At 40.0% G+C, this 72,089-nt stretch overlaps 1 protein-coding gene and 1 non-coding gene across 2 annotated transcripts; one reads left to right on the forward strand and one right to left on the reverse strand.

Annotated features, from left to right (window-relative positions):
• Positions 1-11,058: 11,058 nt before the first annotated feature.
• Positions 11,059-12,303, reverse strand: LOC125848534 (uncharacterized). Its single transcript, XM_049528447.1, has 2 exons — positions 11,759-12,303; positions 11,059-11,650 (listed from the first exon to the last, which is right to left on the reverse strand). Exons 1-2 carry the CDS (start codon positions 12,301-12,303, stop codon positions 11,059-11,061), a joined length of 1,137 nt encoding a protein of 378 aa, XP_049384404.1.
• Positions 12,304-23,311: 11,008 nt separating this feature from the next.
• LOC125854005 (small nucleolar RNA R71) lies at positions 23,312-23,418 on the forward strand. The gene has a single exon (XR_007445304.1). It is a non-coding gene; the product is annotated as a small nucleolar RNA R71 (small nucleolar RNA).
• Positions 23,419-72,089: the final 48,671 nt, after the last annotated feature.

A 72,089-nucleotide genomic window follows, 5' to 3' on the forward strand; every position in this document is an offset into this window, starting at 1 on the left:
TTTCTCCAAAACGGCTCCCCTCACTAATTATTTTTACTTTTTCAAAACGGGTCCATTCCATAATCTTCTAATTTTACATTTCAAGTTCTGTCATTTTACATTTGTGTCTTATTCTCCATGTATCTTGAATGCATGTACTATATATTTATATTAAAGCAATTTTTTCGTTTCAATTATTTTTCACGTATTCTAAGTGGATTATGTATATGTATTTATATAGTTCTTGACACCATGTTTTAATGTGTTTTTCATTGTATGGATTTCATTTTGATTTGTAATTTGATGGTTCTTCTACATTGCTCCATATAAATAAGTTTATAGATGGTCATCTCAAATGACCACCACACATCTTCCCAACTATTACCAACATGTTATTGGAGGATTGGATCTAAGTGGGGTTGAACTATGGAGTAAACTTACTTTTGACGCCCACATAATGTTCAATGAAATGGTCCATAGGGAAGCCATGTGAACTGCTTTTGAAAGAATTTGTCAGTGGTGCTGTAAAAGTGTATCTTCCATTTCAAGAATGAAATGTGGTCGTTGAATTTTTGTTACCTTTAAGTTTTACAGTAAGTTTTGTTTTCTGCTTTATGGTGCGTAATTGATAGATTATAATTTTATTGGTTACTTATTTATTGATAATATTACTCCTTATTTGGAGAGGCATATGTGTTCTTACTTGATAGTTTTCAAATTTCCTGATTATTTATATTGTGGCATTTGATTTTGATGACTGTATTGGATGTTTGATTAAGAACATGAAAGTATGATGGAGCATATTGTCTATTTCAAGTATAAAGGCATCAAATTATGATAAATTTTTAAGTTAAGGAGTTTCACAAAGAGAACAAAGATTTTTATACTGCAAAAAGAAACGGGGAAGAAGAGGAAGCAGAAGCCGGTGGAGTTGAGAAAAGTAGAAAAACAATACTCTTACACAGATGAGCTTAAATTGTCTATCCTTCAATAATTTGCTATGAGATATCATAATTATCCTTAATGCCTTAAGTTGATGTAATTTTGGAGCTTTTTAAGTCAAGCCTTATATTTTATGATTTTGGCCTTTTATTGACTGCTTACTTAGCGAGCATGTTAAAAACTTATATGTTGGCAAAAATCATGTTATGGATGTTCCATTGTCAAAGAAAATACTTCTTTCACTTATGATGAACTTTATAAAAGTTTTTCATTTATTATCACTTTGCTCAATATTGTAAATAGACAGTGAAGTTGTTATTTCTATTTCGAAAATATATCGACAAAGATTACACAAGTTCAATGCTTGAATTATCAATCTTAATCGCCACAATATTTTTTCTTTTTGTGGCGATTTGTTAAAGTTCAAAATTTTAGCTAGGGAAGTACTTCTCCACGATTCTTATATCGTTACTAACAACAATTAATGGCGATTTTCCTGTCTTTTCTGGCAACATTAGCCGATCCAATTTCTTGTGGTGGCATTCCAATCTTTATAACTCCTAAATGTCATTTCAAGTTCATAACCCCAAATAATATTTTACTTGTAATTTTGACACTTTATCATAATTTTCTCATCATAAATTTTCATTTGGTTACAACTCACAAGTGAAAACATCAAATGCATATTAGAGTAAGTTAAATCGGTTCTTATCTAACTAGGGAGAAGGTGACAAATATAAAAGAGAACTTACTATTTACTTGATGATTCTAAAACCGCTATTTGGTAAGAAGGAAAAAGCAAAAGAGATCAATTAATTATTATCATTATATTTTTATTTTTGTTCATTCTGAAAATGCTTTCCTTTCTGATTTTGATTTTCAGTTTACTAACATGTGAACTCTCATTTTTGCAATAAAAAGATTGTGTTCTTACCTAAAATAGGGGAGAAGGTAAAAGGTCTGAAAATCTTTTAAAACTATTTATTAGATGATTTCAACGTCAACTATCATTAATAAGATAAAATAAAATAAATTGTTGTTAGAGAATATATTTTAATTTATTGATAAAGAATATATTATACCTATTTTAAAAATATTAAATTTACTAAGTGTTATATTCTCTTATCATTGCAAAATACTCTCCATAATTTAATTTAAACAAGTGATAATATAATTAAAATTGATTGTAGAGAAAATAATGATTTTTTTAATGACCGCGCGTAGGGCGACCAAGTTCCCTAGTTATCTAGATAAAAGAAAAGTAACGTGACACATCTCTTTGGCAAAAAAAAAAAATCATATTTATTACTTTTTCTCAATGTTTTGACATTTTTTCTGTTTATTTATTTTTTATTATTGTACAAAAATGAATGTGTCAATTAGTACTCCAACATTTATCCATATTTTTTAATATAAAAGCTTAATTGTCTTTATTTTCCTTACTTTTGTCACAACCCCAAAATGGACGTGATGACACTCATCTTTTCCCACCAAGACAAGTAAAACCCAACTAATATGGTGAATGCAGAACTAAAACGAGAATAAAAGTTTAATACAATAAAATAATGTGAAAATTTATAATATACTTAAATATACCCCCAAAACCTGGTTGTCACATGTACAAGCCTCTAATGTATTGCACTAGAATTGAAAGAAAACATAAGTTTCAAATGATGTCTAAAATAGAACAATATCATATATAAGAGTAAGAAGGTCTGCTGAGATGACAAACAACTACATCAAAAATCTCCACAGGAAGCCTCAGAAGAGAAGAGAATAAGAAGTATCACGAAGATCCGGGCTCGTAACCTTAAAAAATGTAGAAGCAAGGGGTGAGTACCAAACCACATAGCACTCAGCAAGTAAACTTCTAAACACAAGCTAAGGAAATAGAATATGGGTACTCCTTACACCCCAATTGAACCTCCACAACTACAACCTGCATGAAGACCAGTCCAACCTAATAGTTCACAATTTACATAGCACACAACTCAACAATAACACGCTAACAATTACATATCCTCAACAACAAGCTCAATATTCATCAATCACAAGTTCACCAATGATAAAGATATGCAATGCAATGTCAGTTATAGTAATGCACGTCTGACCTAATGATACACACCCGCTGTCTATCGGTCCGGGACCCATGGAGGACATATATGTCCATGCATCCGTCGTGACGTGCGACACGTCCCTCGATAAGAGAATTCATCACAGCGTGCAACACATTCCTCGATAATAGAATTTGTTGCAGCGTGTGACACGTCCCTCAAATCATAATATCCATCGCGACACGTGACACGTCCCTCGAAATGGTACATCATCTTTAATTTCTAATTCTTCCTCAATTCACATAATACTTATCACAACCATGTCGCAGAAACAATGCAAATGACATGCTCACACATATAATGAGGAGATGACCATTTTCATAACAATGCACAATTTACAACAAAACAATCGTGATAGAACTTCAACAATGAATCAATAAGCCTTTCAAGCAATTCTCAACACATCACACACCAATAATTAATCACATTGCCTTTTATCACCCATTTTTCATCATTAAAATTATTCAACATGGACAAGTCAACCCATCATAAGTCTAATTACTCTCTAACATATACCACGTGGAAATACACGATTCTATACACTTAACAAGGGTTTAGAAATCCGCTTGGCTCAGATAATCAAGCAATTACTTCGGGACTTGAGTCTTCCACTTTAATAAAGCTTCAAAGTCCTTCTAATCTATCAAATACATAATCCTCATAAGAATACGAATCTAATGACACTCATATTACTATATTTAGTTTCGGCTCGAAAATCGGGTCAAAAGGTCATCCTGAGCCACCAAATTCGAATCTAAAATTTTCTTTCAGATTATGTTTACCCATGATAAAGCAAACTTGCATGCAAAATTTCATCTAAAACAGATCGTATTCGACCCCCAAATCAAGATTTTATTCTAAGAACCCTAGACCTATATTTTCTTAATTTAGCATAAATTATACACGTTGTTAACCTAAAATTCTGTTCATAATCACATAAAAAATTAATGGAAAGGACGAGAAACATTACCTTAACGCTTTGGGATAAAAATCCCAATTTTTCTCCTCTCTTCCCCCCCTCCCTCCCCCCCTTTTTTCTCCATTTCTTTTCTTTTTTCGTTTGCGTAATTTTTTTCCTCTGTTTTGTTTGTTTTTTTCAATGTTTCGTCACTTTCAACAGTTTAGGATTTTTTTCCTTATATTAAATATTTATTATTATTATTATTAGCCCATTATTTCTTTTCTTTTTATTTTTCTTCTTTTTGTCCATTATTATTAGCAATAAAATAACCCTTTACTAAATCTTGAAATTATATCACTCATTCTCACAAGTCATAAATTGCATATAAAAGCTACGAGAAGATTTAAAATTAGATGTACGAGTAAAATTCACAAAATGATCAAGACGGTTCTTACATCATTCACCACTAAAACACACATTTGTCCTCGTACGTAAAGAAGAGGAAGGAATAATAACCGACACTACCAAAAAAACTGAGGTATAATTTCCTGAGTCAGTGTTTATCTCTCCAACTGAGTTCCTCCTTAAGATCATTCTATCAAGATCAACTACTAATAACAGAGCTTTCGAATCAAACTTTGGAAGATCTATAAATCAGGAGTGATTATCAAGCAACATACTAATCCATGAACCCAATTTAAATTGAAACCCACTAGAAATAACACAACCATCATGACACATAATTTCTCATATAACCAAGATAACATTTTGAATCAATACTGACTACAACCAGAAGGGAACCTGAACTAACCACCACACACTCATAATGCACGACCCATTACATGTCTTGTCAAGATTCCGTTCTCATAACCAAATCTTCCCACGAACTTAACCTATAAAATCTGATCTTTAGACAGGTACTCATCATGGGAGGATCAAGCTTATCTAACTCAAAGAAGAAGATGATCAAGTAACCACCCAACAAGTAATACACCCTATAATACAGAAATTCTAACAACACGTTCAGACAACTGTAACTTTTCCTAATAGCTTTTCTATAAGTTCTCATAAGCAAGGTTCTGCATATAGAACTATTGGTATACTTCAACTATCTTAAACAACACCAAATTTTTCATAACTGAAATGACCAAGTCGGCCCAAGAATGATAACCTACTAAAAAGGTCAATCACGGGATCGGTATACCAGATCCACCACTAGGAATTCACCCATAGATGTGAAAACACATGTGGGCATAAGCAGCGAATCACCCTCCAAATCATATCTGAAGCAAAGTAGGTACTGCTGATCTTAGGCATATTTATATGCCGAAGTTGCCAAATATTGCCCATGTTGGGATTGAATTTAACAATAATCTTGAGACTATTGATGTTGTTTTGTTTAACTTGCGATGAGTGTGCACTAAAACACATGATTAGGTGTTGCTAGAACTTTCAAGGTAAATGGAGTCTATTTGAGGAAAGGAGAAGTGAGGAAGCATGAAAATAAACTAAGGAGGAAAGCACCAAGGGTTGGCGCACTGTCTGGCATGAGGCGCCAAGGCCACCACAATAGAAGTGCCATCCAGGCGCACTGTCTTGTGCGAGGCGCCAAGGCCAGTATGACATAAAAGCATGCCAGGCGCACTGCCTGGCGCGACACACCACAACCAGAACTACAGAAGATATTGCCTGGTGCATTGTCTGGCGCAGCGCCCTAGCCCATGTCCGACGTGCCCAACGAAAATTAAATTAAATAGGACTCCTTGTTGGATTAGATTTAGAATATAGTTTTCCTAACTTCTATAAATAGGCACCTAGGGCTACTTTTTGGGGGTTCGACTACTTTTTGGTGTGCAAGAGCAAGATCCAAGTTTTATAATTGGTTTCAATTTTCTAAATCTTCTTTATTTGGGAAATTGCATGAACAATTCTATTTTGCGGTTTTTGAATATTATGAGTGGCTAAAACTCATTGTTCTGGGGTTGTATCTAAGGATTGATTGTTAAGTATTAAAGGGTTTTGAATTAATTATTGGTTATCGTTTTAAGTTACTTTTATATTCTTGTTTTAGTATTTCATACTTGATCACCATAGAAATAAATCTCTTGTCTACTCTTAAAATTGGGAGAGGCTAAGGTAGATAGATAAAATAATATAGAGAGCCTTGATCTTCTATTAAGTTGAGTTGATTTGTGTTTAGGAGTGACACCCGGATGAACACCTAGCTCAGTTACAAAACATGATGAAATATAAATGCTCGCCAATTAGGACTGCCTATCCCTGCTCAAGGATATAGTTAGAAAGCTAATTGGAGTAGGCGATTAGAGGTCGAGAGACCATAATCATATAATTAACCCTGTAAATCAGTAACTTGATAACCTGAATTAGTTCATTGCTTGAGATACGATACATGAAATCTAACGCATGTTGCAACCCTGGAATTGTCTCTTACTTGCTTAAAACATTGAATTGAAGTCGTTCATAGTAGTTACTTTATTTATTGCATAAGTCGTCGTAGTAATTAACAACATTCAAACGCTTTGAAAGGTTACTTTTGTCAAATTGTGGAATTAAGTTACTAAGTATAAGTTGATCATAAGATCCTTGGGAACGAAAACTCATTTTCTAAAGAAGCTATATTACTTGTGTGACCGCATACACTTGCGTGTGCAATTGGGAGCAACAAGTTTTTGGCGCCGCTACTGGGGACTTAGAAATTGATTTATATTTGATTTTCTTAAGTCTTCAAGTAGATTGTTCAAGTGTTAATAACTTGATCTTATCTCTCGTGTATTGCAAGCACTTAATTATCAAATCTGGCTTGAAAAAGGGAACTTGTCGAACCAGACGACGAACTTGAAAGAGCTTTAAGACTACGAAGAAAGCTGGCAAACCAAGGACGTCAGTAGGAATTGGGACTAGGTCTCCCGAAAGATATTGAGGGTGACCGAGGAAGAAACATGAACAACGAAGGTCACGAAGTACCCTCGATCATACTGACAAGACCAGTCCGTGACGTGCCAGTCCCACTCACAGCCAATGTGGCGTCTAGAATAAGGAAACCACCACCGGGTGGCAGATTTGAACTAAAACAGAATATGGTACATCTTATCCACTCAATGGGACAGTTTACCGGTCACCCTCATGAGGATTCTCAAATCCACATTTGGAGTTTTTTGGAGATAAGTGATACATACATCCCGAATAGCATTTCATCAGAATATGAGAGGTCGACGTTGTTTCCAATCTCGTTTTTGGGGGCCGCCAGGCAGTGGTTAGATTTAGAGCCACCTAATTCCATACTACATGGGATTACCTAGCAAAGAAGTTCTTGAGTCGATTCTTTCCATCAGGTAAAACCGCACGGTTGAGGAGTGAAATATTGAGCTTCAAGCAAAATAATGGGAAGGATATGTACCAAGCATGGGATCAATTCAAACAATTGTTGAATGCTTGTCCGCATCACTACCAAGCTAATGAGGTACTTGCTCACACTTTCTTTGAGGGCCTGGATTATAATGCACGAGTACTTCTTAATAGTACAATAGGTGGACAAACGTTAGCAAAAACCTATGAGGAGCTATTCGATCCCCTAGATAGACTCTCAACATATAGGGCGACATGAATTTTAGATGTGGATCAAGCTACCGTAATAAATGCGAAACTAGATGCAATGAACCACAACATAACCATGTGGTTCAAACAAATTGCACTAAATCAAGCACTGGTGAATGTTGTACATCAGGAAGCAAGTTGGTGCGGAGTCTGTGGTAGTGGAGCACATGAAACCGAACTTTGTGAGGCAAATCCGGATTCCATAACCTTTGTGGTAAATGCACAAAGAGGTGGTGGTCAACAAAATTTTGGCAATAGTTATAACTCTAGTTGGAGAAACCATCCTACTTTCTCATGTGATGGAAACCAAAACCAAGCGCAATGGTCTAACCAATACCGATCGCAAGGAATGGGGCAGCAATATCAAAATCCTAGTCAGGGCATAAATTTGAGTGCACCAAGAGAGGGATGACTAATGAAGAGTTACTCCAAAAGCTAATGGCTGAAATTGGTATAAAGATAAATGCTAGGATAGATAAGCAGGATGAGAACATAAGGAACATCCAAATGTCTCAAATGAGTTTGGAAAAACAAGTTGCGCAAGTAGCTTGTTGCTCCCCAATATACATGCAAGTGTACATGGTCATGCAAGTAATATAGATTCTTTAAAGAATCGAGTTATCATTCCCAAGGGACTTATGATCGATTTATATCTAACACTCAATTCCACAAATAAAATAAAAGTAACCTTTTTCAAGAGTTGGTGATGGTTGTTTACTACTACTACGAAATATGCAATAACTAATAGTAACTAATTGTGAACGACTTTAAAATGATGTTTCAAGCACGTAAAAGCCAATTCCAGGGCTGCAACATGCAATGAATCTCATGTATCATATTATCGGCTTAGAACTAATTTTATTTGTCAAGTTATTGGTTTACAGGGTTAATTGTATAAGTCGGGTTACACACCTCTAGTCGCCTACCCCAGTTAGCTATCTAATTACATCATTGAGCGGAGATAAATAGACTAACTGGCGAGCATTTATATTTCATCTTGTTTCGTAACCAAGCGAGTTGTTCGTCCGGGCATCACTCCTGAACACAAATCACCTCAACTTAATGGGTCAATCAAGCTCTCTATTTTCTCTGGTCTATCTAATCCCTCCTCTCTCGATTTTAAGATTAGACAATATATTTATCTCTAGATGGCCAGTCAAGAAATACTAAAACAAGAATATATAAGTAACTTATAATGACAACCAAGAATTAATTCATAAAATCTTTAAATATTGAACATTCAATTCGTCGCTACAGCTCCAGAACTAAGGCGTTTAGCCACTCATGCTATTAGAAAACCATAAAATATAATTGTTCATGCGATTTCCAGAAAATAGAAGAGTTAGAAGATCAAAACCTATTACAAACGTTGATACTTGCTCTTGCACACCAATAAAAAGTCAAACCCTAACAATGGAGCGCTGAGGTTCTATTTATAATAGTTAGGAACAATAGAGACTAAATCTACTACAACAAGGAGTGCTTTTTAATCGACTTTCACCAAAAACTCCGCACAGCTCTAGGGCGTCGCGCCTGGAAGGCTGGCGCGCCGCGCTGCCAGTGTGCCAGAATTGGGCCTCAGTCAAACTGGCCTGGCGCGTTGCGCCCTTGTTGCGCCAGTGTTGCTGGGGAGTCACACCAACTTTTTTTCTGGGCATCACTTCATCGTCTTCAACTCCTTTTCTCTCTTGCATCAATCACTTCTCTTAGTAACCCTGTAAAATAGCTAATCATGTATATTAATATGCAATCATCACAATTTCAAGTAAAACATGTTAGATTAGATTAGTAATTGTCCTTCAACTCATTTTAAAAGATGGGTTATTTGTAGTAATTGGGCATATAAATATGCCTAAGATCACCACCCCACACTTAAACATTTGTTAGTCCTCGAACAAAATCTATCTTATCAAATCACACTCTTAACCCTTGGATTCCTCACCTCGCTTTACAATCGGCCAAACACATTTAATCATGATCTTGTGGCACACACTATATGCAATAATTTCCACTCTTCCTCATAGTCTACCAATTAACAATTCACAACCTCGATGAATGACTCTTCACCAATAATTCTGGGCTAATGGAATATCATAGAGACATACCAAACAATATTAAGTACCAAACATGTTTCATGAATGTCCTCACCAATTTAAGTATAACAATTTTTTCACACCAACAACATTGCATTTCAATCATATGGCTATTTAAAAAAAATAAAATTCACTGTAACACTCACAAATGAAGTTTTCACATATCCTAACATGCCATAAGCTTGCCCTTGGTGTACTTTAATTTTCACAAAGTGTTACTCATAGAATCAAGAGGACTTTCCCCGACAGCGGCGCCAAAAACTTGTTGCATTGCATAATAGATCGAGTGGAACACTTTATTCTTTCGTTGTCTCAACACTGCATCCACTGCTACGTCGCTTGCATTACAAATGAGTTCAAATGGTAATTCCCAATCAGGAGCAATTAAGATGGGAGCCTCAATCAAGTTCCTCTTCAACATCTTAAAAGCTTTCAAGAACATCTCATCAAAGTCAAACTTCACCTCCTTCTCCAAAAGACTACACATAGGTCTTGCAATCTTGGAAAAATCCTTGATGAATCGCCGGTAGAAACCTGCATGACCAAGAAATCTATGCACCCCTTTTACAGAAATAGGAGGGGGCAATTTCTCAATAACTTCTACCTTTGCTTTATCAACCTTTAAACCTGACTTCGACACCTTGTGACCCAATATTATCCCCTCTCTAACAAAAAAATGACACTTTTCCCAATTTAGAACTAAGTTAGTGTCCTCACATCTAGCAAGTACTTTATCAAGATTCCAGAGACATACCTCAAAAGACTTCCCAAAGACGGAGAAATCATCCATGAACACCTCTACAAAGTCTTCCACCATATCATGAAAAATGGCCATCAGACACCTTTCAAAAGTCACCGGTGCATTGCAAAGTTCGAATGACATGCGTTTGAAAACATATGTACCATAAGGACAAGTGAACGTGGTCTTTTCCTGATCCTCAGGGGACAATTAAGATCTGGTTGTATCTGGAATACCCATCTAATAAACAATAGTACTCCTATCTTGCTAGTCGGTCAAGCATCTGGTCAATGAAGGGAACCGGGTAGTGATCTTTCCAGGTGGCATCATTAAGTTTCCAGTAATCCATACAAATTCTCCAACCGGTCACTATTCTAGTAGGAATCAACTCATTTTTTTCGTTCCTTACCACTGTCATACCTCCCTTCTTGGGAACACACTACACCAGACTTACCCACTTACTATGAGAAATCGGGTACACAATTCCCGCATCTAGCCACTTTATTACCTTTTTTCTCACCACTTCTTTCATCACATGATTTAGCCTACATTGATGTTGTGGACTTGGTTTGTGATCCTCTTCCATGTATATTCTGTGCATACATAACGCCGAACTAATCCCATGAATATCATCCATCTGTCATCCAATCGCTTTCTTTCTCCGCTTTAGGATCCTCAATGCCGCATCAGTATTTCAGACAACTCTGCAGAAAGTATAACAGGCAAAGTTTTATTAGTACCCAAAAATGCATACCTTAGATGAGCAAGCATCGTTTTTAACTCCAGCTTGGGAGCTTCTTCTATTAAAGGCTTTGGTGGAGGTCCTAACTCACGATCTAATGACTCGACTCTATGCTTGTGAGTCTTCACAAGTGCCATATTCAAACATGTTTCTATCTCTTGGGCCTTAGTATCTCCATCCACCTCATGACTCATTAACACTCTTTCTAAGAGATCTTCTGGCACAACTGATTGTGACTCTACTAGGTAGTCTACAACCGTAATAGCAGCCAATTTTTCATAGCTAGAAGGCAATTTTAAAACGCGATAAATATCAAACACTTCAACCTTATCATGTGCCCTCATGGTTAATTGTCCGGCTGCTACATCAATCAATGCCCTCTCCGTGGCCAAGAATGGACGTCCCAAGATGAATGGAACTTCAGAATCAGGTTCAAAGTCTAAGACCACAAAATCTACCAAGAAAATCAGGGAACCTACTTGTACGAAGACATCTTCTACTACCCCTTCTGGCCTAGCAATGGACCTATCAGCGAGTTAGAGAATAACAGTGGTTCTTTTAGGACTACCCAACCTAAGCTTTTAATACAATGATAAGGGCATACGATTTATACTCGCCCCCAAATCACACAACCCGCAGGCATGAACACTTTGCCCAATTGTAATCTGCACAGTAAAACTACCCGGATCTTTCAACTTTTTGGGTAGTCTATTTTGGATTCTAGAGCTGCACTTCTCAGTAATTGCCACAATTTCGTACTCCGAGAGCCTCCTCTTGTTAGCCACTATTTCCTTTACATACTTTGCATACTTCGAGATACCCTGCAACATGTCAACCAAAGGTAGGTTAATGTGAATTTGTTTAAGGAGAGATAGAAACTTACCAAAACATTCATCCTCATTCTTCTTTCTGAGCCTTTGTGGGAACGGAGGTGGTAGTTTCTTTTGAGGAACGGGTACCTCAACATTGGAGCTCTTTACTACTTCTTCCACTTTCTTTTCTTTAGTACCTGCCTCAATATTTCTTTTCTTTGGAGCTAGTTCCTCTAGTTGTAACCCACTTCTAATACTCACCGCATTCAGTTGCTTGGGGTTGGGTTCAGTATCACCGGGCAACCCACCATGGGGACGCAAGTTCATAGAATTGGCTACTTGTGTAATTTGTTTCTCTAAACTCATTTGGGACATCTGGATGTTTCTGATGTTCTCATCCTACTTATCTATCCTAGCATTTATTTTCTTCCCTATTTTAGTCATGAGCTTTTGGAGTAGCTTCTTATTGGTCATCCCCCATTTTGGTGAACTAGGATTTGTGCTTTGGTTAGGATTTTGGTATTGTTTCCCACCCCCTTGAGAACGGTATTGGTTAGCCCCTTGCGCCTGATTTTGGTTTTGGTTCCCACCCCATGAGAAGTTAGGATGGTTCCTCCAACTAGGGTTGTAAGTGTTACCATAGTTTTGCTGACCTCCACCCCTTTGCGCATTACCCAAATAGTTTATAGAATTCGGGTTTGCCTCACATTGCTCGGTTTCATGAGCTCCACTACCTCATACCACACACCAATTGGATGCCTGTTGTACCATATTAACCGGTGCTTAATTTAATGACATATGTTTGAAATGCATGGCTATATTATGTTGCATTGCATCCAATTTGGCATTTTTGGCGATGGCTTGATCTACATCTAAAATTCCTGCGGCCCTTTGGGTTGTGGTTCTAGGCATTTCCCCCTCATACCCTGGGTTCCCTTCGAAGAGTCTATCGAGTAAGTCGAACAACTTCTCACTGGTTTTTGCTAGGGCTTGTCCACCCGCTGCACTATTAAGAAGCACACGTGCATTATAATCTAAGCCCTCATAGAAAGTGTGAGCAAGTACCTCATTGGTTTGCATGTAGTGCGGGTAGGCATTCAACATTTATTTAAAACGAGCCCATGCTTGGTACATGTCCTCTCCTGGGTTTTGCTTAAAGCTTAATATTTCACTCCTCAACTGTGTGATTTTCTTGGATGGAAAGAATTGACTCAAGAACTTCTTTCCTAGATAATCCCAGGTGGTGATGGAGTTTGGTGGCTCAGAATCTAACCAACGCCTTGTGGCTCTTAACAAAGAGTATGGGAACAACGTCATCCTCACATAGTTCGATGAGACTCCAGTTGGGATGTATGTATCACTAATCTCTATAAAGTTCCTAAGGTGGATTGGGGGATCCTCGTGGGGGAGACCAGTGAATTGCCCATTAGAATGGAGGAGTTGTACGATCCCCTGTGTTAGTTCAAATGTACCCCTAGTGGAGGTTTCCTAATGCTAGACGCCACATTGGCTGTGAGTGGGACTGCCACATCACGGACGGGTCTTGCTGGTACGATAGGGGGCACCCCTTGGTTATTCAAGTTCTCTTGGTTGTTAACGTTATCTTGGTTATTCTCCTCATTGTCACCGCGAAGACCTAACCCTAATATTTCTTGATGCTCTCGATTCATTTTTCTGCGTTGGCGTAAAGCTTTTTCGGGTTCGCTATTTGGTTCAACAAGTTCCCTTTCCGAGTCAGACTTGAAAGTAAAGTGCCTGCAATCAAAATCTAAGATCAACTAATTAACACCTAAATATTCTAATTGTAGACTTAAGAAGATCGAATATAAATCAATTTCTAAATCCCCGGTAGCGGCGCCAAAAAACTTCTCACAACATTGGGCGTCGCGCAGTTATCGCTCCTGGCAGGCTGGCGCGTTGCGCTGCTAGTGTGCCAGAATTGGGCCTCAGTCAAACTTGCTAGGCGCGTCGCTCATTTGTTGCACCAGTGTTGTTGCAGCGGCGTGCCAACTCTTTTTTTGGGCATCACTTCGTCGTCTTCAAATCCTTTGCTCTCTTGCATCAATCACTTCTCTTAGTAACCCTGCAAAATATATAATCATGTATATTAGTATGCAATCATTGCAATTTCAAGTAAAACATGTTAGATTAGATTAGTAATTGTTCTTAAACTCACGTTAAAAGATGGGTTATTTGTAGTAATTAGGCATATAAATATTCCCAAGATCATAGCTAATTCACTAAACGTGCGTCCTCAAGGAGGTTTGTCCGGTGACACTGCACGTAATCCTAAGCAACTGAATGTGGTGAGTACTAGAAGTGGGTTACAACTAGAGGGACTAGCTCCAAAGAAGAGAGATACTGAGATAGTTAATAAAGAAAAGAAACAAGAAGAGTTGGTATAGAACTCCAATGCTGAGAAGACTGTTCCTCAAATGAAACCACCCCCTATGTTTCCACAAAACTTCAGAAAGTAGAATGAAGATGAATGCTTCGATAAGTTTCTCTCTCTCCTTAAACTGGTTCACATTAACATGCCTTTGGTTGACATTTTGCAGGGAGTTCCAAAGTATGCTAAGTATGTGAAGGAGAAAGTGGAAAACAAGAGGAGGCTCATGGAGTATGAAATGGTAGCACTTACTAAGGAGTGCAACTCTAGAATTCAGAATAACTACCCAGGAAGTTAAAGGATCTGGGTAGTTTCATAGTGCAAATTACAATTGGGCAAAGTGTTCATTCCCGGGGGTTCTGTGATTTGGGTGCAATCATTAATCTCATGCCTGCATCATTATATAAGAAACTTGGGTTGGGCAGTCCAAAACCAACCACTGTCATTCTCCAACTTGCGGATAGATCCATCGTTTGTCCAGAAGGGGTAGTAGAGGATGTGCTAGTACAAGTGGGTTCGTTGATCTTTCCTGTGGACTTTGTGGCCTTAAATTTTGAGCCTGATCTTGAAGTTCCATTGATTTTAGGGAGCCTGACAGAGTTGCAGCTTTGGATCGGGGTTGCCCGATTACTGTTGATGAGATGTGAACTTGGAGGAGTGCTACCCACTTACGGATAGTGCAGCCTATATGTGCAGGATATGTCCGGCGTTTCAGTAGCCCTTGATGATGATAAGGCCACCGCAGATGAGGGGATGGACGAGGAGGAGGATGATGATGATAATGCCAACACTTTGATGGTATTTGATGGAGCCAGTGATGTGGTGGATTGTCGTGATGATGACGACGAGGCATAGAGGCACGATGGAGTATCTCTAACTCTTTACTTTGTTTTATTTGTGTGCACTGAGTAAAGTGCTATTGTTAAGTGTGGGGTGGGAGATGACTCTCTGTTGTATATAGTTTACAGTTTTATGGAGTCTTATTTTTTTATGTTATTTTTATTTTGGGTTCTCAACTTTTGTTTTCGGTAGTTTTCACGAGGATAGTCCCATTGAACTGACTAGGTCTAGTTTTTTAGTTTTTGTTAAGTCTTAAAGTCATCATAGGAGTGACAGTTCCCGATGATGGATGGATGACGACCGTCTTAAGGGAAAATTAGTCACAAAGAGGAGTAGAATGGGGAAACTAACCTATTGGTATTTTGAAACCATGTTCTAGAAAGTTAGCCAGATGTCATGGGTAGATACAATTGTATATGCAACATTGAAATGGTAACCTTGAAACAATAATATGCTCGTTGTTTTGACTCTGAATGAATCTAAGTGGGCTTAATTGAGTAGAAACACCGTAATGCAATTTGTATGAGCATGCTAGAAATGACGTTGTCCTTATGTGTGTCGTTATGCCATGTGTGGTGAGTGATTGCATGGTTCTTGCTTTGAATGATATCTAGAGCTTGCCCCACATGTGTTAAATGAGTAGCTTGTATGACTTAAGGAAAGTGATTGAGACATTTCTTTGAAAAATCCAATTTTTGACTCTATTATATGCCTACCAATGAAAGTATCCCTAGTAAAGACCCATTGAGCCCTTAGCTTTGTTTTTTTGTTAACCCGCATGATTAAGCCGAAACCTTGTCTATTGAAACCAAAGTATTTGATCCCAATGTAATCCTTAATGCACTATGTTGAGAACAAAGGTTGAAAACATTGGTAAAAGTGGGAAAAGGGTGAAAAGGTTGTGATGTGTGAAAAATAGAAGAGTAAAAACTCGGTTTTGGCCCTGGTCCCTAGTGGATAATGTGCACCTCAACTAAGTTGAGGGTGGCTATTTCAAAAGTATGCTTAAATATTGTCCCTGGTCCTACTAATGATATTGTGCACCTCACTTAAGTCTCAAAGCTTTGAGTTTAGGGTGGCTAGTGCAAAGGCACAGTTAAAAAAATAAGAAAAATATAAGAATAATAAGGAGAATATGGGGAAGAGCTTGAAATATAAGAGAGAAAATATTCATGAAGTTTGTACTCAGAGGAAAAGAAAAGCTATTGAAGATGTGTAACCGGTAAAGCAATACCATGTGCATTAGGGAGGTGTAGTCACTAAATATATCCAAAACATTCCATTCCTTACCCTAAGCCGGTATTACATCCAAATAGAAGTCCTCTTGATTCCTTGAAAAATATGTGGTGAAAGTGAAAATACACTATGGGCAAGTGATTAACGTTTCAAGGACACTTCATCCAATTCTAAGTGTCAACGATCGCTAGCAGTATAAAACCAAACTAAATGAGTTGGGGTCGAATCCCACAGGGAGTGGTGCGTGTTTAAGATTCAATTGGGAAGTATGAACATATTCAAATCAGTCATAGGAATAAAAATTATCGAATAAAGACATCATTCAAATTAAGGGGTGATACGAATGTCAAATGGGGATTTTAGATTTGATTAACAACTACAAACAATCACAATCAATGAAAATTAACAATAATGAGACGGGTTCTTGGGATGTGATCGATTATAGGAAATTATAGACGTATGGGTAATTGCAACTATTAGTAAATATCTAGATATTAGTGAGTAAGCTAGCTATAGGCGAGGTAAACTTACTCTCGAACAATTTACCCCGAATCAAGTGATTTCTCTCGAACATCAACAAGCATGAAAAATAAGAGCAGCCCACACCTTAGTCCATTCACTCTCTCGAGCTGAATCTGTGGGATTGAGTTTAGGATTCACTCTCTCAAGCTGAACCCCGGTCAACCCAATACCCACTGACTATCAACCAATAATTTTGGTTCTAAAACCTACCTCTCGAGCAAGCCAAGAACACAAACCTGGAACTGCATTTGCAACTACAATTCCTAAATTGAACCAGAATTACCGATTAAACTTACTTCTAAATAGCATTTAAACTAACAATTAACAATACCCATAAATTAAATCAGCCCATAATCATATGATCACACCCCAAGAATTGGGGTTTTAGCTAGACATTATAAAAAGGTAAAAACAGTTACCAAATTGATTATCCATCAACTGGGTAAGTGTAGATTCATCCTTACAATGCTCCAATTCGAATAATCTCAAAGACCCACTTCCAATTTCTCAAAAGTAAATTTCTTCAATCCCTCAAAGCTAAAGAAAAACTAAAGAAAAACTATCTCTAGGTGCTCAAAACTCAATAATAGATTGTTCTAAAGAGTATTTGATACTAAACTAAATGTTCAAGAACGTATTTATAGTCGCCAAAAATGTGCTGCAAAGAGTCACTCGGTGAAGTAAGTCGAGCTCGACGAACCACTCGACGAGCCGCCTTTTGGTCTATTCCATCATCCTTTTGCCTTGGTACTCATCATCCTCCAGGTCTGTAACTTTGGGCGATATAGCACTGCATCGCGAAACTACTCGGCTATCCGCTGACTGCTCCTTTTCATCGCCAACTTGGTTCTTTCCTTCTGGGCTTGGCACACTGGGACTTTAGCCGGTCAAATTGCCAATCGGCGATTCACCAAGTGAACTTGGCGATCACCAGACTGCCTTTCTTCATCCTTTCAGCCTGTTTTGTTCCTTTTTGCTTATTAGTGTCTTTGCTTTGTTCCTCAATCCATATACCTGAACATCAAGGGTTTAACATCAACTATTGCACAAATTAAGCATTTGAGGACACTAATTCTACATAAACAAAGCCCTAAATGAGTCCAAATCTCGGATTCATCAACACCCCCAACTTAAACTTTTGTTTGTCCTCAAGTAAAACTCAAGTTCAGCAGTTCGAAAAGGATGTCTCAAACAGTACTACAGAAGACTCAATCATGAATGCACACAACAAGCCTCAACTTACTCATGCAAGAATCAATTTTGCACTAAAAGGTTCAAATTGTGACTCACCATTATAAAAAATTCTCAAGTTCACAATACTGCTTCAAATGCACGTTCAGGCTCAACAAAGGTACTCAAATGCCCTCACAACAAAGATGATTCCATATTCACACACAATTCTTCAACAATTTATAGCTCCAGAATCATATACAAGTCTCACACTCACAAAGATGAACACATGCATGACTTCACCCATAGGTTTGCCCTTATTTTCCAATCAACATTCGTTTCAGCTCACTCAAGATCAAAAAGGTATTTTCAAGGCTTGTAACGGGGCTGAGTGTAAAGGTATGGTCATTTAGGCTCAGGGGCAGTTATCCTCATGAAATGTGGTATGAACATCACTTTCCTTCCTTTTCTTCAGCATTTTCACTCATGCTCAAAAGTCACCCCATTATTCACTTCCACGGAATACCAGACACCCCATTTCTTTTGCAACTTTCACAACTTTATTTCACAATTTTTTTTCTCTCTTTCTTTTTGCTTCTTTATTTTCTTTTTCTTTTTTTTATATGGAGGGGTTCCATCTTTTTCAAGTTCATGGATCAAGGGGAACTTTTTCACACTTATTGATTTACCTCATCTTTCACCACACTCCCAACTTAGGCTTTTGGCCTAAGTTGGCTATTCAAACAAACCACACTTCATGAGGATTATGGGTGAATAAATAAAGAGGCGTCACAATTGCATCAAGTTTATCCAAGAAAAGGATAAGGCTTAAAGGGGTTCAAATAAGGTTCACACATCTCACAAGGTTGGCCACAAAAGAGGTATATTGTAAAATTGTTTCACTTTTTAAAATTGTTGCCTAAGATCATTTCAAGAGCTTGCATCACTTAGTCAACCAGAACAATGGGACAAATTCTAGGTGTTATCACCCTAGGTTCACGGTAAGCTCATCTCATAAGGCATTGACACCAATATCAAACAAGACTCCACGCTTTCACTAGTGTGCAGTGTTCATCATAAGAGACTCATTCGATAATCGGTTAGTTACAACAAGATGCAAAAAGTTCACACATTGCATATGCAACTTCATTTGGCCTTATCGTAGCTGCGAATTCATTTTGGTTCGATTAAGAGCACTATTCAAGTCATCAATATTGATCATGACCGATACTCAAATTTGCACAAGAACAACCACAATCACACACAAGAGGTGGCTAATTTTTTTTAGAAGGGTCAAAAACCATTTACATTTATCATAAGGTAGCACAAGCTCAAACATCCACAAAAAAATATCAACACGCAATTCAAAGCATAAAAACCCAATTGTATATACAAAAGATAGTCACAAGAGGAAGATATGGAAATACCTCACCCCACCACAAATAAAAATGCAGTTGTCCTCAATTGCAACAAAATAATAGAAGGTCAATAAAAACGACAGAGAGGGAGGTAAAGAAGGGTCTTGTCTACACAGTCGCTCTGCATGTCAAGGCATCAATGCCTGGTGCAACACCAGCAACACTAACTCCACTAGAGCCTGCCATGGACGTCTCTGTCAGTGATGTCTCAATGACCGACTGTCTAATCGTCCCCTCTAGGTCTGGAAGGTCTCCATAGATGGTCTCCTCTCGCACCTCTAGCTGCTTCTTATCTATCTCTGCCTCCGACTCATCAGCTGCCACATCATCCATCGGTACATCTCCGATGGTGGCTGGAGGAATCTCAGAACTAGGTGGAGGATCCATATCATCAGTTTCCTCCAAAAGTGAAGTGAAGTCTGTGGACTTCAAATAGTCCACATCCTTTCTCAAATTAGCAACCTCGTCTTTCAAAGCTGTCACCTCTGAAGTAGCCCCCTGTCGACTCTCACAAGTCTCTACTCTCGCCGTGAGATTGTCAATAGATGCCCGGAGGGGTGCAAATGCAGCTAGGATGGACCTCTCAATCATCCAAGGTACCTCAGCCTCCAACTGGGTAGCCCATACATCAACAGAATGGGTAAGTGCCCCATCTTCAGAATCATGGCCTGAGTAATCCTGGTGGGCTGGGAACTAGTAGAAACACCAAGATCCTGGGAGGAAGTGGAAGCAGGTGTACCTGAAGGCCCAGAGACCAGAGTAGGCAAAAATGTCTTTGCAGGTATCGACTAAACGTTAACCTCCAGGGATGCATCCACCCAAGCTTCTCTCCTCATGTCTGCCTCCTCCCGAGTGTACTCAGCCTCTATAAGCTGGATTTCTGTAGAGGATTTTTGGGGTGACCTCGATGTCCCTCTTCTCGTCACGAGAAATTCCCACATGCTGGCATAACTCTGTTATCAAGATCGAGAAGGGAATGGATGTCTGGCGCTGCTTTGCCCTCATGGCCATCTCCTGATCAATAATAAGTCCTAAGTTGAGCCGCTTCTGTGCAATGATAGACCCTAGACTGTCATGACCCAGGGGTACCCTAGATGTAACACGCCGTACTTGACCTTGAAGGGGTCTCATACAAGCCCTTAGCATATCATAAACATAAGTAATAGAAATGATGCGAAATTAAAACTTTTTACAATCACAGTATTTTCATAAAATCAAAGAAGTTTAGACATTGTCTCATTCACCATCTAATACAATCGAGTATCAATAAGGGTCACAACCCTTTACACCATAGTCTCAAAAGAGAGAGTAAAGAAGGCACTAGAAATGAACAACTCTTGTCCTCGAACCATGAGTACTAACCAAAAGAGCGAAGAGAATCAATCCAAGCTTTGATCAAGAAGGAAACACACCTCAACAATCGGGCCCTACACTATAGAAAATGTAGAAGAAATATGGGTTTGTACAAAACTTGCACTATGTATGATAGCCATGCAAGAAATCTTTGAAATATGCTATAAAGGACATTTTGGTTGAAAACCATGCATTTTACCAAGTTTATTAACCATCATGTAAATAAGTGTAAAAGCATAAGGTACAAGTATATTCAACATATTGATCATCTCAACATAAAAGAAAAAAACTGAAATGACCCAAAAGGTTCTTAAAAATGTGCTTCGGAAGTTATCAGAAACTTGTTTAGCTATATCAAAGAAAATCCGTTTCGTTTTTCGAAAATCCGACTTCATATTCTTGTTTAGGGGGTCAAATTGAGTGGGAAATGGGTCTAACCCAAATTTTAGAGCAACCGTATCAAAATCCGAAATTTCCAAGTGAAGCCTTTTTCGAGGGTCTACTTTGGAGGGTCATATATCCTAGCACACAAATAATTGGGTGGCCCATAACATATCCATGGAAATCCCTTTGAGTTAGCTACCTAACGCACTTCGTTTCACCTCATTCGGAGTTCGGACGAAGAAGTTATGCCCATTTTCGTAAAATCTGTCTGGCAGGAAATGCAATTTCCAGTGAGCGTTTTTACTGTTCACCCGCCTCATTTTTTTTTCTAAGTGTTGGACCATTTTTCCAAAGGGCATATGTTATTTCCTATATACCATTAGTTCAATTCCCATCTCTAAAACATTTCCCAAAACACCTCTCCCATACTTAGACACATTTTCTCTCAAGTTCTCTCAAGAACCCTAATCCAAAACCTTCCTCAAGATTGAAGAGACTCTTGCTCCAAGTTCCAAGCTTCCATTGAAGACACTCTCAAGACCTTCATAAGAACTCAAGGTATGTGGTGTTGAACTCATGGGTCCTTCCACCCATAGTGCCTAGACTCTATTCTACTCACTAATTCATGGTTTAAGTTAAGATTCATAAATTAGTCTTGTTCTTTGTAATAATTTCCTGCACATTGAATTTTAAACATGAAAAGTGATTGTTTTGAGCATGTTGTGACTCTAGAACTTGAATCTAAATTTGGAATGGATGTGGAGATTTTCATGTGGTATTGTGGGTGTTAAAAGGTGTTGTTGTAGGTTGTTCACTGGTTTGGCTGCATAATTACTACCCTATTTTCCATGCTCTTTGATTCCATTACATGCCTTCAAGGTGTTTGACAAAATGTCCAACTATGGAGAATTGATGAATCGATGCTTTAAAGCTTGAGTTATGAGATGTATGGCAATCCAGAGATGTGTTGATGACAAACTAAGCTTGTGTATATGTTCATTCCATACGTGAGATTGCATTAGAGCCTAATGGGAATTTCCTATATAAAGTGTTGCATGACCATGCCCGGTCCGGGGGAAAAGAACCGGACAACCATGTGAGAGGTTTATATCTCACCACCTAGGATGCTTGGGGTGTGACCAACATCAACCATGTGAGAGGTTTATATCTCACCACCTAGGATGCTTGGGGTGTGACCAACATCAACCATGTGAGGGGTTTATACCTTGCCACCAGGGTGTCCGGGTGTGAACGGCATCCCCCATCCTAAGTTGGGGTTATAGATTGGTTGGATCATGCATACACATATGATATCTACTATTAGTATAGATTTACTTAAACATGTTTTGACTTCACTTTGATCATGCATCCTCATATTGTTATTCATAATGCCTATGAAACTATTTCTTGTATTTCGATTGTGTCCTTGTCTATTGTTGTGTTGCACCCCGCATACTTAGTACATTCCAAGTACTAACGCATATTTTGCCTACATGATGTCACCATGTAGGGACCGGAGCTACTCTTGATCCTTCTCTCCATTCACGTGGCTAGTACGGTGCTTATCCGAGTTTGTTGGTGAGTCCTCAATGATTCGAGGGCTATGTTATGTTTCCTACTCCTATGTTTTGAGACTTTAGCTTGCAATTGTATTTTGACTATGAGGGGAGCCGGTAGTATGTCATGGCCCCCGTCCTATCTATGTATGTAGAGGTGTGCGTTGGACAAGTATTTTGTAAATGAGCTTGACTCTTGTTCTATGATGTCATTTTGAAATGGTTTGCCCTTAGTCCCTATTTCCCGTTAATTAATGTTGATTGTACTTCCGCGACCGATGAAGTGTGATGACAAGTTTGAGAGGCTTGTTTGGGGTTCCTTCGGGTTCCTCATTCGCCATGTCACGTCTAGGCCCTAGGCTTGGGTCGTGACAATATCATCAAGAAGAAATGAAGCCACCTCAAATGGTTGTAACATTATTCCCCCTCGTACCAATAGATCTGTCACTCCCTTATTAACCAAATCAAAACTCCGGTAAAAATATTGGAGTAGAAAATTGTTTGGTAGCCCATGAGTTGGGCCTTTAATTAAGAGTTTCTTAAACCTCACCCATGTTTCATGGATGGGTTCCCCCTCCTATCGCTTGAAACATTGAATATCATCTCTAAGTTTCATCATCCTTGATGGAGGAAAGAACATTGCATTGAATGCTATAATCAGTTCCTCCCATGATGTGATGGAATTGCTTGGTAACTCGACCAACCACTTGCTAGCTTCCCCCGTCAATGATAGTGGGAACAACCGAAGCCGAATTGACTCTTGTGACATATTATTGAACGAAAATGGGCTGCATACCTTTGTGAAATTTCTTACATGCTCATGTGGGTCTTCGTGCTCTTGTCCTCCATATAGTCCCTTCATTTGGAGGATATGAAAAATTGTTCTAGTGACTTCAAATATTGCATTTCCCTCAGCTTGTGGTATGCAAATTACACCCATTTCAACTGTTTGAGTTGGGTTGTAAACACTATTGATATCATTGATACCGTCCCGATGATCTGCTTGACTATCATTCGTTTCTTCTTCACTCATTCTTGCCTCTATATAGTCCGTACACACTTACACCAAGCAGCCTAACCCAACTCAATTACAACCAACCAATTCAAAAGTATCAAATTTTCGATCAAAGAACTCTAAGAAATGCTACTCCCCGAAAGCGGCGCCATTTTGATTAACATATCAGGACACTTCATCCAATTCTAAGTGTCAACGATCATTAGTTAGTACAATAACCCAACTAAATGGGTTGGGGTCAATCCCACAGAGAGTAGTTTATCCTTCAAATTCAATGATGAAATATGACAACAATCTTGTCAATTGAACACTTGTTGCACCTCTTTGATTTTAGTTTCAAATATCAAATTTGATTATCACTCTGATTTCACACTTCATCACAAAATGATCAACTATTAAGGTAGAACTTGGGGAATTGACCAACCAATTATTGAATTTTAACTTAGTGGATGAACGTCGATGCTCACAATAGGATAATTTGTCATGGGTAGGTAGGACCATATGTAAGGTAATTTTCTCTCGAACAATTACCTTTTCTATGTCGAATTCTGTTGAACTTCAACACTAATTCGAAGTTGCCCAGCCGTTGTCCTCATCAAATCCACTCTCTCGTGCTAGATACAAATGATAGATCCCATGTTTCACTTTCTCAAGCTAAAATCATGGTAACCCACTACTAAGGATGCTAAGTTTTCTACTTTGGTTCTGCACATCACTCTAGAGCAAGCCCAAAACACTAAACCTAATGTGGTAGGAACCACTAAGGATGCTAAGTTTTCTACTTTACTTTTTAGATGATTCCTTAGTGTTTTTTTAGCATAGACTAGTGGATCCACTTAGTAGTGAGGTTCTATACCCTCGGCAAGGTATAGGACGGCCCTGGCAGCATGAGACAAACTGCTGTATAATCACAATAGCTCTTACGTGATGGTTGTTAGTTAGAGAAACTCCCATAGAAGTATTTGTATTCTTATATACACAGGTTAATTGTATTTTTACATAGATTTTCAGAGTTATATTTGTATCTTTGCATACACACAGAGTATTATTGTATTGCCAAATAGACAGAGTTGACATCCATGTTTAAAAAGCTTTTCTTTATAATGCACTTGTTTTATATTGCTTCATATTGAAATGAGTTCAGTTAAGTTTGAGTTGAGTTGAGTTGAGCTAGGTAAGTTCGTTAGTTCCTTTCAAGCTTATGTCTTGTTTTAGAATTCCCCTCGCATACTCGTACATTCAATGTACTAATGCCATTTGCCCTGCTTTTACTTATGATGCAGACACAGGTAACCATGATCAGTATCCAGCGCTTTGTTGATCCAGTTGAGCATGCAGAGTTTTATGGTGAGCCTCCTTGCTTTCCGGAGGATCCGTTTTATTGCTTTCGGTATTAGTTAGTTCATTAGAATGTCGTGGTTCTTCTCTCGATGTCCGTCTCAGTTGTTTTAGAGGCTTCATAGATAGTCAAATGTTTGTTCTGTAGTCTTTTCATTTTCATTATCTTATGTTCAGACTTGAGTTTGCCTTATTGGCTAGTTGAATATTTTATTATCACATTCTAAGTTTTATATGAGTTATCTTTGATAAGTTAAGTGCTCTACGGAGTAAGTAAGCCAGACCAAGGGTTTTCTTGGGGCCAATAATGGTTCTCGAGTGCTAGTCCCTCCCAGGGTGTAGACTCAGGGTGTGAGAAACTTGGTATCAAAGCACAAAATTCAAGAGTCCTAGGGAGTCTATGAAGCCATGTCTGTAGTGTCCTAGTTATTGGTGTGAAGTGCGCCACATCTATAATTACGAGGCTACAACACTTAGGAAATTTTGTCACTTCTTTCACACTCATTTCGTGCGTTAGAGTTTGATCTCTAAAAAGTTTCTTCTAACTCGTGCTTGTGCGTGTCTTTCAGATCATGCGTCCACAAAGAGCTGTCCGAGGTTGTGCTGCTAGGCGTAATGTTTAGGAGCAAGGGGTACCCAAGGGACCTAAAGTGCAACCCCAAGGAGAAGTTACCAATGGTGAGTTCGGTGAGGCTATCCGGATGTTGAGCCAAGTTGGGACCAACCAAGTTGGGCAACAAATATAAGCTAGACAGGAAGTAACTAATACTTCGAGGATCCGAGAATTCTTGAGGATGAATCCTCCAAGTTTCACTGGTTCAAGCACTACTGAGGGTCCAGAGCACTTTGTTGAGGAATTGAAGAAGGTATTTGAGGTTATGCACATTGCCGATGCTGAGCGAGTAGAACTAGCTGCATATCAACTAAATAATGTTGCTAGGACTTGGTTTGACCAGTGGAAGGAGGGTAGAGCGAATGGAGCACCACCTGCGAGTTGGGCTAGTTTTGAGGAGGCATTTTTGGGGCGTTTCTTTCCCTGAGAACTGAAAGAGGCTAAGGTACGAGAGTTCCTCACACTTAAGCAGGAGTCCTTGAGTGTTCATGAGTATAGTCTGAGGTTTACACACCTTTCCTGGTATGCTCCGGAGATGGTTGCTTACGTGAGGAGCCGAATGAGTTTATTTGTTGCTGTGCTGTCTCATTTGTCGAGTAAGAAAGGTAAGGTTACAATGCTAATAGGTGACATGAATATCACAAGATTGATAGTCTATGTGCAGCATGTTGAGGAAGAAAAGCTGAGGGATAGAGATGAGTTTAATAAAAAGATAGCTAAGATAGGGAATGAGTTCAGGCAACAGAAGAATAATGCCAACCGGTCATCCTTTGAAAAGAAACAGAAGGGACCTGCTCCATCTTCTGCTAGTGCACTTGCACCAAAGAATAAAAGTGAGTACAATAGTCAGAATTTCATAGCCAAACCTGCCTATTCTCAGGGTAGTATGGCACAAGGGGGTAGTAAGCCTCTTGCATGTGCTAAGTGTGGTAGGAACCACTCAGGGACATGTCGTGATGGCTCCAATGGTCGCTTCAAGTGTGGCCAGAACGGTAACCTCATGCGAGAGTGTCCAAAGAACAAGCAGGGTAGTGGTAATGGGGGCAATAAATCCCAGTCTTCTTCAGTCGCTCCACGAGACAAAGCTGCACCTAGTTGGGCTACTTCTTGTACTGGCGGAGGAGCAAACCGCCTATATGCTATTAGTAGTCTCTAAGAGAAAGAGGACTCGCCAGATATTGTCACTTATATGATCCAAGTCTTTAACTTTAATATTTATGCTTTGCTAGACCCAGGAGCGAGTTTATCCTTTGTAACTCTATATGTTGCGATGAATTTAATGTTCTTCCTAAGCAACTTAGTGAGCCCTTAAGTGTTTCTACACCTGTTGGTGAGTCTATTCTAGCAAAGAAAGTCTATCATGATTGTCCCATTTTCGTCAACCACAAGAGTACCATGGCTGATTTAGTTGAGTCAGACATGATAGATTTTGATGTCATTCTTGTTATAGATTGGCTTCATGTCTGTTATGCCTCAGTTGATTGTAGAACTTGAATTGTGAAGTTTTAGTTTCCAAATGATCCAGTCTCAGAGTGGAAAAGTAGTTCAGCAATGCCTAAGGGTTGTTTCATTTCGTACTTTAAGGCAAGGAAGTTAGTTTCTAAGAGGTGTGTCGATCACTTAGTCCGAGTTAATGACTCTAGTGTTGAGATACCTCCTATTCAGTCAGTTTCAGTAGTAAAAGAGTTTCCATAAGTGTTTCCAGATGATCTTCCTGGTGTCCCTCCTGAGAGAGAAATAGACTTCGGTATAGACATTCTTCTAGATACTCGTCCTATATCTATTCCGACATATAGAATGGCACTAGCAGAGTTGAAAGAGCTTAAAGAGCAGTAGAAAGTTCTCCTTGATAAGGGTTTCATTCTACCCAGTGACTCACTTTGGGGCACTCCGGTCTTATTTGTGAGAAAGAAAGATGGTTAACTTAGGATGTGTATAGATTACCGTCAGTTGAAAAAGGTTACCATCAAGAACAAATATCCTCTCCCAAGGATTGATGATCTTTTTGATCAGCTTCAGGGTGCTACTTGTTTCTCTAAGATAGACCTCAAATCAAGCTACCATCAGTTAAGATTAAGGGAATGTGATATTCCGAAGACAACTTTCAGAACCCGTTATGGTCATTATGAGTTTCTGGTCATGCCCTTTGGTTTGACCAATGCGCCTGCAGCATTCATGGACCTTATGAATAGTCAAATCTTATTCAGATATGTTTGTTATCGTCTTTATTGATGACATACTAATCTATTTGAGGAATGAAGAAGATCATGCTAGCCATCTCAGAATAGTTCTCCAGACTCTAAAAGATAGAGAGTTGTATGCCAAGTTCTCTAAATGTGAGTTTTGGCTTGAGTCTGTGGCATTCTTAGGACACATTGTGTCTGGAGAGGGAATTAAAGTTGATACTCAGAAAATAGAGGCAGTGCAGAAATGGCCTAGACCCACATCTCCAACTGATATTAGGAGTTTCTTGGGTTTGGCTGGCTATTATAGAAGGTTCGTAGAGGGGTTCTCATCTATTTCATCCACTTTCACCAAGTTAACTCAGAAAACAGTAAAGTTTCAATGGTATGAAGCTTGTGAGAAAATCTTTCAGAAATTCAAAAAGAGGTTGATTACTACCCAATTTTGACCTTAGCAAAAGGTACTTAAGGTTTTGTGGTGTATTGTGATGCATCTAGAGTTGATTTGACTTGTGTGGTAATGCATAATGACAAAGTTATAGCTTATGCCTTAAGACAGTTGAAGGTTCATGAGAGGAGCTACCCAACTCATGATCTAGAGTTTGCGGCCGTGGTATTTGCTTTGAATATATGGCGCCATTATCTTTATAGTGTTCATATGGATGTGCTCACCGATCACAAGAGTCTACGGTATGTGTTAACTCAGAAAGAGCTTAATCTCAGACAAAGGAGGTGGTTAGAATTATTCAAGGATTATGATATGAGTATTCTTTACCACCCAGGTAAGGCTAATGTTATTGCTGATGCCTTGAGCAGATTGTCTATGGGTAGTACTGCCCATTTTGAGAAAGATAAGAAAGATCTAGCAAAGGATATGCATAGACTTTCACGCCTGGGAGTTCAACAAATGGATTCCACAGAGGGAGGAGTAGTGGTGATGAATGGGGTAGAATCATCATTAGTGTCAGAAGTAAAAAAGAAGCAAGACCAAGACCCAATTTTGCTTGAATTGAAGGCAAATGTTCATAAGCAAAAAGTAATGGCTTTTGAACAAGGAGGAGATGGTGTATTGAGATATCAAGGTAGATTGTGTATACCAAGGGTGGATGAACTCCAAGAGAGGATCATGGAGGACGCTCATAGCTCCAGATATTCCATTCATCTGGGTTCCACAAAGATTTATTGCGACTTGAGAAAAGACTATTGGTGGAGTAGTATGAAGAAGGGCATTGCAGAATTTGTTGTTAAGTGTCCGAATTGCCAACAAGTTAAAGTAGAGCATCAAAGGCCTGGTAGTTTGGCTCAATATATAGAACTTATGGAATGGAAGTGGGAGATGATCAATATGTACTTCATCACAAGTTTACCAAGGTCTCGCAGGTTGCATGATTCTATTTGGGTAATTAATGATAAAATGACAAAATCAGCCCACTTTTTGCCAGTAAAGACTACCCATTCAACATAAGATTATGCTAAGTTGTATATTCAAGAGGTGGTCAAACTCCATGGGGTTTCGGTCTCCATTATTTTAGACAGAGGTGCAGAATTTACTACACAGAGTTATGGAGAAGTTCATCAGACTTAGTTCATCAAGCTATGGAGAAGTTGAAAGTTATTCAAGAAAGGTTGAAAACAGCGCAGAGTCGTCAGAAATCCTACACTGATGTTAGGAGAAGGGATCTAGAATTAAAAGTAGATGATTGGGTCTACTTGAAAGTTTCACCCATGAAGGGTGTTATGAAATTTGGTAACAAGGATAATCTTAGTCCCCGATATATCAAAAAGGGAAGGTAATGTATCTTATGAGTTGGGGCTACCACAAGAGTTAGCCGCGGTCCATCCGGTACTTCATATCTCCATGTTGAAGAAGTGCATGGGAGATCCTTCTTTGATCAGACCAACTGAATATGTTGGGATCAAGGATAGTGATATACCGTGATTTTACGGTATTTCTAATACATATCACTTCCAAGTTGTGTGTGTCTAGGGCCTTTTTGTATTGGTTTTTATGTATTTTTATCATATTTTGCAGGAAAGATGTTTAGGCACGGAAGTAAAGAGACAGCTTAAAGAAATGCAGAAAAAGTGCTTTCACGAAAGTGATCCACGGACCGTAGATCCTTTGACGATCCGTAGGTGATGGCCGTAGATCAGCAGGTAAGGCAAATCAGGGAAATCTGACCAAGTGTGGAACCACGGTGGCCATTGACGGTCCGTAGATTGATATTGCGAGGGTTCCAGTACCTGATTTTTGAAGATTCCAAGTGTGGAGCTACAGAGGGGGATTGTCGATCTACGGTCCGTCCTGCAGTTTCGTCGTTTGCTTCAGAGAAGCTAATTTTTGCAAGCTGAAATATTTTCCAAGTCCTGGCTGACGAAAGGGACTCACGGACCGTAAATCCATTGACGGTCCATGTGTCAGTCTCGTGGAATGAAGATGCGTGCCTGAATAAACTTTCCTTAATTTGTTTCCCTTTTAACTTAGGACTTGTTTTCTATAAATAGGGTATGTAAACCTTATTTTTGGGGGTTAGACATTATTATTCTAGTTTTACTTTGTGATTTGGGAGATTAATTTACAAACTTAGCAATCATTAATATCCTAAGTTCGTTTTGAAGATTTTGGTTTTGCAATTCAAGTAGAATTTCTTGGTTTATTATTCTCCTTACATAAGTTCATGATTTCTTCATCTAAACCTATGAATTGTGTTCGTGCTAACATGAGCGATTAACAAAGTATAAATAGTAAATAAGCAATTCGTGACTAGTATTTTGCATGCATTGATAATTCTTTCGTTTAGAAGTTTTTTTAACGGTGACCAACATTAGAACTCACCTTGTTACTACTTGCCGGACCAAGGAGGTAATTAACAAGATATGAATTATCAACATAGATTTAGTGTGATACTATCTAATAGTCTAGTGTCGATTGGTGCGGAGTAAGAACTAAGCCAAACATCGATTATGATGGCTAATATGAGGTATAGGTAAGGGTTAGGAAATTATACACACGTAGCCGGACCAAGGTGCAGGGTGAAATTTTCTATATGCCGGACCAAGGATTTAGAGATACATACTTACCACTTTGCATGTGATATACTAGGAAAGGATTGTTATTACTAGGATTACTGCATTATGAGCTTGTGGGGAACACGCATACCCTAGTTAATTCTCTCATCTTGATAAAAACAAAATATTTACTTTTGTTTATTGATTACTTATTGAATTCTTACAATTTGTTTCACAACCCCCCCCCCCCCTCATTTAATTACTTGTTTCAGGAAGTAATTTGGCTAATTGAACATAATTGTTGGTTAAAGTAAGGTCTAAACCATTTTCCTCGTGGGATCGACCCCAACCTACAAGTTGGGTTCTTTACTTGATAACGATAGCTTATGCTTCTTTAGGGATGTGTAATTTGAGCGCATCAAATTTTAGCGCTGCTGCCAGGGAAAGTTGGATTTTAGATTTATTTTAACTACATTATTGAACGTTAGTCAAATATTTCGTAATCTTTCTTTTTCTCTTTGTTTTTGTCTCTCTCAGGTTCTGACTCTAGTGTATGCCAAGTACACGGAGCCATGGTGAACCACTTACTCCTTACGATCCAGAGTTGAACCACAATTTGCGAAGAATGAACAATCCAGTTAATCCTATCGGAGGAAATCTAGGTGATGCAGTTGAGTTACAACAACCGAGAGCAGTTGGTAGGGTCAATCAGATGCCAGCTGACAATCAATTGGGATATGCATTGAGGGTGCAAGATCCACCAGGCCCACGACAACGTGACAACTATCGGGGCAACGATAATATAGAAAACTCAGATGGACCTATTGTCCTACCTCCTCTACTTCCAGGGCACACATTTGTGGTGACTAGTAGCTTGATGTAGATGCTTACAGCAAGGGGCTTATTCTCAGGATTGCCATTGGAGGACCCACATGCTCACTTAGCCAAGCTAAGGGTGGTTTGCAAAAGTTGTGTAGGTAGACCAGACTTAGATATGGATGTCATTGGATTACAAGTGTTCCCTCTATCACTGACATGTGATGCTGCAGTATGGTTCACCGTTCTTTCTTATAACTCAATCTTTACATGGGACCAACTGACGGATGTGTTTCGAGGAAGGAACTATCCAGTGTCCAAGAAGTTAAATCACAAAGATAGGGTCAGCAATTTTGTAGCATTACCTGGAGAGTCTGTGAGTAGCTCTTAGGACAGATTCACTGCCTTCGTAAGAGGTGTCCCAAATCACTGTATTGATGATGAGTCACTGAAGGAATATTTCTATCGAGGTCAGGATGTCAACAATAAAGCAGTGCTTGATACTATTGCAGGATGTTCATATGGAGACTGCACATATGCACAGATTTTTGAAAAGCTGGAGAAGATATCTCACAACAATAAAGCATGGAGCACTAGGAGGTTAGATACTGGGAGAAACACATTCGCCATTTAGAATACAAACACCCAGTCTGCGGATAAGATTCGTGAAGAGATGGCTCAGATGAGGACCGAGTTGGGGTTGGTATTGAAGCATCTGAGTGGAGGTGCAAAGAAGGTAAATGCTGTGAATTACTTGACTAGAACGCCACCACCAGATGAAGAGTGTTACTATGGAGAGAATGCTTATGCGATGAATGATCAGACGGGGGCGTTTCGACCAAACTCCCAAGGATCCAACGCAGAAAATTGGCACCAAGGTCAAGGAAACCAAGGTCGGAACTATGGAAATTACAACCGAGAGGGTTAATATGTCCGGGATGGGAACTTCAATCGCGACAACAACTACAACAGGAACACCTATGGCAACATAAACGATCGGGTTGGACCTTATGTTCCTCCTCAAAATTAGGAATCTGGTACTAGGGAAGCTGGAGGCAATATGGCACGTATTGAAAATATGATGCAGAAGATGATGAGAAGGTTTGATGCAATTGATGAGAATGTGAAGGAGATGAGAAACGACTTATCTTGAATTGGTCAAAAGGTTGATGCCCATGCAGTGTCAATAAAGCACCTAGAGCAGCAGATGACCCAGTTGTCTACTACAGCGAACCCACGTCAACCTGGTACTCTTCGTAGCAACACCATCCAGAATCCAAAGAATTATGGTCATTGTATGGCAGTTACTACTCGAGGGGGTAAGCAAACCATAGATCCACCTAGGCCGTCTGTGGTGGAAGTTGAGATTAGAAAAGAAGATGATGTGATAGAGGTAAGAGAGGAGTCTGAGAATGCGATAGAGAAAGAAGCGGAAGTATCTCAGAAAGTGGTACCCATACCTAGACCTCCATCACCTTTCCACAGAGATTAGTGAAGAAGACTGAAGATGGTAAATATCGCAAGTTTATTACTATGTTGAAGCAACTTTCCATCAACGTCCCATTGATAGAAGCTTTGGAGCAAATGCCTGGGTATGCAAAGTTTATGAAAGATATGGTGACAAAGAAGAGGTCTGTAAGTTTTGAAGATGAGGATATAATGCAGCATTGTAGCGCTATTGCTACAAGGTCTCTTGTGCAAAAGAAGGAGGATCCTGGTGCCTTCACGATTCCATGTAATATCGGGCTGTTACACTTTGCTAAGGCATTGTGTGACCTTGGTGCTAGCATCAACCTCATGCCATTGTCTATTTACAAGAAGTTGGGTCTAGGGAACCCAAAGCTCACTACCATGGGGTTACTGATGGCTGATCGAACTGTGAAGAGGCCCATTGGTGTACTCCATGATGTGCTAGTGAAAGTGGAGTCTTTCATTTTTCCAGCGGATTTTGTGATTCTTGACTGTGAGGTCAATTTTGAGGTTCCCATCATCCTTGGGAGACCATTCCTTGCCATAGGGCGTGCATTGGTTGATTTGGAGAAGGGGAAGATGAAATTCAGACTGAAAAATGAAGAAGCAACTTTAAATATTTGTAGATCCATGAAGCAAAGTGGTGAACTCCAAACAGTATCTGCTATAACTTACAGAGTTGAGAGTGGAACAAAAGTTCAAATTGTAGAGCGACTAGGTGTTGAGGCACTAGCAGTAGTTATGATGAACTTCGAGAGTGATGGTATTGAAGAGTACGATGAGTTGGTAGATGTATTAGAGAGATGCGAATATCGGTCAAAACCAAAGAAGTATGAGCTAGACATGAAGAATCGTGAGTCCCCACCCGCAAGACCATCTATTGTGGAGGCACCGAAAGTGGAGCTTAAGGCTCTACCGCCGCATTTGATGTATGTATTTTTGGGTAGAGATAATACTTTGCCGGTCGTCATTGCGGCAGATTTAAATGCAAGACAAGTAGAGTGCTTAGTGACTGTGTTAAAGAGATTCAAGCGACCTATTGGGTAGACTATTGCGGATATTATTGGGATCTCTCCCGGTATTTGTTCTCACACAATCCAACTCGTGCCAGATCACAAGCCTAGTATTGAGCACCAAAGAAGACTAAATCCACCTATTCAAGAGGTAGTTAATAAGGAGATCATCAAGTGGTTGGATTTCGGAGTTATTTATCCCATTGCAGATAGTAGTTGGGTGTGTCCTGTTCAATGTGTGCCCAAGAAAGGTGGTATCACTGTGGTTACTAATGAAATAAATGATCTTGTTCCGATGCGGTCCGTGACTGGATGGATAGTCTGCATGGACTATAGGAAGTTAAATGTTTGGACAGAAAATGACCATTTCCCCATGCCATTCATGGATCAGATGTTGGATAGACTTGCTGGTAAGGGTTGGTATTGTTTTTTGATGGTTATTCGGGCTGCAATCAGATTTCTATAGCTTCAGAGGACCAAGAGAAGATAAGATGAAGAGGTACCATGATGTCAATATTCTCTGATATGGTTATTCGGGCTGCAATCAGATTTGGTTTATGTAATGCTCCAGCGACATTCCAGCGGTGTATGATGTCAATATTCTCTGATATGGTGGAGGAAACTATTGAAGTGTTCATGGATGACTTTTTTGTGGTAGGTGACTCTTTTGACCGCTGTCTAGATCATTTGGCCGAGGTGCTGAAAAGGTGTGAAGATTGCAATCTAGTGCTAAATTGGGAGAAGTGCCACTTTATGGTGAAAGAAGGAATCGTGTTAGGCCATCAAATTTCTGAGAAAGGTCTCGAGGTTGATCAAGCAAAAGTTGAGGTAATGGAAAATCTTCCACCACCTATCTCTGTAAAAGGTGTTAGAAGTTTTCTTGGGATGCAGGTTTCTATAGGAGGTTCATCAAGGACTTCTCTAAAATTGCACATCCTTTGTGCAAACTGCTCGAAAAGGAGTCTAAGTTTGATTTTGATGATGCTTGTCTGAGAGCATTTGGAGAGTTGAAGGAGAAGTTGATTACTGCACCTATTACTATCTCACCAGATTGGGGACAACCGTTTGAGGTAATGTGTGATGCAAGCGGAGTGGCGCTTGGTGTGGTATTGGGACAGAGGGGAGAGAAAATACTCCATCCTATTTACTATGCTAGCAAAGCTCTAAATGTGGTCCAGAAGAATTATACTTTGACTGAACAAGGGCTTCTTGAAATGGTTTTCGCATTCGAAAAATTTCGATCCTATTTGCTTGGTACTAAGGTCATAGTGCATACTGACCATTCAGCTTTGAGGTATCTGATGGTGAAGAAGTATGCAAAATCGAGGTTGATTAGATGGGTATTGTTTCTGTAAGAGTTTGATTTTGTGGTAAAAGATAGAAAGGGGACCGAAAATCAAGTTGCCGATCACTTGTCCAGATTAGAGGAAGAATCTATGCTAAAGCTTGGTGATGGGGCTGGAATTAATGATACTTTTCTAGATGAGCAGGTTTTGGCTGCTTCTCATGATCTGATTCATTGGTTCGCAGACTGTGCTAATTAATTGGCAAGCGATACTGTGCCCCCGAATTTGTCTTTTCACCAAAGGAAAAAGTTTATGTAGGATGTGAAGAAATTCTTTCGGGATGAGCCTTACTTGTATCGTAGTTGTGCAAGTGGGATTATTCGTCGCTATGTGCCCGAGGTTGAGATGTTGAGTGTACTTGAAGCATGCCATTCGTCGCCTGTGGGTGGGTATCATAGTGGTATTCGGACTGCACATAACTTTTTGCAGTGTGGGTACTACTGGCCTACCATCCACCAAGATGCTCATGATTTCGCAAAGTCGTGTGATCGTTGCCAAAGAGAAGGAGGGATTTTAAAATGGCAAGAGTTTCCTATGAATCCCATATTGGTAATAGAGTTGTTTGATGTATGTGAATTGATTTTATGGGTGCATTTGTGAGTTCACATGGGCTGAAATATATTCTTGTTGCGGTTGATTATGTATCAAAGTGGGTGGAAGCAGTTGCGCTCCCCAACAATGAAGGTAAAAGTGTCACCGCATTTTTGAAAAAGAATATTTTCTCCAAATTTGGTACACCAAGGGCAAAAATCAGTGATGGAGGTTCCCACTTTTGTAATAAATTGTTCAAGGTACTACTTGAGAAATATGGTGTCCGCTACAATGTGGCCACTCCGTACCACCCGCAGACTAGTGGGCCAGTTGAAGTGTCCAACAGAGAGATTAAACAGATTTTGGTGAAGACTATGAATGCTAACAGAACGGATTGGTCAAGGAATCTTGATGATGCTGTATGGGCCTATCGCATTGCCTACAAGACATTCCATAGGTATGTCTCCTTACCAGCTTGTGTATGGGAAGTCTTGTCATTTACCAGTAGAGCTAGAGCACAAGGCAATGTGGGCAATGAAGAAACTAAATTTGGATTGGGGCACCGCATCTAATCAGAGAATGAATGAATTGAATGTGCTTGATGAGTTTCGCCTAAAAGCTTATGAAAGTTCAGCCTTATACAAAAATAAGATGAAGAGGTACCATGATCAAAGAATTGAAAAACGAGAATTTGTGGTTGGTGATCTTGTGCTTCTATTCAACTCTAGATTGCGCTTGTTTCCAGGCAAACTCAAGTCCAAATGGACTGGGCCATTTTTGCTCACAAAAGTGCTCCCCCATGGAGTGGTTGAGCTTGAGAATAGGGAAGGAACAAGGTTCATGGTAAATGGGCAGATGATCAAGATCTATCTGGGAAATGCTGAGAGTGTGCAAGAAGTGATCGAGGCCTACCATCTTGATGAAGTTTGAGTAATCAAGAGTCCGGAGTCGTGCCGCGACGTTAAATCAAGCGCTATTTGGGAAGCAACCCAAGATGTACAATCTAGCCAACGATAGGTTTTTGTTTCCATCTAGCAGTTCTGTGTTTTAGTTGATTCTTTATATTAATTTAGATAGGTGTTTAAGTTTTAGTTTTTTTTAGTGTTGGCTAGACTTAGCATAGGGTTCGTGTCTAAAAAGTGTCTAGAAAATGTAAAAAGAATAGCCTAATGGTTGCTACATGTGTAGGGCTGAAATGAGAAATTTGCAGGAAAAAGTCTGGTGCAGAGGTCTACGGGCCCCATTGACGGTTCGTGTTTCAATCCACGGACCGTAAATGGTGTCCGTAGATCCCAGGTATGTTCTGAAAATTTTCAAGTATAATGTCATCAACGGTCCCAATCTACGGACCGTCAATTGACCCATGGACTGTAGACGGGGTCTCGTGGGTCCAAACCCTAAGGCTGCCTGCCACGACCCAAAGCCCCCTATTTAAAAACCCCCAATTTTTAAATCATTCCACTTCCCTACATTTAATCCCAAAACCATTTCATAACCTCCCAAACTCCTTAAATCACTCAATAATCACCCTATCACTCCCCAATTAATCTTCCCTTCCTTTTTCTTCAAACCCCTAAACTCCCTTTCCTCTACAAAAATTCCTACAAGGTCTGGTGTTCCGGTTAGTAACCAAAAGGTAATTCTTTGGTCTTGCAAAGCCTAGTGTCGTCACGCAATCACCCCACTCCTCGTTGATTGTAAGGTAATAGACTTTCCCCTCACTTTGAATTTCGATTCATAGATTGAATATAGAAAGTTGGGAGTCGGGTCTTGACCTTGGGTAATTGGTAGATGTAATTGCATGATAAAATTGGAACTTACAATACCCTTGGAACGATAGATAGTGATTGTGTTGCCTTATTGTATGTGATTATAAGTCTAAATGTGAGTTTCGACTTAGGGTCCCAAAGTTTGTCTTAAATACTGAGTTAAAATGATTAATCGGAATCCTAAGAATGACAAACTAGCATGATTCAATGTTGAAATACATAGTTAGACTAGGATATTGTTGAAAATGGTCTAAGATGTGAACTTGAAAATAAAAAAATAAAAAAAATTGGCTGAAACTTGGCACAGTACACATCCACGATACCCCGTCTATGGACCGTAGATCCATCTACGGACTGTGGACTAGATTCGTGGATTGGATGCATTTGAAAATTTCACAAAGTGTGAAACTACGGATGTGGACTACGGTCCGTAGATCAATCTACGAACCGTTCTGCACATCCATGGTTTCCATCTGCAACAAATAGTGTAGGTCCTCTGATCCACGGAAGGGTTCCACAGACCGTAGATCAGTCTACGGACCGTACGTCTCCTCCGTGGATGACCACTGTAGCCTCTGTCTGAAATTTTCATGGGACTTTGCTACTGTTCGTTTATAGTTCTAATTTTTATTAATATGTTTATGGTTAGTTTTGGCACTAATATCGCTTGCACAGGTACGATGGCACCCAAGAAGCTAGTCACCTACTCAAAATAGGGCAAGTCAAAATCTGTTGCCCCTAGCTTCAGGTTAATCGATGAGGACACGGACATTGAAAAGGATCCAGATATGTTCCTCCCAACACAAGGACTTCTCCCACTGCACCCCGAGCCACCAGAAGCACCCCCCGGAAGGTGGTTCCCGACGTAGTCACTGTCTCCTAGTCTGATGAGGAGCACACACTAATCGGGTCACCAACTGGGGATGCTTCCAGTGCAGCTGAGGGGTCCACGTCTGGCTCTGAGTCTGGCTAGGCTTCGGGCTCTGAGTCTAGCCATGCTTCAGGGTTCGAATCTGCCCATGCTGCAGGGTCTAGTGCTAAATCAGCCACAGGGTCCGGTGAGAATGATCAAGCAGCCTCATCTGATGAGGCCACTAGCTCAGAGTTCGTACCTACACCACGAAATGATGATCCTACTCCAGTAGCCGGCGAGCTAAATAGATGGTGTGTAGTGGGCCAATGGCAAATTTATCAGGATGCCAAGATGATAAATGACAAACAGAAGATGGCCCGACCTATTACAGAGGAGCGCTGAGTCCTCACGGGGAGCTTGCACACTGTCCCAGACATCCACTGGTTGTTTAACCTTCACAAGTGTGACTGGATGGCTCGAGACCCAAGGACATATAGCGAGGAGATTGTGCGGGAATTCTACGCCTCTTATGCTGCCATTCTCCGTGGTTCGATTTCCAAGCAGTCAAAGCCCTTAGCCCAAGATCCTCTCACTTCCACTATGGTCTAAGGTTGTCCGGTGGACATATCACCTGCCACTATTAGCTGTTTTTTCTATGGTCCTACCACGGGTCACTCTTGGTCTCTAAACACAGCGGAGTTTAATTACATATGGGACATTGTGCGGAGTGGCACTTTCTAGAGGAATGCTGAGTAGCGAGAGGCTGTTATACTATGGTTGGCTAGGTACATTACTGCAGATGGCGAGCGTGCAGAATGGGTCGCCACTCCACGGTTTGGTATCTGAAAGGCCACATTAAATTTTGTGGCCAAGTTCTTCTGGTTGTTGGTGCGTAACAGGGTGTCGCCTACAAAAGCTGACAACCAACTCACTTGGGACAGAGCGGTTATGGTTGTAGCATTGGTAGCAGGAGTGGAGATTGACTTTGCTCGCATGCTGCTGGCAGAGATTCACAAGAGGGCATTCAAGACCTCCACTACTTACCCCTTTCCATATTTGATTTTCAATTGTGTAGGGACTCTGGAGTGCCGATCTGGCATTGTGACAGGTTAATCCACCCTACAAGGACATTGGATGTAGGCCTCATTCGAGATGAGGTAAATGTGGCGGCACCTCGGAGAGAGCCCCAGGTTGAGGTACCTCCCTTAAGTGCTGATTTTGCAGAGACAGTTGGGCAGGCACAGGGCGGTGACCCCAGTATACCAGTTCACATCGATACTGTCCCGACCTTCTCTTCTCAGGCAGCTAGTATGGCTCCTAGCTCATCCCGATCCACACCACAGTTCGGGGCTTTTGTTCTCCCGTTGGCCAGAGTACAGAAATTAGAGTCTCAGATGGCCACACTGCTGCATCACATCCAGCCTTAGATGCAAAAGTCGATAGCAGAGTCTGAGGCCAGAATCGAGCGAAGGATGGAGGGCATGATGGACCGGAAGGTCTAGGCTGTTAATAAGCGTCTTGATGCCTTTGAACTGAGAGTACTTGAGCGACCAGCCTCGACCATAAATCTATCCTCTTTTCAGTCCGAGTTAGCGAGTCTCCGGGCCGACGTTGATGCCATTCTTGCTACCCCTACAGTTGAGCCTCAGGCTGCACCTACTGCGTTGGCTGTTGACACGGTACTGGATGCTTTATTCAGTGGGATCACCGAGAAGGAGCCTGAGCCTACACGTACTAAAGGTAATAGGCATCGTTCTAGTAGCACTGAGGAGGAAAAAGCCCAAAAGAGACAGCAAAGGCAGGAGAAGGCAGCTAGGAAGGCTTCTATTTTAGATGAAGAGTTGCGCCAGTGGAGGGTGTGTGAGAGTGTTGCAGGGGCATCGAGCTCTGCCCTAGTTGTAGAGGTCCCGCCTATTTTGAGGGACGTTGTGAGCACCACTGATGGTGCGGTGAGAGTGATAGAGAGCACTACTGAAGGTGCTATGATGGATGATGTGGGCACTACTGAGAGTGACCCAACTATTGTTCCAGCAGAATCTAGGAAACCAGACCCACCTGCTTGTTGATGATTCGCCGGCGCTATGCGCCACAGGTTTGCTTCACCCAATCCATTTTCTTTTACTATTTTTGTATGCATTGGGGACAATCGCATCTATTTTTGTTGGGGTGGGGTAAATGGATTGTGAGTGAAAGGGTGAAGTCTGATTAACCCAACTCATAATTCCTCTCTTGGGGTGGGGTAAATGGATTGTGAGTGAAAGGGTGAAGCATGATGGCTTATGAAAAATGATACACGTCAGATTTTATGATGTGTGCTAGAATTTGTAGGCTACGATTAGTTGAATGTGTTGGCTCTGAGTAGAATCAACTTGATGGCATGACTTACGCTGAAACTTGAACTGGGTAATCTGATAATGAAACTATGTGCCAACAGTGTGTGAGAACAGTTGAGTGTTCAAACAGTTTTTGTGCAAAACTAGAACTTGCCCGGTTAGTCCTTCTAAGACAACTCAACCTAGAGGTTTGGAAGTGATCATAGGCCATTGTTATGATAAATCCACAAATTTCCTAAAAGAAGGATCCAACCAAATGAAATAAATGCTCCCTTTGATCCAAATACTTTGAGCCTAAAATTAAACCATTTCTTTCTAAACCCCGAACTCACCTTCCTATAATCGACTATGTTGGCCCCGGTCCCTCCTTGGACATGTGCACCTCGACTTAGGCCAAAACCCTAAGTTAAGGGTGGCTAATGTATAAAAGTAACTTCAATCTTGGCCCTGACCCTACATCGAGTATTGTGCACCTCAACCAATGAAAAATTCATAAGTTGAGGGTGGCTATGAAAGAGGAAACCAAAAGAAAAATGGGTATGAAAAGAGTTTGATGTTGAAAAAGAAAGGAAAGGATGTGACTTGTTGAAAGCTAAAAGAAAAATAAAATAAAAGTAAAAAGAGCTACAAAGTCTAAAGTCATATCCGTGGTTGAAGAAAATTAAGGGAAAGAAGGTAAAATGATAGGATGGCAAAACTAGGGCAAAAAGAGGTTGAAAGCCTAGTGTAATGTCAAGGAAGGCAGAAAGTCACTTAGAAGCACCCAAATGTACCACACCTAACCCTGAGCCTACGTTACAAGCCAAGAAAGTCCTATAGTGATCCTAGAGTCTAGTTTGGAGAGTCTAAGCAGTAAAAATAAGGGCAAGCCTATGGTACTGAGCACTAACTATACTTGAAGTTATTTCTGAGTGTGAGTGTTGAATGAATCCTTGTACTCAAATTCATAAGTCATTATGTGAAATAAAAGGGAGTTCATTTGAAGTAAGGGCACTTAGTACATTGACGGAGAGTTGGTACCTTGGTGATAGTGAAACAGTGTATGTTGTGTGTTGGTTGGTCGATCGTTGACATGTTTTGATCCGCAAGAATTAGCTTATCGAGTCTAAGAGAACAAATTGTGTACCCACAAAGAGAGTGGGGTAAAGAGCCATGTGATTGCTTGTACTTGAAATGCTTGCTTCTATATAAGTGTCCTTTAGAGTCTTAGTGCGTTGCTTGAGGACAAACAACGAATTTAAGTTGAGGGTGTTGATATACCGTGAGTTTACGGTATTTCTAATACATTTCACTTCTAAGTTGTGTGTGTCTAGGGCCTTTTTGTATTGGTTTTTATGTATTTTTATCATATTTTGCAGGAAAGATGTTCAGATGCGGAAGTAAAGAGACAATTGAAAGAAATGCAGAAAAAGTGCTTTCACGGACCGTAGGTCCTTTGACGGTCCGTAGGTGATGGCCGTAGATCAGCAGGCAAGGCATGGAAGGCAAATCAAGGAAATCTGACCAAGTGTGGAACCACGGTGGCCATTGACGGTCTGAAGATTAATCCACAAACCATACTGTTGATCCGTAGATTGATACTGCGAGGGTTTCAATACCTGATTTTTGAGGATTCCAAGTGTGGAGCTACGGAGGGGGATTGATGGACCATAGATCGATCTACGGTCCGTACTGCAGTTTCGTCGTTTGCTTCAGAGAAGCTGATTTTTGGAAGCTGAAATATTTTCCAAGTCTTGGCTGACGGAAGGAACTCACGGACCGTAGATCCATTGACGGTCCGTGAGTCAGTCTCGTGGAATGAAGACGTGTGCCTGAACAAACTTTCTTTAATTTGTTTCCCTTTTAACTTAGGACTTGTTTTCTATAAATAGGGTATGTAAACCTCGTTTTTGGGGGTTAGACATTATTATTCTAATTTTACTTTGTGACTTGGGAGATTAATTTGCAAACCTAGCAATCATTGATTTCCTAAGTTCGTTCTAAAGATTTTGGTTTTGCAATTCAAGTAGAATTTCTGGGTTTATTATTCTCCTTACGTAAGTTCATGATTTCTTCGTCTAAACCTATGAATTGTGTTCCTACTAATATGGGTAACTAAATCGACAACTAGGGTTGTGGGAACCATGAGCGATTAACAAAGTATGAATAGTAAATAAGCAATTCGTGACTAGTATTTTGCATGCATTGATAATTCTTTAATTTTGAAATTTTTTTAACGGTGGCCAACGTTAGAAATCACATGGTTACTACTTGCCGGACCAAGGAGGTAATTAACAAGAAATGAATTATCAACATAGATTTAGTGTGATACTATCTAATAATCTAGTGTCGATTGGTGCGAAGTAAGAAATAAGCCAAACAATGATTATAATGGCTAATATGAGGTATAGGTAAGGATTAGTAAATTATACACACGTAGCCAGACCAAGGTGCGGGGTGAAATTTTCTAGATGCCGGACAAAGGATTTAGAGATACATAACTTACCACTTTGCATGTGATATACTAGGAAAGGATTGTTATTACTAGGATTACTATGTTATGAGCTTGTGGGGAACACGTATACCCTAGTTAATTCTCTCATCTTGATAACAACAAAATATTTACTTTTGTTTATTGATTACTTATTGAATTCTTACAATTTTTTTCACAAACCACCCTATTTAATTACTTGTTTCTGGAAGTAATTTGACTAATTGAACATAATTGTTAGTTAAAGTAAGGTCTAAACCATTTTCCTCATGGGATCGACCCCAACCTACAAGTTGGGTTCTTTACTTGATAACGATCGCTTATGCTTCTTTTGGGTGGTGTAATTTGAGTGTATCAGATAGCTTATGTTATGAAGAGATTCCGGTCCAGATTCTAGATTACCAAGTTCGTAAGTTGAGGACTAAGGAAGTGGTATCAGTCAAAGTCCTTTGGAGGAACCAATTTTTTGAGGAAGCTACTTGGGAAGCTGAGGATGATATGAAGAAGAGATATCCACATCTCTTCGAATCCGGAGAAGTTCCAAATTAAGGTACTAATCCTTTTTCTTGGCATTTTATTTATAAGTTGGCATGTTGTAATTGCATTGTGCTTGTTGGGTGTTTGAACTGTATGTTTGATGTTACACCCTTAGCCTACTAAGAGTAAGCTCATTTGAGGACGAATGTTCCCAAGGGGGAGATATTGTAACACCCCGTAACTAGAAAGAACTAGAAAGAAGTTTAAAATTGGAAATAGTCATTTCTGGAAAGAATATAAAAATCTAGAAAATTTGTTAAGTATGTTCAGTTGGATTTTTGGTTAACTTTTAATGACCATAAATCCTAGCTCAGGATGAGTTAGGTGTATTTATGGATATCGTAGGAAAGATCTTGAATAATCTTTCCAACGCCGCCGAGTTTGCGCGATTTTGAGTTAGTATGAGTGAGATATTCCCATTTGAAGTTGGGTTGTTCAAATAAGAAAAGTCTTATTCGGGTTTTAGAAGGGCATTATGGTCTTTTCCATACTCCGTGACTTAATTTCGTTTTTTGGTAATTAATTGGGATCTAAACTGATAGGATTCAGTTTACACTTTTACGATATTGAGTTAGGGTTTTAGAGAAGAGAAAAGGAGAAGAGAAAGGAGGAGAAAGAGCAAGAATCGTCAAGTTCTTCAAGAATCGCTTGTAGATTTAGTCAAGGGGTGATCCCTACGAGGGATGTGAGTTCACACTTCATTGGGTTCGTTCACCCACACGTCAAACATGTTTATTTCAGTATGATTTTCGTCCTAAAAGATTGAGACTTTGATGTTCTTGAGTTGTATTCTTGAATTGCGTTCGTTCTTGAATTTGGGATGAGATTGAGGAGTTCTTGAGAGTTTAAGGTCGATTGTTTCAGTTGTTTTGAGTTAGATTCTTGTGTACATGTGCTGGGTATCTGAATCTAAAGAAGAATTGAGAAAAAGAATCAAATTTAGGCGATTTGGGGTTAGAAAATGAAAAAGGAACAAGTCGGGCAAATTTGGGTACCAGGTTCGCGTCGCGGACCTGTTTCTCAGAATTGACAATTTTTCTCTGCGTTGGGGAGTGGTCATGAACTATTCTGCATCAAAATTTATTTTGCGACCAAATAATTAAATGCATCTCCACGTGATGGACTTGCTTCCAGACAGTGATTTCTTGATCTTTTCTCATGTTTAACTATCTAAAAACACTCCTAAACATCATGAGATCTTTCCTATCACAAATCCCAATCCTTGAATCCATAATTCAATTCAAGGATCAGTTAAGTGTCAAGTTAAGAGCTAAGTTAAAAGAAGTTCATAGAGTCTTCCAAAAGTCTTTTACAAATGTTTTAACCTTTTTTTAAGACTTGAGTTTTGAGTTGAGTAAAGAATAAAGTTTGAAGTTCATTTCTTCAAAATAGTATATCGGGACTATGTATTCCCAAAGAGTAAAATGTTTTCACATTTAAAGAAGAAAGGAAACCTTGCTTTCTAAATAGCCCTTGAGCTAGTTTTCAGTTAAAGAGTAAATGCTTTCACAATTAAGCAAGAGAGGAAACTTTGATTTCCAAGAGAAGCCTTTGAGCTAAGTTTTGAGAAATTATCTCAAACCATAGAAAGAAGTATGTTTTTGAACATAAGAGCTAGTATCATATTTTGAGAGTAGTATTGAGCACCGATATGGGGGAGAGTTCAAACAATTCCCATCCCTCATAAACCATGTAGCCACCATGGGTAGAAAAGGGTCATATGGAGTTTAGACTAGTGGATTCAGTTAGTAGTCAAGTTCTATACCCTCGGCAAGGTAAAGAACGGCCCTGACAGCGTGAGGCAAAATGTTGTATCATCACAATAGCTCTTACGTGATGGTTGTCGGTTAGAGAAACTCCCACAGAAGTATTTGTATTCTTATATACACAATTTAGTTGTATTTTTACGTACATTTTCAGAGTTATATTTGTATCTTTGCATACATATAGAGTATTATTGTATTTCCAAATACATAGAGTTGACATCCATGTTTAAAAAGCTTTTCTTTATATTGCACCTGTATTATACTTCTTTATATTGAAATGAGTTCAGTTAAGTTTGAGTTGAGTTGAGCCAGGTAAGTTCTTCAGTTCCTTTAAGACTTATGTCTTGTTTTAGAATTCCCCTCGCATACTCGTACATTCAATGTACTAATGCCATTTGGCCTACATCTTCTTATGATGCAGACATAGGTAACCATGATCAGCATCCAATGCTTCGTTGATCCAGTTGAGCATTCACAGTTTTGTGGTGAGCTTCCTTGCTTTCTTGAGGATCCCTTTTATTGCTTTCAGTATTAGTTAGTTCATTAGGATGTCGTGGGTCTTGTCCCAACGTCCATCTCAGTTATTTTAGAGGCTTAATAGACAGTGAAATGTTAGTTTTTTACTATTTTCATTTTCATTATCTTATGTTGAGACTTGAGTTTGCCTTATTGGATAGTTGAATGTTTTCTTTATAACGTTGTAAGTTTTATTTGAGTTATCTTTGATAAGTTAAGTCTTCCACAAAGTAAATAAGCCAGGCCAAGGGTTCGCTTATAGCCAAGAATGGTTCTCGAGTGCCAGCCCCGCCCAGCGTGTAGGCTTGGGGTATGACATCCTTTAGTGTTTCTACACCCGTTGGTGAGTTTATCGTGATTGTACCATTTTCGTCAATCACAAGAGCACCATGGCTGATTTAGTTGAGTTGGACATGGTAGATTTTGATGTCATTCTAGGTATGGAGTGACTTTATGCTTGTTATGCCTCAGTTGATTATAAAACTCGAGTTGTTATGTTCCAGTTTCCTAATGAGCCATTTATAGAGTGGAAGAGTAGTGCAGTAGTGCCTATGGGTCATTTTATTTCTTACCTTAAGGCAAGGAAGTTAGTTTCCAAGGGGTATGTCTATCACTTAGTCCGAGTTAAAGACTCTAGTATACAGATACCTCATATTCAGTCAGTTTCAGTAGTAAAAGAGTTTCGAGAAGTCTTTCCAGATGATCTTCCCAGAGTCCCTCTTGAGAGAGACTTAGACTTCGGTATAAATATTCTTCTTGATACCCATCCTATATCTATTCCTCCGTATAGGATGACACCAGCAGAGTTAATAGAGTTAAAAGAGCAGTTGCAAGATCTCTTAACGAGAGGTTTCATTCAACCAAGTGTCTCACATTGGGGAGCTTCGGTCTTGTTTGAGAGGAAGAAGGATGGTTCCCTTAGAATGTGTATAGATTACCGTCAGTTAAACAAGTTACTATCAAGAATAAGTATCCTCTTCCGAGAATTGATGATCTCTTCGATCAACTTCATGGTGCCACTTGTTTCTCTAAGATAGACCTCAAATCTGGCAACCATCAATTAAGAGTAAGGGAATGTGATATTCCAAAAACAGTTTTCAGGACCCGATATGGTCATTATGAGTTTTTGGTAATGTCATTCGGTTTAACTAATGCACCTGCAGCGGTCATGGACCTTATGAATAGAGTATTCAAGCCCTATTTAGATATGTTTATTATCATGTTAATTGATGACATTCTAATCTATTCAATGAATGAGGAAGATCATGCTAGTCATCTCAGAATAGTTTTCCAAACTCTAAAGGATAGAGAGTTGTATACCAAGTTCTCTAAGTGTGAGTTTTGTCTTGAGTTTGTGGCATTCTTAGGCCACATTGTTTCTAGTGATGGAATTAAAGTTGAAACTCAGAAAATAGAGGCAGTGTAGAATTGGCCTAGACCCACATCTCCAACTAATATTAAGAGTTTCATAGGGTTGGATGGATATTATAGAAGGTTCGTAGAGGGGTTCTCATATGTGTCGTTCCCTTTGACCAAGTTGACTCAGAAAACAATGAAGTTTCAATGGTCTGAAGCTTGTGAGAAAAGCTATCAGGAATAGAAAAAATGGTTGACTACTTCCCCAGTATGGACCTTACTAGAAGGTACTCAAGGTTTTGTGGTATATTGTGATGCGTCCAGAGTTGGTTTGGGTTGTGTGTTAATGCAAAATGACAAAGTTATAGCTTATGCCTGCAGACAGTTGAAAGTTCATGAGAAGAATTGCCCAACCTATGATCTAGAGTTGGCTGCCGTTGTATTTTCTTTGAAAATATGGCTTCACTATCTTTATGGTGTGCATGCAGATGTGTTCACCTATCAAAATAGTCTTCAGTATGTGTTTAGTCAGAAAGAGCTTAATCTCAGACAGAAGAGGTGGTTAGAGTTACTCAAGGATTATGATATGAGTATCCTCTATCATCCAGGTAAGGCTAATGTTGTTGGAGATGCCTTGAACAGGTTCTCTATGGGTAGTACCATCCATGTTGAGGAAGAAAAGAGAGAGTTAGCGAAAGATGTGCACAAACTTGCACAATTAGGAGTTTGATTAATGGATTCCATAGAAGGAGAAGTAGTGGTGATGAATGGGGCTGAATCATCATTAGTGTCAGAAGTGTAAGAGAAGCAAAATAATGATCCTATTTTGCCTGAATTAAAGGAAAATGTTTATAAACAAAAAGTAATGGCTTTTGAACAAGAAGGAGATGGTGTATTGAGGTATTAAGGTATATTGTGTGTACCAAGGGTGGATGAACTCGAAGAGAGGATCATGGAGGAAACTCATAGCTCCAAATATTCTATTCATTCAGGTTCCACAAAGATGGATTGTGACTTGAGAGAAGTATATTGGTGGAATAGTATGAAGAAAAGTATTGTTGAGTTCGTTGCTAAATGCTCGAATTGTCAACAAGTTAAAGTAGAGTACCAAAGGCAGGTGGTGTGGCTCAGGATATAGAACTTCTGGAATGGAAGTGGGATATGATCAAAATGGATTTCATTACTGGGTTGAAACGGTCTCAAAGGCAACATGATTCTATTTGGGTGATTGTTGATAGAATGACAAAATCAGCCCACTTTTTGGCGGCAAAGACTACACATTCAGTAGAGGACTATGCCAGGTTGTATATTAAAGAGATAGTTAGACTTAATGGGGTGCCAGTTTCAATTATTTCAAACAGAGGTGCGCAATTTACTGCAGAACTTTGGAAGTCATTGTAGAAAGGCTTGGGTTCAAAGGTGAACTTAAGTACTACTTTTCATCCTCAGACAGATGGTCAAGCAGAGCACACTATTCATACTCTAGAAGATATGTTGAGGGGATGTGTGATTGATTTCAAGGGTAATTGGGACGATCACCTACCTCTCATTGAGTTTGATTATAACAACAATTACCATTCTAGCATTCATATGGCTCCTTATGAAGCTCTTTATGGGAGAAGTTGCAGATCTCCAATTGGATGGTTTGAAGTGGTGAAACTAGGTCGATAGGACTAAACTTATTTCATCAAGCTATGGAGAAGGTGAAAGTTATTCAATAGAGGTTGAAAACAACGCAGAGTCATTAGAAATCCTACATAGATGTTAGGAGAAGGGGCATAGAGTTTGAAGTAGATGATTGAGCTTACTTGAAAGTTTCACCCATGAAGGGTGTTATGAGATTTGGTAAGAAGGGGAAACTTAGTCCCCGATATATTGGTACTTACAGAATATCCAAAAGGATTGGTAACGTAGCTTATGAATTGGAGCTACCCCAGGAGTTAGAAGCAGTTCATCCAGTGTTACATATTTCTATGTTGAATTAGTGTATGGGTGATCCTTCATTGATTATACCAACTAAAGATATTGGTATTAAGGATAGCTTGTCTTATGAGGAGAGCTGAGGGTCTCCCGGAAACAACCTCTCTACCTCCACGAGGTAGTGGCAAGGTCTGCGTACACTTTACCCTCCCCAGACCCTACCTAGTGGGATTTCACTGGGCATGTTGTTGTTGTTGTCTTATGAGGAGATTCCTATTCAGATTTTAGATGGCCAAGTTTGCGAGTTGAGGACTAAGAAAGTAGCATCAGTCAAAGTTCTGTGGAGGAATCAATTTGTTGAGGAAGCTACTTGGGAAGCTAGGGAGGATATGAAAAAGAGATACCCACATCTCTTCGAATCTAGAGAAGTTCCAAAGTAAGGTACTAATCCTTTTCTTGGCTTTTATTTTAAGTTGGCATGTTGTATTTACATTTTGCTTGTTGGGTGTTTGAGCTAGGTGTTAGATGTTACGCCTTAGCCCAATAAGAGTAATCTCATTCGAGGACGAATTTTCCCAAGGGGGAGATATTGTAACACCCTGCTACTAGAAAGACTTAGAATTAGAAAGAAACAATTTTTGGATATAATCAAATTTGGAAAGTTTGATAAAGTTAAGCTTAGTATGAACTTTGGATCAACTTGAAATGACCGTAACTCCTATATCATTATGATTTAGGTGTGCTAGAAAATACTGTATGAAAGATCTTTGAAATATCTTTCCAACGCCATCGAGTTTTATTAATTTTGAGTTCATATGCGGTAAATATTACTTTGAAGTTGGGCTGTCTGAATAAAGAAAGTGAACAGGATTTTAAAGGTGTATTTTAGTCTTTTCTTTACCCAACTAATTAAATCCATTTTCAGTAAATTATTCGGGGTCTAAACTGAGTTAGTTCAGTTTATGCACTCAAATATTTCACTCTAGGGTTCTTAGAGGAAGAACTCAAGAGGAGAAAAGAGTAGAAAAGTCAAGTGTTCTTGGAGATCTCTTGCTGAATCAAAGTTGTTTCGCCAAGGGTTGATCCCTAAAGAGGTATGTGAGACTTTCATAGCATTGGGTTCGCTCACCCACGTGCCAAACATGTTTAGTTCAGTGAAATTCGTTCTAGAAAGTTGAAAGTTTGATAATCTTGAATTGTGTTCTTGAAATTGGCTTTCGTTCTTGAAATTTGATGGTATTGTTGAGTTCTTGATGGAATTTTGTTGATTTTAGAGTTGTGTTTGATTAGATTCTTGTGTACATATACTGGGTATCTGAATCTAAAGAGGAATTGCGAAAAAAAATCGAATTTAGATGAATTGGGGTTAGAAAATGAAGAAGGGACAAGTCCGGCAAATCTAGGTACTAGGTCCGCGTCGCAGACTTGTTCCTCAGGATTGGAAAAAATTTCTCCGCATCGTGGAGTGGTTACGGACCCTTCTGCCTCAAAATTTATTTTGTGACCAAATATTAAAATGCATTTCCGCGTCTCGGACTTGCTTTCTGATTGTGATTTCTTGATCGTTTCTCATGTTTAACTATCTAAAAACACTCCTAAACATCACGAAATCTTTCTAATCACAAATCACAATCCTTGAATCCATAAATTCAAATTCAAAGAAAGTTAAGAGCCAAGTAAAGATTAGTTCATAGAGTACTGTTTTAAGACCTGAGTTTTGAGTTGAGTAAAGAGTAAAGATTGAAGTTCATTTCTTCAAAAGAGTATATCAAGACTATGTATTCCCAAAGAGTAAAGTGTTTTAACATTTAAAGAAGAAAGGAAACCTTGCTTTCCAAAAGAGCCTTTGAGCTAGTTTTAGTAAAGAGTAAATGCTTTCACAATTAAGCAAGAGAGGAAACACTGATTTCCAAGAGAACCTTTGGGCTAGTTATTGAGTAATTATTTCAAATCATAGAGTTGTGTTTTCAAATATATGAGCTAGTATATTTTGGGAGTAGTTTTGAGCACCGGTATGAGGGAGAGTTCAGACAACTCCCAACCCCCATAAACCATTTAGCCACCCATACAAATTAAATTGTATTTATACATAAATTCCAGAGATTATATTGTATCTTCTCATGCATACATAGTTACTATTGTATTTCTAAATACATAGAGTTGTTATCCATGTTTTTAAAGCTTTTCTTTATACTGCACTTATTTATACTGCTTTATATTGAAATGAGTTTAGTTGAGACCCTCACATGTTCGTTGATATACCGTGAGTTTATGGTATTTCTAATACATTTCACTTACAAGTTATATGTGTCTAGGGCCTCTTTGTATTGGTTTTTATGTGTTTTTATCATATTTTTCAGGAAAGATGTTTAGGAGCGGAAGTAAAGAGACAGCTGAAAGAAATGCAGAAAAGGGAATCTACGGACCATAGGTCCATTGACGCTCTATAGATCAGTAGGCAAGGCATGAAAGGCAAATCAGATCAAGTGTGGAACCATGGTCACCATTGACGGTCCGTAGATTGATCTACAGACCGTACTATTGATCCATAGATTGATACTGCGAAGGTTCCAGTACCTAATTTTTGAAGATTCTAAGTGTGGAGCTATGGAGGGGGATTGAAGGGCCATAGATCGATCTACGGTCTGTACTGTAGCTCCATCGTTTGCTTCAGAGAAGCTGAAAATATTTTCTAAGTCCTGGCTGACAGAAGGGACTCACGGACCGTAGTTCCATTGACGGTCCGTGAGTCAGTCTCGTGGAATGAAGACACGTGCCTCAACAAACTTTCCTTATTTTGTTTCCCTTTTAATTTAGGACTTGTTTTCTATAAATAGGGCATGTAAACCTCGTTTTTGGGGGTTAGACTTTATTACTTTTTTTCTAGTTCTTGACTTGGGAGATTAACTTGCAACTTTAACAATTCTTAATTTCCTAAGTTCGTTTTGAAGATTTTGTTGTTGCAATTCAGGTTGAATTTCTGAGTTTATTATTCTTCTTACATAAGTTCATAATTCTTTCATCTAAACCAATGAATTGTGTTCATATAATTATGGGTAACTAAACTCCACAACTAGGGTTGTGGGAACCATGAGCGATTAACAAAGTATGACTAGTAAATAAGCAATTCTTGAATAGTGTTGTTGCATGCATTGATAATTCTTTCGTTTAGAAGTCTTTTTAACGAGTGCACGCGTTAGAACTTGTCTTGTTGCTACTTGCTGGACTACGGAGGTAATCAACAAGAAAAGAATTAACAACATAATTTAGTGTGATACTATCTAATAGGCTAGTGTCGATTGGTGCAAAGTAATAACTAAGACAAACATCGATGCGATGTCTAATATGAGGTAAAGGTAAGGGTTAGCAAATTATACATACTTAGCTGGACCAAGGTGCGGGGTGAAATTCTTTAGATGCCGGACCAAGGATTTAGAGATACCTAACTTATCACTTTGCATGTAGTACACTAGGAAAGGATTGCTATTACTAGGATTACTGTGTTATGAGCTTGTGGGGAACACATATACCCTAGTTGATTTTCTCATCTTGATAACAACCAAAATTGACTTTTGTTTACTGATTAATTACTAAATTCTTACAATTTGTTTCACAATATCCCCCCCTTTAATTACTTGTTTTTTGGAAGTAATTTGACCAAACGAATATAATTGTTGGTTAAAGTTAAGTCTAGACCATTTTCCTCGTGGGATCGACCCCAATCTACAAGTTGGGTTCTTTACTTGATAATGATCGCTTATGCTTCTTTAGGAAGATGTAATTTGAGCGTATCAAATTTTGGCGCCGCTGCCGGGGAATTTTGGCTTTTAGATTAATTTTAACTATATTATTGAACTTTGGTCAAGTATTTCCTAATTTTACTTTTTCTTTTTGCTTTTGTGTCTCTCAGGTTATGACTCCAGTGTATGCCAAGCACACAGAGCCAAGGTGAACCACTTACTCCTTTCGATCCAGAGTTGAACCGAACTTTGTGAAGAATGAACAATCAAAGTGTTCAAGTTAATCCTATTGGAGGCAACCTAGGTGATGAAGTTGAGTTGCAACCCCCGAGAGTGGTTGGGGTAGACAACCAGGTTCTAGCTGAAAATCAATTGGGAGATGCAGTGAGGGTGCATGGCCCACCAGGCCCACGACTGCATGACAACTATAGGGGCAACGTAAACATTGCTGACTCAGATGGACCTCTTGTCCTACCCCCTTTGCCTCTGGGGAACACATTTGTAGTGACCAGTAGCTTGATGCAGATGCTTACAGTGAGGGGCTTATTCTCAAGTTCGCCATCAGAGGACCCACATGCTTACATAGCCAAGCTAAGGGTGGTTTGCAAAAGCTGTGTGGGTCGACCAGACTTGGATATGGATGTCATCGGGTTGTGAGTGTTCCCTCTATCACTGACAGGCGATGCTGCTCTATGGTTCACTGAGCTTCTTTATAACTCAATATATACATGGGAACAACTAATGGATGTGTTCGTAGCAAGATATTATCCAGTGTCCAAGAAGCTCAATCACAAAGATAGGGTCAACAATTTTGTAGTATTACCTGGAGAGTCTATGAGTAGCTCTTGGGACAGATTCACTGCATTTGTAAGAGGTGTTCCAAATCATCATATTAATGATGAGTCGTTGAAGGAATATTTCTATCGAGGTCAGGATGACAACAATAAAGCAGTGCTTAATACTATTGCGGGAGGATCAAATGGTGAGTGCACATATGCGCAGATTGCAAAAAAATTGGAGAAGATCTCTCGCAACAATAAAGCATAGAGCACTGGGAGGTCGGATACTGGGAGAAACACATCTGTCATTCATGCTACGAACAACCTGTCTGCAGAGGAGATTCATGAGGAGATGGCTCAGATGAGGATTGAGTTAGGGTTGGTATTGAAGCATGTGAGCGGAGGTGCAGAGAAGGTAAATGTTGTGAATTACTTGACTAGAACGCCACCACCAGTTGAAGAATGTTACTATGAAGAGGATGCTTAAGCGGTAAATAATCAGACGGGGGGTGTCCGACCAAATGCCCAAGGATCGAACAAGGAAAATTGGCACCAAGGTCAAGGAAACCAAGGTCGGAACTATGGCAACCACAACCGAAAGGGTCAATATGTCCGGGATGGGAACTTCAATCGCGACAACAACTACAACCGGAACAACTATGACAATAGAAATGATCGGGTTGGACCCTATGTTCTCCCTCAAAATTGAGAATCTGATACTAGGGAAGCTGGAGGCAATATGGCGCATATTGAAGATATGATGCATAAGATGATGAGAAGGTTTGATGCAACTGATGAGAATGTGAAGGAGATAAGAAATGACTTGTTTGGTATTGGTCAAAAGGTTGATGCCCATGAACTGTCAATAAAGCATCTAGAGCAGCAAATGACTCAGTTGTCTACTACAGTGAACCCACGTCAACCTGACACTCTTCATAGCAACACCATCCAAAATCCAAAGAATGATGGTCATTGTATGGCAGTTACTACTCGAAGGGGTAAGCAAACCATAGATCCACCTATGTCATCTGTGGTGGATGTGGAGATTAGAAAAGAAGATGATGTGGTAGAGGTTTGGGAAGAGTCTGAGAATGCTACAGAGAAATAAATGGAGATATCTCAGAAAGTGGTCCTTATACCTAGACCTCCACCACCTTTTCCACAGAGGTTAGTAAAGAAGACTGAAGATGGTAAATATCGCAGGTTTATTACTATGTTGAAGCAACTTTCCATCAATGTTCCTTTGATAGAGGCTTTGGAGCAAATGCCTGGGTATGCGAAGTTTATGAAAGATATGGTGACAAAGAAATGATCTGTGAGTTTTGAAGATGATGATATATTGCAGCATTGTAGCGCTATTGCTACAAGATCTCTTGTGCAGAAGAAGGAAGACCCTGGTGCTTTCACGATCCCATGTACTATAGGGTTGTTACACTTTGCTAAGGCATTGTGTGATCTTGGTGCTAGCATCAACCTCATGCCATTGTCTATTTGTAAGAAGTTGGGTCTACGGGACCCAGAGCCTACTACGATGCGGCTACTTATGGTCGATCGAACCGTGAAAAGGCCAATTGGTGTACTCCATGATGTGCTAGTAAAAGTGAAGTCGTTCATCATTCTAGCGGATTTTTGTGATTCTTGACTGTAAGGTTGATTTTGATGTTCCTATCATCCTTGGGAGACCATTCCTTGCCACAGGTCGTGCATTAGTTGATATCGAGAAGGGACAGATGAAGTTCAGACTGACTAATGAAAAAGAAACTTTCAATATTTGTAGGTCCATGAAGCAGAGTGGTGAGCTCCAAACGGTATCTGCTATAACTTACAGAGTTGAGAGTGGAACAGAATTGCAAATTGAAGAGTGACTTGGTGTTGAGGCACTAGCAGTAGTTATGATGAATTTCGACAGTGATGGTATTGAAGAGTACGATGAGTTGGTAGCTGCACTAGATAGGTGTGAATATCAGTCAAAACAAAAGAAGTATGAATTAAACATGAATAATCGTGAGTCTCCACCAGCGAGACCATCTATTGTGTAGGCACCGAAATTGGAGCTTAAGGCTCTACCACCACATTTGAGGTATGTATTCTTGGGCAGATATATCACTTTGTCGGTCATCATTGTGGCAGATCTAAATGCGAGACAAGTAGAGTGCTTGGTGACTATGTTAAAGAGCTTCAAGCGAGGTATTAGGTGGACTATTGCAGATATTATTGGGATTCCTCCTGGTATTTGTTCCCACAAAATCCAACTCATGGAAGATCACAAACCTAGTATTGAGCACCAAAGAAGATTAAATATACCTATGCAAGAAGTAGTTAAAAAGGAGATCATCAAGTGGTTGGATGCTGGAGTTATAGTAGTTGGGTATGCCCTGTTCAATGTGTGCCCAAGAAAGATGGGATTACTGTGGTGCCTAATGAGAGAAATGAGCGTGTTCCGATGCGGCCCGTTACTAGATGTTGAGTCTGCATGGACAACCGGAAGCTAAATGCTTGGACAGAAAAGGACCATTTCCCTATGCCATTCATGGATCATATATTGGATAGACTTGCTGGTAAGGGTTGGTATTGTTTTCTTGATGGTTATTCGGGCTACAATTAGATTTCTATAGCTCTGGAGGACCAAGATAAGACCACATTCACTTGCCCTTATGGGACTTTCGCCTTCAAACAAATGCCTTTTGGGTTATGCAATGCTCTAGCGACCTTCCAGCGTTGTATGATATCAATATTCTCTGATATGGTGGAGGACACTATTGAGGTATTTATGGATGATTTCTCCGTCGTAGGTGACTCTTTTGATCGATGTGTGAATCATTTGGCTGAAGTATTGAAAAGGTGTGAAGATTGCAATCTGCTGTTGAATTGGGAGAAGTGCCACTTTATGGTGAAATAGGGGATAGTTCTGGGTCATCGAATTTCTGAGAAGGGCATTGAGGTTGATAGAGCAAAGGTAGAAGTAATTGAAAAGCTTCTACTACTTATCTCTGTAAAAGTAGTTCGAAGTTTTCTTAGGCATGTAGGTTTAAATAGCAGGTTCATCAAAGATTTCTCTAAAATTGCACATCCATTGTGCAAACTACTCGAAAAGGAGTATAAGTTTGATTTTGATGATGCTTGTCTAAGAGCATTTGGAGAGTTGAAGCAGTAGTTCGTTACTGCACCTATATTTATTTCATCGGATTAGGGTTAACCGTTTGAGGTAATGTGTGATGCGAGTGGAGTAGTGCTTGGCATAGTATTAGGACAGAGGCGAGAGAAAATTCTCCATCCTATTTACTATGCTAGCAAAGCTCTAAATGGGTCTGTGACTGAACAAGAGCTTCTTGCAGTGGTTTTCGCATTAAAAAAATTTCGATCCTACCTGCTTGGTACTAAGGTCATAGTGCATACTGACCATTCTGCATTGAGGTATTTGATGGCGAAGAAGGATGCAAAACCAAGGCTGATTAGATGGGTATTGTTGATGCAAGAGTTTGATTTTGTGGTAAAGGATAGAAAAGGGACCGAAAATCAAGTTGCCGATCACTTGTCCAGATTGGAGGAAGAGGCTATGTTAAAGCTTGGTGATGGGGCTGAAATTAATGATGATTTCCCAGATGAACAGGTATTGGCTGCTTCTCATGATCTGATTCCTTGGTTCGCAGACTTTGCTAATTATTTGGCAAGCGACATTATGCCCCCGAATTTGTCTTTTCACCAAAGTAAAAAGTTTATGCAAGATGTGAAGAAATTCTTTCGGGATGAGCCTTACTTGTATCGTAGTTGTGCTGATGGGATTATTCGTCGTTGTGTTCCCGAGATTGAGATGTTGAGTGTACTTGAAACATGTCATTCATCGCCTGTTGGTGGGCATCATAGTGGTATTCGAACTGCACATAAGATTTTGTAGTGTGGGTACTACTGACCTACTATCCACCAAGATGCTCATGATTTCGCCAAGTCTAGTGATCATTGCCAAAGAGAAGGAGGGATTTCAAAGAGGCAAGAGTTTCTTATGAATCCTATATTGGTGATAGAGTTGTCTGATGTATGGGGCATTCATTTTATGGGTCCATTTGTGAGTTCACATGGGATGAAGTATATTCTTGTTGCGGTTGATTATGTATCGAAGTGGGTGGAAGCAGTTGCGCTCCACAACAATGAAGGTAAAAGTGTCACCGCATTCTTGAAAAAGAATATCTTCTCCAGATTTGATACACCGAGGGCGATTATCAGCGATGGAGGTTCCCACTTTTGTAATAAGTTGTTCAAGGCGCTACTTGAGAAATATGGTGTCCGCCACAATGTAGCCACTCCTTACCATCCGCAGACTAGTAGGCAAGTTGAAGTGTCCAACAAAGAGATCAAACAGATTTTGGTGAAGACTGTGAATGCTAATAGAATGGATTGGTCAAGGAAGCTTGATGATGCTCTGTGGGCCTGTCGCACTGCATACAAGACCCCCATAGGTATGTCTCCTTACCAACTAGTATATGGGAAATTTTGCCATTTACCGGTAGAGCTAGAGCATAAGGTTTTATGGGCGATGAAGAAGCTAAATTTGGATTGGGGTGCCGCATCTAATCAAAGAATGAATGACTTGAATATGCTTGACGAGTTTCGCCTAAACTCTTATGAAAGTTCAGCCTTGTACAAAGAGAAGATGAAGAGGTATCATGATCAAAGAATTGAAATATGGGAATTTATTATGGGTGATCTTGTGCTTCTATTCAAATCTAGGGTGCGCTTGTTTCCGGGGCAAACTCAAATCCAAATGGACCGGGCCATTTTTTCTCACAAAAGTGCTTCCCCATGGAGCGGTTGAGCTTGAGAACAATGACGGAACAAGGTTCATGGTTAATGGGCAAAGGATCAAGATTTATCTAGGAAACGCAGAAAGTGTGCGAGAAGTTGTGGAGGCATATCATCTTAATGAAGTCTGTCTGAGTAATCAAGAGGTCAGCGTCGTGCCGTGACGTTAAATCAAGCGCTGCTTGGGAAGCAACCCAAGATGTATAATCTAGCCAACGATAGGTTTTTGTTTCCCATCTAACAGTTTCTGTGTTTAGTTGATTCTCTGTATTAATTTAGATAGGTGTTTTAGTTTTTTTTTTGTAGTGTTGGCTAGAATTAGCATAGGGTCCGTGTCTAAAAAGTGTCCAGAAAATGTAAAAAGAATAGCCTAATGGTTGCTACATGTGCAGGTACGCTATGCAAAATCTGCAGAAAAATGGTCTAGTGCAGAGGTCTACGGACTCCATCGACGGTCCGTCGATCCATCCACGGACCGTGGATAGTGTCCATAGATCCCAGGTAAGCCCCTAAACTTTACCAAGTGTAAGAGTGATCTACGGTCCCAATCTACGGACCGTAGATCGACCCACAGACCGTAGATGCGGTCTCGTGGGTCCAAAACCCTAATTCTGTCTGACCCTACTCAGACCCCCTTATTTAAAAGCTCCCAATTTTAAATCATTCCACTTCCCTCCATTTACCCCCAAACCATTTCATAACTTCCCAAACTCCTTAAATCACTCCATAACTCTCCCATAAAATCATCCCTCCCGTTCCCCCAAAATTCTTACGATCCCTTTCCATTCCGAATACTACTCATTCCATATTCCACAAAAGGGTCCAATGTATGGGTTAGTAATGAAGAGGTGGTTTTTGGCCTTGAAAGCATCTGTCATCACACAATCACCCCATTCCTGTTGCTATAAGGTAATAGACTTTCTCTTCACTTTGAATTTCGATTCATTGATAGATTAAAGAAAGTCAGAAATTGGGTCTTGACCTTGGGTAATTGTTCGATGAACTTGCATGATAAAATTGGAAGTTACAATACCCTTGGAACGATAGATAGTGATTGTGTTGCCTTGTTGTATGTGATTTAAATCTAAATGTAAGTTTCGACTTAGGTTTCCAAAGTTTGTCTTAAACACTAGTTAAAATGATTAATCGGAATCCTGAGAATGACAAACTAGCATGATTAAATGTTGAAATGCATGGTTAGACTAGGATATTGTTGAAAATGGTCTAAGATGTGGGCTTGAAAATAAAGTTTGGTTGAAACCTGGCACAGGTCACATCCACGATACTCCGTCTACGGACCATAGATTTGGTTCATAAGTGGATGCACTTGAAAAATTCCACCAAGTGTGAAACCATGGATGTGGACTACGATCCGTAGATCAATCTACGGACCGTTCAGTACATCCGTGGTTTCCATCTGCAACAAATATTGTTGGTCCTCTAATCCACGAAAGGGTTCCACGGATCGTAGATCAATCTACGAACCGTAGGTCCCCTCCGCGGATGACCACTATAGCCACTGTCTAATTTTTTTTTGGGTCTTTGTTACTGTTCATTTTTAGTTCTAAAATTTTTTCAAGTGTGTTTATAGTTAGTTTTGGCACTAATATCGCTTCCACAGGAACGATGGCACCCAAGAAGCTAGTCACCTACTCAAAACAGGGCAAGTCAAAATCTGTTGCTCCTAGCTTCAGGTTAATCGATGAGGACACGGACACAGAAAAAGATCCAGTATACGTTCCTCCCAACACAAAGACTTCCCCCACTGCACCTTGAGCCACCAGAGGGTGATTCCCGACGTAGTCACTGTCTCCCAGTCTGATGAGGAGCACACACTGATCGGGTCACCAACTGGGGCCGCTTCCAGTTCAGCTACTGGGTCTACATCTGGCTCCGAGTATGCCCATGCTTTGGGCTCTGAGTCTAGCCATGTTTCAAGGTCCGAGTCTGCCATGCTACGGGGTCCAATGCCAAGTTAGCCACAGGGTCTGTCCAGAATGAACAAGCAGCCTCATCTGATGAGGCCACTAGCTCAGAGTCAGTACCCGTACCAAGGAATGAGGACCCTACTCCAGTGGCTAGCGAGCCAAATAGATGGTGTGTTGAGGGCCAATGGCAAATCTATCGGGATGCCAAGATGTAAAATGACAAAGAGAAGATGGCCCGACTTATTACAGAAGAGCGCAAAGTCCTCGCAGGGGGATTGCACACTGTCCCCGACATCCACTGGCTTTTTAACCTTTACAAATGTGACTGGATGGCTCTAGACCCAGGGACTTATGGTGAGGAGATTGTACGGGAGTTCAACGCTTCCTGTGCCACCACTCTCCGTGGTTCGATCTCCAAGCAGTCAAAGCCCATAGCCCAGGACCCTCTCACTTCCACTATGGTCCGAGGTTGTCCGGTGAAAATATCACATGCCACCATCAGCCACTTTCTCTATGGTCCTACCACGGGTCACTCTTGGTCACTAAATACAACAGAGTTTGATTACAGATAGGACATTGTGCGGAGCTGTGCTTTCCAGAGGAATGTTGAGCAGTGAGAGGCTGTTATACTATGCTTGGCTAAGTACATTGTTGCAGATGGCGAGCGTGCGGAGTGGGTCGCCACACCACGGTTGGGTATCTGAAAGGCTACATTGAATTTTGTGGCCAAGTTCTTCTAGTTGTTGGTGCGTAACAGGGTGTCACCAACAAAAGCCGACAACCAACTCACATGGGACAGAGCGGTCATGGTTGCAGCATTAGTAGCAGAACTGGAGATTGACTTTCCCCGCATGCTGCTGGCAGAGATTCATGAGAGGGCATTCAAGACCTCCACTACTTACCCCTTTCCATGTTTGATTTTCCAACTGTGCAGGGACTCTGGAGTGCCGATCTGGCATTGTGATAGGTTGATTCACCCTGCAGGGACTTTGGATATAGGCCTCATTCGGGATGAGGCAAATGTGGCAGCACCTCGCAGAGAACCCCATGTTGAGGTACCTCCCTTGGGCGCAGATCTTGCAGACACGATGGGGCAGGCATAGGGCATTGACCCCATTATACCAAATCACACCGATACTATCCCGGCCTCCTCTTCCCAGGCCACTGGTAGGGCTCTTAGCTCATCCAGGTCCACACCATGATTAGGAGCTGTTGTTGTTCTGTTGGCCAGAGAACAAAAATTAGAGGCTCAGATGGCCACACTACTGCATCACATCCAGCCTTGGATGCAAAAGTCGATAGCCGAGTCCGAGGCCAGAATGGAGCGAAGGATGGAGGGCATGATGGATTGGAAGATCCAGGCCGTTAATAAGTGTCTCGATGCCTTTGAATTACGAGTCCTCAAGTGACCAGCCCCGGCCATAGATCTATCCTCTTTTGAGGCTGAGTTAGCCAGTCTCCGGGCTGATGTTGATGCCATTCTTGCCACCCCTACAGTTGAGCCTCAGGCTACACCCACTGCATTGACTGATGATACAGTGCTGGATGGTTTATTCAGGGGGACCGCCGAGGAGGGGCCTGAGCCTACATATACCAAGGGTAAGAGACACCGTTCTAGTCGCACTGAGGAGGAAAAAGCCCAAAAGAGACAGTGTAGGCAAGAGAAGGAGGCTAGGAAGGCTTCAATTTTAGATGCAGAGTTACGCCAATAGAGGGTGCATGAGAGTATTGCAGGGGCATCAAGTTCTGCCCTAGTTGTAGAGGTCCCGCCTGTCATGAGGGACGTTGTGAGCACCACTGGTGGTGCAGTTAGAGTGACTGAGATCACTATTGAGGGTGCTATGATGGATGATGTGGGCACTACTGAGGGTGACCTAAGTATGGTTCCAGCAGGCTATGGGAAATCGGACCCACCCGCTTGTTGATGATTCTTCGGCACAATGCGCCACATGTTTGCTTCACCTAATCCATTATCTTTTACTATTTTTGTATGCATTCGGGCCAATCACATCTATTTTTGTTGGGGGTGGGGTAAATGGATTGTGAGTGATAGGGTGAAGTCTGAGTAACCCAACTCATAAATCCTCTCTTTGGGGTTTTCTTGCATGTGTTCTTTTTCCCCAAGAGACTGTTTAATTTCTGTTGAACTGGCATGTGTTAGGATTGTATGTGTAGAAGCATGAACAAGAATGAAGCATGATGGCTTATGAAAAATATACCCGTCCAAATTGAGTGATGTCTGCTAGAATTAGTAGGCTAAGACAAGTTGAATGTGTTGGCTCTGAGTATGACCTGATAATGAATCAACTTGATGGCATGACTTAAGCTGAAACTTGAACTGGGTAAATAAAACTATGTGCCAAGAGTGTGTGAGAATAGTTGATTGTTCAGACAGTTTTTGTGCAAAACTAGAACTTGCCCGGTTAGTCCTGCTAAGACAATTCACTCTAGAGGCTAGGAAGTGATCATAGGCCCTTGTTCTGATAAGTCCACAAATTGCCTAAAATAAGGATCGAACCAAATGAAATAAATGCTCCTTTTGATCCAAATGCTTTGAGTCTAAAATTAGAACATTTCTTTCCAAATCCCGAACTCACCTTCCCATAATCGACTATGTTGGCCCCGGTCCCTCCTTGGACATGTGCACCTCGACTTAGGCCAAAAGCCTAAGTTGAGGGTGGCTAATGTAACAAGTAACTTTAATCTTGGCCCTGACCCAACATCGGGTATTGTGCACCTCAACCAATGGAAAATCCATAAGTTGAGGGTGGCTATGAAAGTGGAAACCAAAAGAAAAATAGGTATGAAAAGAGTTTGATGATGAAAAAGAGAAGAAAGGATGTGACTGGTTGAAAGCTAAAGAAAAGAATAAAATGCAAGAAAAAGTTGAAAGTAAAAAAAAAAATAAAAAAATAAAGAGCTACAAAGTCTAAAGTCACATCCATGGTTAAAGAAAATCAAGGAATAGAAGGTAAATCGGTAGGATGACAAAAATAGGGCAAAAAGAGGTTGAAAACCTAGTGTAATCTCAAGGAGGGTAGAAATTCACTAAGAAGTATCCAAAATGTACCGCACCTGACCCTGAGCCTACGTTACAAGCCAAGAAAGTCCTATAGTGATCCTAGAGTCTAGTTTGGAGAGTTTAAGCAGTGAAAATAAGGGTAAGCCTATGGTACTGAGCACCAACTGTACTTGAAGTTATTTTTGAGTGGGAGTGTTGAATGAATCCTTGTACTCCAATTCATAGTCATTGTGTGAAAGAAGAGGGATTTCGTTTGAAGTAAAGGCACTAATTACATAGTCGAAAAGTTGGTACTTTAGTGATAGTGAAACAGTGTATGTTGTGCGTTGTTTGGTCGATCGTTGTCATTGTTTGATCCGCATGAATTAGATTGTCGAGTCTAAGAGAACAAATTTTGCACCCGGAAAGTGAGTGGGATAGAGTGCCATGTAATTGAAATGCTTGCTTCTATACATGTGTCGTTTAGAGTCTTAGTGTGTCGCTTGAGGGCAAACAACGAATTTAAGTTGAGGGTGTTGATATACCGCGAGTTTACGATATTTTTAATACATTTCACTTACAAGTCGTGTGCGTCTAAGGCCTTTTTGTATAGGTTTTTATGTGTTTTTATCATATTTTGCAGGAAAGATGTTCAGGCATGGAAGTAAAGAGACAACTGAGAGAAATACAGAAAAAGGCATCTACGGACCGTAGGTCCATTGACGCACCGTAGATCAGCAGGCAAGGCAAATCAGGGAAATCTGACCAAGTGTGGAACCACGGTGACCATTGATCTACGGACCGTACTGTTGATCCGTAGATTGATACTGCGAGGGTTCCAGTACCTGATTTTTGAAGATTCTAAGTGTGGAGCTACGAAGGGGAATTGACGGACCGTAGATCGATCTACGGTCCGTACTGCAGCTCCGTCGTTTGCTTTAGAGAAGCTAATTTTTGGAAGCTGAAAAATATTTTCTAAGTCCTGGATGACGGAAGGGTCTCACGGACCGTAGATCCATTGACAGTCCGTGAGTCAGTCTCGTGGAATGAAGATGTGTGCCTAAACAAACTTTCCTTATTTTATTTCCATTTTAATTTAGGACTGTTTTCTATAAATAGGGCATGTAAACCTTTTTTTGGGGGGTTTGACTTTATTACGTTTGTTCTAGTTCTTGACTTGGGAGATTAACTTGCAACTTTAGCAATTCGTAATTTCCTAAGTTCGTTTTGAAGATTTTGGTGTTGCAATTCAGGTTAAATTTCTAGGTTTATTATTCTTCTTACGTAAGTTCATAATTCTTTAATCTAAACCAATGAATTGTGTTCATATTATTATGGGTAACTAAACTCCACAACTAGGGTTATGGGAACCATGAGCAATTAACATAGTATGAATAGTAAATAAGCAATTCTTGAATTGTGTTGTTGCATGCATTGATAATTCTTTCGTTTAGAAGTCTTTTTAACGAGTGCACGCGTTAGAACTCGCCTTGTTGATACTTCCCGGACCAAGGAGGTAATCAAAAAGAAAAGAATTATCAACATAGATTTAGTGTGATACTATCTAATAGGATAGTGTCTATTGGTACGAAGTAATAACTAAGCCAAACATCGATGTGATGCCTAATATGAGGTAAAGGTAAGGGTTAGTAAATTATACACACGTAGCCGGACCAAGGTGCAGGGTGAAATTCTCTAGATGCCGGACCAAGGATTTGGAAATACCTAACTTATCACTTTGCATGTAGAACACTAGGAAAAGATTGCTATTACTAGGATTATTGTGTTATGAGCTTGTGGGGAACACATATACCCTAGTTGATTTTCTCATCTTGATAATAACCAAAATTGACTTTTGTTTACTTATTAATTACTGAATTCTTACAATTTATTTCACAAAATCCCCACATTTAATTACTTGTTTTCTGGAAGTAATTTGACCAAATGAATATAATTGTTGGTTAAAGTTAAGTCTAGACCATTTTCCTCGTGGGATCGACCCCAACCTACAAGTTGGGTTTTTTACTTGATAGTGATCGCTTATGCTTCTTTAGGGAGCTGTAATTTGAGCGTATGACTCGTACATTCAATGTATTGATGCCAGTTGGCTTGCATTATTTTATGATGCAGATTAACCAGGATCAACGTCCAATACATCGTTGATTCTAGTTGAGCTTCAGAGTTTGTTGGTGAGCTTGATTGCTTCTAGAGAATTCCCCTTTTATTTTTTTTCAATATTTTAGTTCATTAGGATGTTGTGGGTCTTGTCCAGACATCTATCTCAGTTGTTAGAGGCTTCATAGACAGTCAGTTGATGTTAGTTCTTGAGTCTTTCCATTCCTATTTTGATGCTTGAGACTTGAGTGCCATTTTGGCCAGTGAATGTTCCTTTAAACATTCTAAATTATTTATTGAGATTTTAGTTTACTTTTAAAGTATTTTTATCATGAGTAAGTCTTCCGCTGAGTAGTAAGCCAGGCCAAGGGTTCTCTTGGGGCCATAATGGTTCACGAGTGCTAGTCCTGCCTAGGGTGTACGCTTGGGGTGTGACACATTATTGATTTTGTATTACGGTTGTTTGTTGTGAATTGTGCATTGTTATGAAAATGGTCATCTACTCATTATTTATGTGAACATGACATTTGCATTGTTCTGAGACATGGTTGTGAAAAGTGTTTTGTGAATTGAGAAAAAATAAGAAATTAAAGAGGATGTACCATTTCAAGGAACGTGTCATGCATCGCGATGAATATTATGATTTGAGGGATGTGCGACAAACTTTATTATCGAGGAACGTGTCGCACGCTACGATGGATTTTATTATTGAGGGTCGTGTCGCACGCTGCAGTGGATTTATGGATAGATATGTCCCTCATGGGCTCGGACTAATAGACAGCGGGTGTGTATCATTAGGTCATACATGTATCATTATACTTGACATTGCATTTCATATCTTTGTCATTGGTGAACTTGATCTTGTGAGTGCCTTTGTGTGGAACTTGTGATTGATGAATATTGAGCTTGTTGTTGAGGATATGTAATTGTTAGAGTGTTGTTGTTGAGTTGTGTTCTATGTAAATTATGAACTATTTGGTTGGAATGGTTTTTATGCAAATTTTAGTTATGGAGGTTCGATTGGGGTGTAAGAAGCACCCATATTCTATTTCCTTGGCTTGTGTTTAGAAGTTTACTTGTTGAGTATCATGTGGTTTGGTAGTACTCACCCCTTTCTTCTACATTTTTATAGGTTACTAGCCTGGATCCTTATGATACTCTTTCTCTTCTCTTCTTGTCTGAGGTGTCACGCCCTGAGGCTACCCTCTTGACGAAACACGGGACCTAGGATGACGAGTGACCCCAACCTAACCCTGAATCTGACATATCATGAACATAGTGAAAAATAGCTAAGTAAAATGAACTAATGCGGAAGCTAAATCAATAAATATCTGATGTGGGGACAAAACCCAAATAGTTTGAATGTAAAGATACTAAGAGTTTAGTGATAACTGAAACAACCACTTAACACCTCAAGATGAATCTACTACTATGTCTGAAAAATCTCTAACTGAGTTGAGTTCCTGGAACATGCCCCCCAGCTAACTCTCACAAAACTGAAATCTTCAAGTAAGACTAAAATGAAAGCATGTCTATTGTCCTCAAAATATGAGGACTCACCACTAAAGTTGTTGAATGAGGACCGAGAATCGATCTAAGCATGATTTGGATGCTGAGTACCTGAACCTACATCATGAAAAGATGTAACGCAGAGTCTGCGTCAGTACTTGGAATATACTAAGCATGCATGATATAGATACTAAGATGAAAAAATATATATAAGTTGAACAAAGCATAACTGAGCAATGACATAATTAAGAAAGAATGTAAAAACTAAAACATAAACTAAAAAGCTAAGCTGAATGCAATGACCAAGTACTAATCCTGAAAATGACATGTGATGAGTCCACAAATTGGACTCATTTAGGGCTATGTTTTAATAGAAATTGTGTCCTCAAATGCTTATTTTATCTCAATATCTGATGAAAACCCTTAAGTTTCAGGTATTTCAAGTTTGAAGGAAAGCATGGACACTACGTCGTAAAAAGGAACAAAAAGGCTAAAAAGAACGAAGAAATGAAGACCTGCGGATCGCCGAGTCCACTCAGCGAGTCACCGAAAGGTGTTACTTCGCCATTTGTTCCAGTGTGTTAAGCCCTGAAGGAAAGGATCAAGTCGGCGGAAAAGGGAGCAGTCGGTACATCCCCGAGAAGTTCGGTGAAGCAGTACCATGTCGCCAAATGACCCAGAGCACGACGATGCTGAAGGATGGTGCAAGACGGCGGTGAAGTACACCAAAAGGTGTATCGCTGAATTGATCGACGATTTCGACTAACGATGCTGAATGATCCGTTGTAGCACAAATCAGTGAAAACTATAAATACTAGTTAGAGTTGTAGTTTTAAGAGTTGAACAATTATTATAATTTTCATATAGAATCTTCATATCCAGTTAAGTGCAGGCTCTATTTGGTATAAATTTCTATCTCTTATACATGTGTGGCTAAAAACCTCAATGCTTAGGGTGTGATTTAGCAAATATGAGTTAAGATAATTGTTGGGTCTTGCTTGCTGATAGTTTAATTGTAGTTTAATTGTGATTTCATTTAGTAGTTGTGGATGAAATTAATAAATTTATAGTTGCAAATACAAGTTTATTTATGTTTTTTCGGCTTGCTCGAGAGAGAGGTCGTAAAACTAAGACTACTAAATTGATGGCCAGTGCGAATGGGTCGACATGAGGTTCAGCTTGAGAGAGTGAACCCTAGTTCCATGTCCACACACTCAGCTCGATAGAGTGAGTGGGTTAAGGCGTAGGCTGGTCTTCATGCGGCAAGTGGGTGTCCGAGAGGAACACATTTAAAATGGGGTAAGTTGCTCGAGAGAGAGCTTATCCCCCTTAAGTCTAGCCTAGTCACAATTATTCTATGAATCTTCTATCGAAAGCATGTTCCCAATAATCTAGCTTAACTCGTATTCCTGCCACATCCCAAAGATCCCCTCTCATTACTTAGAAACCCTTGTTTTTTGCTGTTTTTACTTACTAGTGACAAAACCCCCCATTGTTAATTGACACTCTTATGCCCCCCTTTAATTTACAATATTTTTAAGCGTTAATGTGTTTAGCTATGACTAGTTAGAACTAAATTTTATTTTTCTATTAATTCTCAAAACCACTCTCTTGGGAACGATCCCAAACCTTGGTTGGGTTACTAAACTATTGTACGATCGTAGACACTTGCATCAGAAGTTGTGTCTTGATTATGCAAACATCAAAATGGCACCACTGCCGGGAAGTGGTGTTATTTGAGAATTTTCAGATTAGTAGAATTTTTGTTCTTCTTAGTTGTAGTTTACTCACCTAATTTGTAGTTTTGTTTTGTTTGCTTGTGTGAATATTTTCAGAAAATATGAGTGTTAACGGTAGTAACGGTAGCCAGGTGGGTCACCAGGACGACATCGGTAATCTCAATGATGTCCAAGAGCCCAACATCAGTGACCCCCATCTCATGGGAGATGTTGGAGCCATCCATTTACCCCTAGCCGAGGGAAATGCAGTGTTCCACATAACTAGCACCATGTTGCAACTCTTGCAACTAAAGGGACTTTTTAGTGGATTGGCTCATGAGGATCCTCACGAGCATCTTCGAAACTTCGTAGATGTATGTGGACCATTCTCATTCAAAAACATCTCTTAGGAGTCAGTCTGATTAAGGTTCTTCCCTTTCTCATTGATGGGAGAGGCGTGCAAATGGCTAGTCGAGTTGCCGTGAGAATCTATCACTTCTTGGGAGGAACTCGTAACCGTATTTCAAGTGCGATTTTTCCTCCCTCGAAGATGATTTCACTTAGGGATAACATCCAGATCTTTAAGCATTTGGAAGAAGAGCCTCTGCACGAGACTTGGCTATAGATCAAAAAGTTGGTGCTACAATGCCCAACTTATGGTTTGCCTGATAACGTGCTACTTCAGTACTTTTATCGGAGTTTGGACTCGGTAGACAAAGGTGTCGCCGACCAACTCTCGCTAGGAGGCTTAATGCAGCAGCTGTATACAGTAGCTGCCCAGCTTTTAGATGGCATGACAACCATCAACAGAGCATGGTACACTCGTGAGGACCAAGTCTCCCCTCTCACCTTCAAGCTATCCAAGGAGCAGATTGAAAAAGACAATGAGAGAGACCAGAACATGGCCAAAATCATGACGCAACTTGATATTTTATCCAAAAATGTCACGGGGGCTGGTGCCCGTGGTGTCAACATTGTGGGGGTCGAGAGTGGTAATCTTGAGGAGATGAAGTTTGAAGCCTTGTATAACGAGGAGGTAAATTTTGTAGCCAACCAAGGCTGTAGCTACAGCTCAAATTACCCAAGGAAGGGTGGTAACCAAGGTTGGGCTAGAGACGAAGGCTGGAAGGACTGAGATCGTGAATGGAGGGACCGTAATCCGAATTGGAAAGATGGAGAGAATGATAGATATGTTCCTCCCCATATGAAATGCTAAAAGGCATGAAAGAAGATGTATCTATCCTTAGCCAGACCGTCACCTCCCATTCAGTTTCAATCAAGCAGTTAGAAACCCAGATAGGTCATATCTCATCTCACCTAAATCTGAGACAACAAGGGGTTTTGCCGAGTGATACTATGGCTAAGCCCAAGAATAAGGCTTGAAGGTGGACTTGTGTCGTGCCACGATGTTAACTAAGGCACTATTTGGGAGACAACCCAAAACCCTTTTATTGTTTTACGTTGGTTTTAGAAATAATGGTGCGTTGATTGTGTAGGATGAAGAGTGAGAAGCATTTGGAAAGAAGGAGGTTGGTGAGAAAAATGTTCGGTTGGTGAGTCGCTGATTAGCTCGGTGACCCCGCTTTATATAGCCGTTTGGATTCCCAAATTGACTGGGGGATTCTGTAAAACTCGGCAAAGAATGTGCCTACTCAACATGACGCCGAATGGTTTAGTGCTCATGACTAATGTCGCCGAATGGGCAAGAACTGGATGGTTTTTCAAGCCAAAGGTTTAAAAGTTTGAATCTCCTATGCTTTCCCTCATTTTCAAACGTTGCAAGCTTACACCTAGATTTATTTTCAATATCGCTTCATCTCTATTGTATTTTGGTTGATTGATTTGTGCGTGGAGTCGGAGTTCATTGTTTCTTAGCATCCCAATAGCACAAAAGGTTAGTGTCCCGAACCCCATAACTATGTTGTCAAAAGTGTACTCATTTGCAAATGTGTGATCTTGTCGAAATCTGTTGTACCTTCCTGATTGGGCTTATTTGTTTATGTATCGATTCTTCTTCGATAACCTTGCATTTACTGCCTGAACTGTTGAAACCTTGTTCTCCATTGCATAGAGTGGGGTTAATGTGTGATGAGTGGTATTCATATGTTATGGGTCCTGGTTGAATTTGTGATTTTTGTGCTTAAATTGCATTTTTGGGGGGTTGCGGGGCTGAGTTTGAGAAGCTAAGTCACAAGTAGGCAGATTGGGTCATTCGGCGAGTTGTGACTAGCTCGCCGAACTATCCCGCAGTTTGCCTAATTACCCTATTTCTCCTTTATGATCATGCTTTATTTGTTATGGTATCAGTAACTTTCGACAAGAAGTATGAGGTCACCAGGAGCACTCGGCCACTCGCCAAAAGTCTTCTTGTTCGCCCTTTGTCTGCATCCTTAACTCCTTTTGCACTGTGACCTTCGGTGGCACGCCGAATGGACTATCTAGTCTTTCTGCACTTGAATGTCTTTGTTTTGGTTGACAAATATGTTCTAACATTATCTCAAGACTTTGCAGACATGGCCAGACCAAAAGATGCAGGAAGAAACATGGCACTCAGACACATAAGAGCACAAAAGTTCAGAAGAACTGCAAGAAGCGAGAACAAGACAGTTAGTTTGAGGAGGAGGATGCCCATCGACCCTAAAGCCCCTTCGTGGGCTCGAGGGTTCAGCAATGCGATACACGCCTTTGTGGCAGCACACGAGTTGGAGAATATGATCGAGGCTAATATCGTTGCCGAAGCTGAAACAGAGCGAAAAGAAAAAGAGAACCAGAAGCAGGCTGACACATCGGGTACTGATGCCTAGACAGATGGAGCGACTATGTAGACAGGATTCCTCCTTACC

The sequence above is a fragment of the Solanum stenotomum genome, chromosome 1 (assembly GCF_019186545.1).
Source record: "Solanum stenotomum isolate F172 chromosome 1, ASM1918654v1, whole genome shotgun sequence".
In the NCBI taxonomy this organism is placed as follows: Eukaryota; Viridiplantae; Streptophyta; class Magnoliopsida; order Solanales; family Solanaceae; genus Solanum; species Solanum stenotomum.

Bases quoted from the DNA above. Each gene is read 5' to 3' on its own strand.
- LOC125848534 (XM_049528447.1), bottom strand. From the start codon at position 12,303: ATGAGTTTAGAGAAACAAATTACACAAGTAGCCAATTCTATGAACTTG. The intron at 11,651-11,758 runs GTTGTGTGATTT...ACTCGCTGATAG, and splicing joins CAAAGTGTTCATGCCTGCGG to GTCCATTGCTAGGCCAGAAG.